The 72089-nt window shown below is 40.2% G+C and overlaps 2 protein-coding genes across 3 annotated transcripts; both read left to right on the forward strand.

The window, feature by feature from the left end:
- Positions 1–7890: 7890 nt before the first annotated feature.
- Positions 7891–41796, forward strand: LOC149131568 (suppressor of tumorigenicity 7 protein-like). 2 transcript variants are annotated; one of them, XR_016237807.1, is made up of 13 exons: positions 7891–8080; positions 24552–25015; positions 26441–26495; positions 27205–27304; positions 28038–28135; positions 28974–29088; positions 30776–30848; positions 31734–31836; positions 36128–36278; positions 37676–37768; positions 38811–38950; positions 40589–40989; positions 41095–41796. XR_016237807.1 is itself a non-coding variant. In XM_089339211.1 (11 exons), exons 3-11 carry the CDS (start codon positions 27286–27288, stop codon positions 40682–40684), a joined length of 888 nt encoding a protein of 295 aa, XP_089195337.1. In that variant the 5' UTR covers positions 24554–25015; positions 26441–26495; positions 27205–27285; the 3' UTR covers positions 40685–41796. The 2 variants fall into 2 exon arrangements, 1 of the variants encoding a protein (XP_089195337.1); XM_089339211.1 differs by lacking the exon at positions 7891–8080 and having other exon boundaries at positions 24554–25015; positions 40589–41796.
- Positions 8392–24417, forward strand: LOC106878993 (uncharacterized). The gene is made up of 3 exons (XM_014928375.3): positions 8392–8572; positions 22671–22799; positions 24027–24417. The coding sequence occupies exons 1-3, from the start codon at positions 8509–8511 to the stop codon at positions 24260–24262; spliced, it is 429 nt and encodes a 142-aa protein (XP_014783861.1). The 5' UTR covers positions 8392–8508; the 3' UTR covers positions 24263–24417.
- Positions 41797–72089: the final 30293 nt, after the last annotated feature.

Genomic DNA, 72089 nt, shown 5'->3' on the forward strand with positions numbered 1-72089 from the left:
TTTTTAAAAATTATGTTTATAGTACTAATTAATTGTATTTATCATTATAAAGTGCTAATTGATTAAATGTAATTTTTCCTTTACTAGTAGTTGGTTAAGCCCTTCTACCTGTTGTACGAAGTGAGATAGGTCAAGGTCTAACGTTCGATATAATTGGTCAGTTGAAATTTAAAAACAAAAGACTGGCTATTGAGACCGTTATATGGTCTCAATAGCCGGTCTTTTGTTTGGGAAAATGGTGTAGGTTGTAAGGAGCCCTAAAACGCTTAGGATAGTATATACTAGATTTAAAAGATAAATATTATGGAATAAATGTTAAGAGAGAAATCTATTCAGATATTTAGGAAATAAGACGGCTGGAGGGGGGGGGGGGTCCAAAAGTTGTTTTTTTTTTTTTAGATAGGAATGTGAAATTAATAAAAACAACGAAAAGAATATATTCCGTAGGAAAATTAGGGAAATATTTATGGCTAAGGGGAGGTAATAACTAGAGTCAGTGGCCTAAATTGGAGACTGTTGGTCGACCATTCAGTGCATCTAATCAGTGAGCTGACTAGCCCACCAGACAGCTAATTTCACAGCTAATTGGCTAAACAATCTATAAATCAGTCAGCCTAGTGCTCAATTAAATAAGTAAAAGTAAATATCAACTAATTGAATTAATAATTACAATTTAAAATTAATTATTAAAATACTTACAAAATACTACAATTTGCTCATGCATTCATACACACAAAAATTCACCATACATATACATGCTTATACACACATTCATATAAATATATGTATATACATATACACCTAGGTACACTCACATACACGTATGCACACTCACTTACAACATCCATACACTCAAGTATGCACATGCCTATATACCCAGTCTATTATAATAAATATTATATATCAACCCATGCATGGGTACATACAGGTGCCAGTTTCAACAATCGGTCTCTCATGCATGTATTAATACATTTGAGAGACCTGCAAGACACAGATGTGGAGGTCTTCAAAACAAAACTCTATGCTTTCCTCTCCACGATACCAGACGAACCAATGGCTCGAAATGAGACACAGTTTTGGATTATATCAGGTGCAGGAGAAGAGCCATGCAAGGAACGTGAAGAGAGCAGAGCATAAAGAAGGAAAGTCACGGTGGTGCTCCAGCATGACCACAGCCACTTGGCTGAAACGCATAAATAAATAAATAAATAAATATATATATATATATATATATATATATATATATATCATGATTTCTGAAGTTAATAGCAAAAGAATTAGTTTTTTAAGTGATAATGCCAAACTCAAAAACACTATTTATCAATGCCAAGTCAGTACTCCTACAAATATTTCCTTTTATATTGGATCTTCCTCTTCATCAATATCCACTAGAATTTCTAATCATTTTTCCACCTTTAGAGATAGAAACAAACGTAATACCACGAGCCTTAGTAAACTAATTTGGGAACTTAAAGATAATAACATAAAATTTAAACTAGACTGGCTTATTTTTTCTACTTCTAGGCCATATGAAGAGGGTGGAAGATTCTGTTCCTTATGTAATACTGAGCTATACTTTATATTATTTTCAAAGAATAAACTGGTAACCATTGGCAGCAACACGTATTTTCAGCATTTAAATAACAATCACTTTTTTTATAAAACGCTATCATATTAACCCGTAATACATGAGTTCCTCAAATAGTTCTAGTAAAACATGTCATTAACTCCCTCATATGTTAGAAGATATCATAGATTGATTACGATTGACATAATTTATCTAAACATTCTTTATTTGTTAACCTAAATTAGAACACATATAAAATCTTTGAACATAAAATAGCGCATTATTTTTGGTTTAATTCATAGTAAAATTTACCCACAACAATTACATAATATGCAATGCTTTATTAACCTTACTTCTTCTTTTCCATATTTCATTGTACCTCAATATCATTAATTTACGACTTCCAATTTATTCACCAATTTGTTTAGCAATAATAAGAGTTATTTATGTTCCTGGCTTTCTTAGTGAGAGTTTTCTAAATCTACGATCCTAATTCATCATTTCAATGTTCCTAGAAACATCCTTAATTTTTATCAATCATAGTTTAAGTATTTATTCTTGTAACAAGATATATCCCAATCATTTTAATATCTCATTATTTGATGAATAATTTACTGATCAACATAATATATTGTGATTTTCAAATCTCAATAAAACTTTTACACTAATAAATATGTTACGGAATTACTGTAGTAACTTTGTCTTCTTAAGCAATATTTACTCTTTCAACCCCTAATTCAGTCCAACTTTTCTTACATATAATAATAAAGTAATCATTTCATGTAGATTAATAGACAACCCATTAACTTTATTATTCTTTTATTCATTAATTAATTTTCAATCATTTAACATCTCATTCACTAATATATGAATTACCTTCAGATAAATATCCCTCTACTTTATTAATAATTACCACACATCAACAGTAATTCATACGTACTAGGGAGTGTATTAAATTGCATATGAGTCTCTATATAAATACATGTAACAAGAAATACATAAAAAATATATATGTGTGTGCGATTGTACGTGTATAAGTGTTAATATATACACGTGTATCTGTGGGTGTGGGTGTGTATATATATTCATGTTTTTGTATGAAACTAGATGTGTTTGTATACATTTTTGTATATATATGTATTTTTATTTTTATTTTTATTGTTATTATTTATAAAAAATATATATAAATATGCATGTATATATGCTTGGTTGACTGCATGTATATTCTTGTGCACAGATATAGTTATGCAACTTTTTATATATATTCATATATGAGTGTATTTGTGAATATGTATGTGTGTGTGTATATATATATATATATATATATATATATATATATATATATATATATATATATATATATGTATGTATTTTTATATATGTGTGGTTGAGCGTTTATGTATGCATGTTTGTATATGTATGTGCTTATGTATGTGTATGTGTGTATATATGTGTATGTATACATGTATATGTGTGTGTATATGTATGTATATGTATGTATATGTATATATATATATGTATATATATGTGTATGTGTGTGTATGTATGTATATATAAGTGGGTTTGTACGTAGTTGTGTATGAATTCCGTTATAACCTTATCCAACTATAGTTCTCATACTCGGTTATAATGTCTTACGTTTAAGCTGGTTCCCATACATTTCCCTGAGGAGAAGTTTACATTTTTAACATCGCCGATTCCTATGGATCGCATAAATTGTAAGTCTTCGAAACATATGTCAGAATAAAAGTATGCAGTTATAATATGCGTTTACTCCATTCTTTATATATATATATATATATATATAAAATTCATGCTACGTTATATTCTAATCACCTAGAATTCATTGCTCTTTTAAAAATTACGATTTATGCATTGTTGTCTCTCAAATATTTAAAATCTACAATTAAGAGCCATATCTACTCGCTGGCGGTAACCCGCCCTCCCACCCCCTCCACCGGAAGTTCATTCCTCTGTCATCCTGTCAACCTCGGCTGTCTCCCGGAACCCATCTAGTAGCCTTGGCCATCCTCTCCCCTACCTTTGGGTAGCGCATTAAGTTTGAGAAATGTTTGCAGGTTGTAGGTACTGTTTTGCTTATGAATTCTTCCAATTGCAAGTTTTCTTTTCAGGTACACGACACTGCTTTTCCCCTTCCCAGGCTACAGGCCCACACCCCCAACACCCATACTGTTAGGATTGGCACTCTCAACGTCGGCACGCTGAAAGGTAGATCTGGTGAAATTGTTGAGATGCTTGAACGGAGACGCGTAGATATGTGCTGCATCCAGGAAGTAAGATGGAGAGGAGGTTCTGCGAGGTTCCTCACAGGCAAAGAACACAGGTACAAGATTTTCTGGGCAGGGAACACTGACGGGGTCGGGGGCGTAGGAATACTTCTAGCGGAGAAATGGGTGGATAAGGTAATCGAGGTCGTTAGAGTAAGTGACAGAGTACTTAAGATCAGACTAGTGCTTCATCATAGATTAGCTACTGTCATCTCAGCCTATGCACCTCAACCGGGGCTACCAGATGGTCTGAAAGACCAATTCTATGACACCCTCTTGCAAACTACCTCGTCGACGAGTGACAGGGACCTTCTCTTTGTGGCTGGAGACTTCAACGGTCATGTCGGACGTCGTGCTGGAGGCTTCCATGGCATACATGGAGGCTATGGCTTCGGTTCCCGCAACGAGGAGGGAACCAGACTGCTGGAGTTCTGTGATGCAACCAATCTTATGGTCTGCAATACCAACTTCAGGAAACCTGCCAGTCACCTAGTCACCTACCGCTCCGGCAGACACTCTAGCCAAATCGACTACATCCTCGCCAGAAATAGGGAAAGAGGGCGGCTTATAAATGCCAAAACCTACCCTGGCGAAGAATGTACCCCACAACATAGATTAGTAGTTAGCGACTTTGGGATCAAGGCAAAATGGGTGCCCAGAATTAGACAGGCTTGGAGAAGAAGGGTGTGGAAGCTTAAAGACCCTGCAAACGGACAGAGACTTAGAGACAAGTTACTTGAAGCATTTAACGAAATAGAAGGGGATATAGCATCATACAACGTGGAAGACAATTGGAGATTTCTGCGGGACAACCTGTTGAAAGCCACCGACCAGATTTGTGGGTGGTGTAAGGTCCCCTCCCGACCCAGAGTAACGTGGTGGTGGAACAAGGAGGTAGACAGGGCTATTAGACAAAAGAAACAGGCTTGGAAGGACTGGAAGAACGGTGGTAGCAGGGAATTGTACCAATGTGCCAGAAGGGAGGCTAGGCGACAGGTTTATTTAGCCAGAGGGGAAGCAGATAAGGAAAGATTTGCCAATGTTCTGCGCCGTGAGGACCAAAGACTCGAGGTATTTCGTGTTGCAAGACAGTGTAGGAGAGAAATGTGTTGGCTATAGCCTAGTCACCCGTATTACGAACCAGGTGATACACGAAGGAGTCATACCCAATGACTGGTGTAGCAGCATCATAGTCAACTGCTACAAAGGTAAAGGAGACGCTTTAGATACAAATAATTACAGAGGCATCAAGCTGTTAGATCAGGTTATGAAAGTTACAGAGAGGGTCATAGCCCAACTAATTAGGGAGCGAATCAATTTAGATGAGATGCAGTTTGGGTTCGTGCCAGGTAAAAGCACTACTGATGCCTTATTTCTAGTGAGACAGTTGCAGGAGAAATACCTAGCTAAGGATAAACCTCTGTACCTGGCTTTCGTTGACATGGAGAAAGCCTTTGACAGGGTCCCCCGATCCCTTATCTGGTGGTCAATGAGGAAACTTGGGATAGAAGAATGGTTAGTGAGAGCTGTGCGAGCCATGTACAGAGATGCTGCCAGTAAGGTGAGGGTTGGAAATGAGTACAGCAATGAATTCCGGGTAGAGGTAGGGGTCCACCAAGGTTCCGTCCTCAGCCCCCTCTTATTTACCATAGTCCTCCAGGCAATCACAGAGGAGTTCAAGACAGGTTGCCCCTGGGAGCTCCTCTATGCTGATGACCTTGCCCTAATTGCGGAGTCACTATCAGAACTAGAGGAGAAGTTTCAGGTGTGGAAGCAAGGTCTAGAATTGAAGGGCCTTAGAGTCAACCTAGCTAAAACCAAAATCCTAATAAGTAGGAAGGTAGATAAAACACAAACCCCTTCAGGTAGATGGCCTTGCTCAGTATGTAGAAAAGGAGTAGGTAGTAACTCTATAAGATGTACCCGGTGCAAGCTATGGACACATAAGAGGTGCAGCAACATCAAAGGCAGGTTAACTAGCAAGTTAGTTTTTGTTTGTGGCAGATGTTCAGGTGCAATAAAGACTGCAAACAAACAGGAAACAACTTCTATCTCATTCCAGGGTGAAAAACTAGAGGTAGTCGATAGCTTCCGCTATCTGGGCGACCAAGTTAGTAGTGGGGGTGGGTGCGCTGAAAGTGTAGCTGCTAGAATAAGAATAGCCTGGGCAAAGTTTAGAGAGCTCTTACCCCTGCTGGCGACAAAGGGACTCTCACTCAGAGTAAAAGGCAGACTGTATGACGCATGCGTACGAACAACCATGCTACATGGCAGTGAAACATGGGCTGTAACTGCTGAGAACATAGGTAAGCTCGCAAGGAATGAAGCCAGTATGCTCCGTTGGATGTGTAATGTCAATGTGAATACCCGTCAGAGTGTAAGTATCTTGAGAGAAAAGCTGAACATTAGAAGCATCAGTTGTGGCGTGCAAGAGAGACGATTGCGCTGGTATGGACATGTGGTGAGAATGGAGGAGGATAGCTGCGTGAAAAAGTGCCACACCCTAACAGTTGAGGGAACCCGTGGAAGAGGTAGGCCCAGGAAGACCTGGGCTGAGGTGGTGAGGCAAGACCTTCGTACATTGGGCCTCACCGAGGCGATGACTACGGACCGAGACCTTTGGAAATGTGCTGTGCGTGAGAAGACCCGGCAAGCCAAGTAAGATCGTTGCCAGTGCCCCTGGACTGGTTCTTGTGCGGGTGGCACATGAGATGCACCATTTTGAGCGTGGCCGTTGCCAGTACCGCCTGACTGGCCTTCATAGGATTTTCGAGCGAGATCGTTGCCAGTGCCCCTGGACTGGCTTGTGCGGGTGGCACATAAAAGACACCATTTCGAGCGTGGCCGTTTTCGTGTGGGTGACACGTAAAAGCACCCACTACACTCTCTTAGTGGTTGGCGTTAGGAAGGGCATCCAGCTGTAGAAACTCTGCCAAATCAGACTGGAGCCTGGTGTTGCCATCCGGTTTCACCAGTCCTCAGTCAAATCGTCCAACCCATGCTAGCATGGAAAGCGGACGTTAAACGATGACGATGATATATATACTTTATTTAAAAGCAGCAGAAAATATAACAAAAAAAAAATATAACAAATATATATATATATATATATATATAATAATTTTCCCAGAAGATGTAGCAACCGTTACCAATATAGCATAAGAACTTACCTTAGGGGATCATTAACTAGATTCCTTAAGGGTCGTTCTCACATTTTATATTTATATTATAAGGTTTTTAACTTTTAAATTTTCATATTCAAAAGAGACAGACTTCAAACTCGATATATCGATTTATTCACCACTCTATGTTAACATTTCTGTGCCAAACTTATCCAGTGACTGGTCCATTGGATTTAGACATTTGGCAGTGGTGAATAAATCGATATATCGAGTTTGAAGTCTCTGTCTCTTTTGAATATGAAAATTTAAAAGTTTAAAAACCTTATATATATATATATATATACTTTATTTAAAAGCAGCAGAAAATATAACAAAAAAAAAAAAATAACAATATATATATATATATATATATATATATATATGCTCTTTTTCTCTCTTTTACTTGTTTCAGCCATTTGACTGTGGCCATGCTGGAGCACCGTCTTTAGTCGAGAAAATCGACCCCAGGACTTATTCTTTGGAAGCCTAGTACTTATTGTATCGGTCTATTTTGCTGAACCGCTAAGTTACGGGGACGTCAAGCGATGTTGGGGGGACAAACACAGACACACAAACATATACACATATATACATATATATATACGACGGGCTTCTTTCAGTTTCCGTCTACCAAATCCACTCACAAGGCTTTGGTCGGCCCGAGGCTATAGTAGAAGACACTTGCCCAAGGTGCCACGCAGTGGGACTGAACCCAGAACCATGTGGTTGGTAAGCAAGTTACTTACCACACAGCCACTCCCATATATATATATATATATATATATATATATATATATATATAGAGAGAGAGAGAGAGAGAGAGAGAGAGAGAGAGAGAGAGAGAGAGAGAGGGGTTTCTTTCAGTTTCCGTCTACCAAATAGACTCACAAGGCTATGGTCGGCCCGAGGCTGTAGTAGAAGACACTGCACAATGTGCCACGCAGTGGATCTGAACCTGGAACCTTGCTATTGGGAAGCAATCCTCTTACCACACAGTCACGCCTAAAATATACATACATACATACAAAATATATTGTATTAGCACGCAATTTGAATATACGACAGTAAGTGATGGATATACATATATATATATATATATATATATTTATACATACATACATACTTCTTAGTGGTCAGACCATAGGTGATCTTCTTCTAGCATAATAAATGTCCACTTAGTGGTCATCCCTCTTATATGTATGTAATATAATTTTTCTGAATGTTCAGATTTTTCAATAGGCTCGGCCACTGGTTTTAAATTGATATGAATTAAATTAATACTCAATTTTTCACCCTTATTATTTAAATTTACATGCATCCATATCGCGAGAGAATGGCGAGTGAGAAAGAGCGGGAATCAGAAAGAGAGAGAGAGAGAGAGAGGGAGGGAGTAAATGTAAATACGTGTAGAGCTATATTGATGAGATGGTGTGACTACCATTAGGACGACGATGCTGCTGATGTTGCTGATGATGAGGAGAGGAGCTCCGCCATGATAACGTCAGGCTGCCAACAGACATTAATATCTGGCCTCATTTTACTCTTCCTGGCTCCAGGTTCGTCTCTTAACAACTCTTCATTAACATATTGTCAGTCATTTACTTTAATATTTTTCTTACTGTTATTATTCTTTCGTTTCGTTTTGTCTGTTCCTTCTTTCCTTCTAAAATTCCATCATTCTATATTTCCTTTATTCATCCATTCCTTTATTCATCCATGGAATTATTTATTTATAATTATTTGTTGTTCAGTTTTATTTTTGTATGTCTCTTGTTTGTTTACTAGGAAATCGTTCTAAATCAAATCAGTGTCTCATTATGTATGTCTGTATGTGTGTGTGCGTGTATGTATGTATGTCTGTATGTGTGTGTATGTATGTATGTCTGTATATGTGTGTTTGTATGTGTGTGTGTGTGTATGTATGTATGCGTATATCAGTCTGTCTGTGATGTGTGTGTTATATGTGTGAGGTGCATAAAGTACGTTGGACGTGTATGTGTATGTGTGTGTTGTATATGTATATAGGTTTGTGTATTGTGTGTATATGCGTGTGTGTATTACGTGTGTTTGAGTTGCACATATGTGGGTATGTCGTGTATGCTTTGTATGTGTACATATACATGAAGGGGTGTATATGTGTGTACGTGTGTACCTTTTTCTATGTGTTTGTGTAAGTGTATGCGTATATGCTTATATGTTGTGTATGTATGTGTGTAGATTGTGTATGCATGTATGTGCGTATGTGTACATGATGAGAGCATATGTCTGTGTTTTGTGTGTATTCCTTCTGTATATGTAAATGTATATGTCTGTGTTTTGGTCGTATATATGTATACTTTATTGTGCTTCTTGTTTGCCTATTACTCTTGTATGTGTTTTTGTGTGTGTGTGTATACACGCACACACACACACATACGCATATATGCACGTGTGTGTATGTATGTATGTCTTAATATAAACACACCCGTAGGCACGCATTAAAATATATTTAATAAGTATGGTTTGTAAAAAAAAAAACAAATCCGAAAGAAGAGGCACATTCTAAGATATTAAAAATGGGGAAGGGGCCGGTTTATGGCATTACCTTAGATTTCCCGTCCATAAAGGGTTGAGCTTTATGGCCTATCGTTAGATCCCAAAATCTTGTCGGCCCACGGACGCACATCATATCTACAAACAGTTCTGACACATACATACGTACATATATACTACTACGGTACTACTAAAGCAAACAAAAACAGATAGTGTGTTATTTTTATTCCTTCTACCTATCTACGTTGTTTAGAAAAGAAAAAAGTAATTTTAAAAAAATTATTTACTTTGTTTAAAAGAAATTATTTACTAATTTGCATACGCGCACGCGCGCACAGGTATTCAATTGCGCGCTCGCGCGCACTTTTCGTAGGATCGACCACTCACGACTAGCTTGCGCGTTCGGGTCCGCGCTGCTTTAGTAGTACCTACTACTACTACTACTACTACTGTAGCCATGTTTACATTTGAACAATATTGATGCTGAGTTAGTGTAGACGACAGCATACAAATCTCCACCATGATTTTATTGATCCGAAAGTACACACACTCACACAATACACAATACACTCATGTGCGCGTCTAGTGGGTATGTGTGTAAATACATTTTATGAAATATAATATACCCACTAACATACTCACATATAATACACACACACACATATATCTATCATCATCATTATCATCATCGTTTAACGTCCGCTTTCCATGCTAGCATGGGTTGGACGATTTGACATTCGTAATGTATGAATATGTGAATGCACACACACACACATATATATATATGCAATTAAAGATATATTATATAATACACAATATATACACAGATGTCTACATATACGTTTGTATATATGTGTATATATATGTATACGTGTGTGTGTGTGTGTACAAACACACACACACACACACAAATATATTTATATCGTGATAACCATAGAGATGATTAGCATAACCCCCTACATATCGTTTTTTCATATATACCTGGGTTGGCTAAGTCTTTTCCACCGCAACATCTCGTCATTTCTCGTGTGTCCTTGGAACCTCCCTCAACCAACTACGCATTTTTTAGCCTCATGAAACTAATTTTCTGTACTTCTTCCGCTTCTTGCTCCCATCATCCAGACATTTCTTTAACCTGCTGAGCTGGTGCGAACATGGCAACACATGTCCGTACCAGCTGAGGCCTTTCTCTTGCATTCTCCATTTGAGTCTCTTTATCCCACTCTTTTTCCTCTACTTCATTGGTTATTCCTCTGTGCAATAAACATCCAGAGAAGCATGTTCTCTTTGTGTCTATTTTTACAAAACTTATGTGTTCATGATGTATACTTAATTAGATATAGTCCAGTATGTATGTTCTTGGATATAGTCCAACACTTCTTTTAATGAGTATTACTTACTCGAGTGTAGTCCAGTGCTTTGTCACTGTGGGGAGTGTGTTTACAAGTCTTGTGCGAGTGACGGAGGTGACACACGGTTAAAATACATCATTTCATTCAGAAAATAGAAATAAATTTTAATGAGTATTACTTACTCGGATATAGTCCAACATTTTGTCAGTTATTTTAGGCCCCATTTGTTGTCTTTATTCCCGATGTTTTTGGATAGATTTTGGAACAATGTTTTATCGCTCTCACATGTTAAACGTCCCTGTTGTTTTTGTTGTTATTATTATTATTATTATTATTTAATTTGCATGTTTGTTACAATCACTCACCAAGACACACCCAGCATACTAGGGCGAGTGAAAGATAAGCGATGTTACAGTACGACTGAAAGCTTTGGCAGGGGCAGTAGTGAAATATATTTATGTAATACAACACATACATTTAAATCGACGTGGTTTTTATAAGGATGTGGGCAGTACTTGTCAGCACATTCATTTGGATTTCTCTGAGACATGGTTTTCCTGGAATCTTCTCTAGATGTTTCTGACATCCCTTTCTTATTATACCTAGGGTACCCACAATAATAGGAATAATTCTCGTTTTTAAGATCCCACATCTTTTGTATTTCAATTTCCAGTTCCTTATATTTACTTAATTTATGAAATTCCTCTACAGATATATTTTTATTTGTGAGAACACTTACATCTATTAGTCTACATTCTTCCCTGTCTTTAATGAATGTGTCTGGCCGATTAGCCTGGATCGTTCTGTCGATGTTGACTGGAAAATTGCAGAGGATGGTGACATCTTTACCTTCAACAACTGGATCAGGGTGATGTTCATACCAGTAAGCAGGAGTGCTAATTTTGTAGTGTTTACATATTTTCCAATGTAAATACTGTCCTACCCTATCATGACGATTTTTGTATTCGTAAAATACATTATTGTTATTGTTGTTGTTGTTGTTATTATTATTGTTATCCTCTTTCAATTTTGTTTCCATTTCTTACCGAATGGTTTTCCGACCCCTAGGGCAAAGAAGCTCATTGTATATTATTATTATTATTATTATTATTATTATTATTATTGAGAGAGCAGTGCATGCCATCAAAGTGACACTGGGGTATAAATATACAAATCGTAGTGTACTCATTATGACTACCCGCCTGAGAACATGCATGATGACTATCTGTGTGTGACATAGTGATTTTATATCAAGATAAACAGCACATGACCGTGTAGGTGGTGCCCAGTTGGAATTTTCTTCAGGCCAAGTAGCCCATCCCGTTCAAAAGGTCCTTGAATAAGGTTTGTTTAAAGGTGATGTAAGAAACACCCATTTTTCCAGAGGTGACTTATTCAAACCCCCAAAGAATTCCTTTCAGCACATGGCTATGCGGCTCACCCACTACTTCTGCTCGTGATCAGAGAAGCACATATCGTCAGCCACTAAAGGATATGCTCAACTGATTAAGGTCAAACAACTGACAGGGTATTGAGAAGAATATTTTCTATAGCCCATCTTTTATAGCAAGACAAAACATATACATGATAACACTTCCAAACAGTTAAGATTAGAAGCCATGAGAGCCACTGCTTGGTACTTGTTGTTGCTGTTACAGTTGTTCATCATCATCATCATGACTATTATTATTCCCCACTACTCGTGATCAGGGATGCACATATCATCAGTATGCTCTACTAGTTAAGGGCAAACAACTGACAAGCAAATCTGTGGTATTGAGCAGAATATTTACTGTAGCTCATCCTTTACACTAAGACAAAACATGTACGTGTTAGTGTTCTCAGTTCAAATTTTTTCCAAAGTCGATATTGTCTTTCATCCTTCCAAATAAAGAACCAATTAAACGTGCGAGTCGATTTAATCGACTGGCTCACTACTCCAAAATTTCAGGCACTGTGCCTATAGAAAGAAAAGATTATTATTGTTATTATTATTTTATTGTCTTTGCACAGCTTCTAATGCTGGAGATGTACTATGGTGTCAGCTGTTCCCTACCATTATTATTTTTATTATTATTATTATTATTATTATTATTATTATTATTATTATTATTAAGGCAGTGAACTAGTAGAATTGTCAGTACATTGGACAAAACGCACAGTGGTTTTTCTTCTGGTTTTACGTTCTGAGTTCAGATTCTGCCGAGGATGACTTTGCCATTCATCCGTTTGGAGTCCATAAAATGAGTTTGGCACTGGGGTCAGTGTAATTGATTCTCACCTTACCCACAAAATTTGGGGCTTGTGCTTTTAATAGAAAGAATTCTGTTTATTATGCAATGGTGGCTTGATCAGGATCTGTTAGAGTAACAGACAAAATGTCGCAATGTATTCTGGTTGTGAATGTTCCGAATTCAAATCCAATCAAAATCAACTTTACTTTTCATTCTATCAGAGACCACTGAAAAAATACCAACTGAAGGCACTGGATTAGCCAAACTATAAGAAGGTTGGACGGATGCTTACGGTATTTGTTCCATTCTGAATTAAAATTCCAGTAGGTTAATATAATTAAGTAGTCATCTGGTTTAATACCATCATTTGGTACTTGGGGTGCCTTTAGCAGAGTCCACTCTGTTGTATGCATTTGAACTAAGCTTCTAGCCTGAGTATACCTTTTTCCCTTCCACCTGCCTTGGAGGCCCTGTAGAAGGTCGTGTTTACAATTAGAGACGGAACACATGTGAAGACGAAGTTAGATGCGAATTCAAACTCAGGGCTAACCTTCCTGCACCATGTGTTGCTCTGATTCCAAGACTGCAAAATTGTTGGAGCATCGGGAAAATGGGTTGCAGTTATTTTTCCTGGCCATTTAGGTTCTGCATTCAGATCCCACTGAGGTTACCTTTGTCTTTCATCCCTTCAAGGTCAAAAAAAAAGGTAATGATCCAAGATGGTGGGTTAACCGACATTCTGTCGGTTGCGATGATGTGTGTTCCACTTAATCTAATCAATGGAACAGCTGCTCATGAAACTGAAGTGCAAGTGGCTGAGCACTCCACAGACACTTGTACCCTTAATGCTTAGGGAGATTCTGCATGACACGGAATGTGACAAGGCTGGCCCTTTGAATTACAGGTACAGCTCGTTTTGTCATCTGAGTGAACTTGAGCTACGTGAAATAAGTGTTTTTCTCAAGGACACGACACATCACCAGGAATCGAACTCATGACCTTACGATCGTGAACCAAGTACCCTAATCACTAAGCTACTCCCTTTCATATGGTGCGTTAGCTCAATTGTAACATCAGACCAGATGCCTATGTTATTATTTCCAACTCTTTTTATTCTGAGTTCAAATTTTACCAAGGTAAACTTTGCCTTTCATCTTATCGCATGTCTAAAAAAGAAAAAGAAAACAAAAATGAAAATTAAAATAAAAAAAGAAAAGCGGTATCAGTCCATAGGAGTGGATCGCCAGACGTGTTGGAGCACCATGCTGTATTCTGTATCTGTCACGGCTCAGTGCATTTTGTGTTTAAATCATGCAACCATCGTTGAAAATAAAAATGGCGACTCTTCTGCTAGGAATTGTAACTGATAGATAATATCTGTAATTTGAAGAAAGAAAAAACAAAAGAAACCGAATTCAGTCAGGCACTTCTTTCTGTTCGGTTTAAAGATGGACCTCTGTTGGTGTCATCTCCACGAATGCTACCATCATTACCACTATCACCAACTTTGTCGGCATCAATATCAGCACCACCACCACAAGAGTACTAGCAGAATCCACTACCACCATCGACGCCACCACTACCATAAGTACTACCAATACCACCAATAGCATCACTACACCCACCACGGCTATAAAAAGCCTCCTTGCTTCCTATCTACTCCATCTAAGTTGGCTTAAGGTTAATCAATGGTTTCACTTCTCGTTTCCCCCTGCCCTTAACCCATCACTCTATCACTCCTATCCATTTGAAATAATTGATAAATTAATTAATAAATTGATAATCCTTTACCTTTTTCATTTGAAATAAAAGGTAGACGTTGGATAATGTAGGTCAGGTTACACTATGACAGCAAAAAAAGACAGATGTTGTCTTGATTGGAATAATTATGATAAAAGTCACAGCTCAGCTTGTTCAGAGTTACAACATCAGTAATGTAAACCCCCCCCCCCCGCCCCCCATCTGGAGCACTCCCTCATTGAGAATTAGAAAAAATTTTCCTAACCTTTGCTAGCGCAGCCGCTGCCACCACTACCGCTTCTATTGTTTAATATCTCTGCTGTACCCTCCTCCATCAACAAATAGTTTGTCAGCAATTCATATTCTGTTCTTGAGTTAATGACAAAGGATTAGCACTTGAACAAGATTAACTATGAAATGATCAGTAGAGATTAAAACAAAGGAATGTGTTTGTAAATACTTTCAAGAGATTAACTCGTAATCCAACATTGGCAAGTAGCAAAAACCTTGTCAGCCCTCCCCATCCCCAAGCACCACTGCCTTCATTCCCATTCTCCACTACCCGTCAGTCTTGTCTACTACCTTTAATAAGTACGAAACACTGAAAAGTTTATATATGTATAATTAATAAATCTCAGGGTAGCAAAAAGAAAAAACTAGTCAAATGGTCCTATTATGGACATCTCTTTTATGTGTTTAAATGTACACTGTATGTATTTATATATATCTATATATATAAAAATGAGAATGTGTCTGTCTGTCTGTGTGTGTGTTTCCCTAAAACTCGAGAACTACACAACCAATTTCATTCAAATTTTACACATGTCTTACTTAGGGTTCCGGTTGTGTTTTAGTCAAAAAAAAATTTTTAACTTCTTGCAGAGTTCGAGCCCACGGCAACATAATATCTCCTCCACTATTTAAGTATTACGTGTCAAAAGTGAAACAAAAACACTCATGTCAAATACTTTCACTTTAAAAATGAAACTATTCCACTAACTGAAACAATCACATTTCGATACTGTAATGACAGATACTTTCACTTTAATGGTGTGTGTATATATATGTATATATATATATATATATATATATATATATATATATATATATATATATATATATATACAGAGAGAGAGATGTATATGTATACATATACATGTATATGTACACGTATATGTATAGATATATATATATAGATATAGATCTATATGTATACATATGTGTAGATGTACATATATAGGTGTACATCTAATATGTACACATATATAAATGCATACAGATATCTATACATATATACACCCATACACACAAACCTATATATGCACACAAACACACACATTAGTCATTTGTTTTCTTATCCAAAACTACGTCAAAAGTATTGAATGGATCTTTAAGAAATTTGGAAATTATATTCTATGCATAATGGCCATAAGCCCCATGAAAATTCATATATTTTTGATGTTGATGAAATTTTAACCATACAGATTACACGCAAATAAAGTAATATTTCTAAAATTTTTTCTTCTTAGAAGTTACAAAGACCCCTTCATGGGGACTTCACACCCACAATTTAGTCATTTTTCCTAAGCAAAGACGAATACAGTTGTACCATTGGTAGCTATAGGGTCACCCGAACATAACAGATGAGCATTATTTGTAATTCAACGGTACAACAGTGTAAGACTATCCTTTCAGATATACTTACATTGTGATTTCTGCAATGTGGTGCATAAATTGTCAAGTAAATGAGACTCATCTTTGCCTCCACTGATTCACTTGCAAAGTGATGAGAAAAATTATTTCGTTGCAGACCTCCTTTGAGTCTTTTTATTACCACTGCGACACATATAGTCCCCACACATTTCGATACTGTAATGACAGATACTTTCAGAGAGAGAGAGAGAGAGATGTATATGTATACATATAGATGTATATGTACACGTATATGTAAAGATATATATATAGATATAGATCTATATGCATACATGTATATGTATACATTTGTGTAGATGTATATATATAGATGTACATGTAATATGTACACATATATACATATATATTCATGCATACAGATATCTATACATATATACACCCATCACACACATACACATGCACACAAACACACACATTAGTCATTTGTTTTCTTATCCAAAACTACGTCAAAAGTACTGAATGGATCTTTATGAAATTTGGAAATTATATTCTTTGCATAACGGCCATAACTCCCATGAAAATTCATATATTTTTGATGTTGATGAAATTTTAACCCGAACATAACAGATGAGCATTATTTGTAATTCAACGGTACAACAGTGTAAGACTACCCTTTCAGATATACTTATATTGTGATTTCTGCAATGTGGTGCATAAATTGTCAAGTAAATGAGACGCATCTTTGCCTCCACTGATTCACTTGCAAAGTGTTGAGTAAAATTATTTCGTTGCAGACCTCCTTTGAGTCTTTTTATTATCACTGCGACACACATAGTCCCCAGTTGGTAACATTGATTTCAAGGCCTTTCCAGATGAGAGACTGGCATTCCACTTAATGTCTATGTTCCATGCTGGCATGGATTGGAGAGTTATTAATGTAGAAATATGGTATCGTAGCTACTAACAGTTGAGGGTTGCGTAGTCTAGACGGCGTTTTTAAATTTCATTATTCTCTTTAACCCGGGCAAAGCCGGGTATTTCTGCTAGTATATATATATATATATATATATATATATATATATATATATATATATATATATATATATATATATATATATATATAGACTCTTTTACTCATTTCAGCCATGCGGCTGCAGTCATGCTGGAGCACCTCCGTGGTCTTTCTGATTTCTTCAGTCTAGGGTGTTTCATATCACCACTCCTGTATGTGCCTTTGTCCCAGCTGTTGGCCCATTTGGTGAATAAGGGAGTTTGATTCCGCTGCCTACATCTGCACTTCATGTCAGGATGTTGGTTCATCCGATATTGTGGAGAGGAGAATGTCGAGCTCCTTTTTGAAGACATCTACTTCCACCTTATACAGATTTTAACATTTTTGTGGTTGGGTATTGAAGAGCTACACTACTGCATTACCTGGTCCTGAATTTAGATGGGATGGATGGTACCTTTGGTGAAATACAATGTCAGCCAGTTCTTATATACAAGTTAAAAACATAGTTTGTTCATCTCAGCCAGGTATGAATAACCAAAATAATTCAGATGTGAATAAATTTGGTTTTTAAGTGAATTCATATTTAGCAATTATAATCAAAGATAAAATATTTATAGGATTCTATCAAGTAGCGAGATTTTAAACTTGTATATAAGAACTGTGGATACTTTGTGTTCACATGGTATGTATAAGTGTTTATAATTATGTACTTTTAGTTGTCATACTGCAGACGGTAAAGTGGTATTTCATCACCAAATCAGAGATTGGTCTATGGCTAAACCTTTTTAAAAAAATCTCTCTTGCTCATTTCCTTGCTTTCAGCCCTTGTCTCTGTGATAAAGTAGTTTTAGAGCCCTTTTGTCATCTTCTTCTTGCATGTAGCATTACTTGGTAGTTACCCTTATGATAATTTTATAATTATATTCATAGAATTATATATTTTGTATGTATGTTTGTATGTGTATATTTATATATATATATATATATATATATATATATATATATATATATAAATAAATTGTAAATCCAAAAAATAACAGCAAACATACAAAGGATTCTGCGGTACACGTGTTTCAAGCTTTATATCAGTGTATAATTTACAATACAAAGCTATCTTCAGCCGCAAAAGTATTTCTCTCCCAGGAAAATACATCACATCGGCGTTAAAGGAGGAAGAAAGGTGTGATATAAGAGGTGAAGATCCTTTCGGTATTTTGTATAGTACTATACCTCATATAATTTTCCATTTACACATAATTTCTTTGGTCCTCCGAAAACCGTCCATACCTTGCCACGATTCAGTGTGTAGTGTTAAGTTGGTGGTTAAGAACAATACAATAAAATGACAAAACGAAACAACAATATAAAATAAAATGGGAATATAAAATCCTGAGCAGAAAAGAAAAGAAAAAGAAAAAGAAATACACAGATATTCATGTAAAAAAAATTTTTTAAATATATATATATATATATATATATATATATATAGAAAACAAAAGATGAAGAGAGATGAGGGAACAACAAGCAAGTGTATTAGTTTGATGCTTGGGAAGAATGAGAACATCTTTGACGTTTCGGGCCTATGCTCTTTGACAAAAGATTGAGAGAGGAAAAAAATCATCATCATCATCATTTAACATCTGCCTTCCATGCTAGCATGGGTTGGATGATTTGACTGAGGACTGGCAAACCAGATGGCTGCACCAGGCTCCAATCTGATCTGGCAGAGTTTCTACAGCTGGATGCCATTCCTAACGCCAACCACTCCGAGAGTGTAGTGGGTGCTTTTACGTGCCACCAGCACGAGGGCCAGTCATGCAGTACTGGCAACGGCCACACTCAAAATGGTGTATTTTACGTGCCACCTGCACAGGAGCCAGTCCAGCGGCACTGGCAATGACCTTGCTTGAATGTTTTTTCACGTGCTACCGGCACAAGTGCCAGTAAGGCGACACTGGTAATGATCACACTCAAATGGTGCTATTTACGTGCCACTAGCATGGAAGCCAGACAGCTGCTCTGGCAATGATCACACTCGGATGGTGCTCTTAGCGCTCCACTGGTACAGGTGCCATCACGATTTCGATTTCACTTGCCCCAACAGGTCTTCGCAAGCTGAGTTTAGTGTCCAATGAAGGAAAGGTACGCATAAGTGGCCTGGCATCAACCCTGGCAGAGGCCTCGGATTATGGTCTCACTTGGCTTGCCGGGTCTTCTTACGCACAGCATATTTCCAAAGGTCTCGGTCACAAGTCATTGCCTCGGTGAGCTCTAATCTTCGAAGGTCGTGCTTCACCACCTCATCCCAGGTCTTCCTGAGTTTACCTCTTCCACAGGTTCACTCAACCGCTTGGGTGTGACACTTTTTCATACAGCTATTCTCATCCATTCTCGCCACATGACCATACCAGCGCAGTCGTCTCTCTTGCACGCCACAACTGATGCTTCTAATGTTCAGCTTTTCTCTCAAGATACTTACACTCTGACGGGTATTCACATTGACATTACACATCCAACGGAGCATACTGGCTTCATTCCTTGCGAGCTTACCTATGTCCTCAGCAGTTACAGCCCATGTTTCACTGCCATGTAGCATGGTTGTTCGTACGCATGCGTCATACAGTCTGCCTTTTACTCTGAGTGAGAGTCCCTTTGTCGCCAGCAGGGGTAAGAGCTCTCTAAACTTTGCCCAGGCTATTCTTATTCTAGCAGCTACACTTTCAGCGCACCCACCCCCACTACTAACTTGGTCGCCCAGATAGCGGAAGCTATCGACTACCTCTAGTTTTTCACCCTGGAATGAGATAGAAGTTGTTTCCTGTTTGTTTGCAGTCTTTATTGCACCTGAACATCTGCCACAAACAAAAACTAACTTGCTAGTTAACATGCCTTTGATGTTGCTGCACCTCTTATGTGTCCATAGCTTGCACCGGGTACATCTTATAGAGTTACTACCTACTCCTTTTCTACATACTGAGCAGGGCCATCTACCTGAAGGGGTTTGTGTTTTATCTACCTTCCTACTTATTAGGATTTTGGTTTTAGCTAGGTTGACTCTAAGGCCCTTCAATTCTAGACCTTGCTTCCACACCTGAAACTTCTCCTCTAGTTCTGATAGTGACTCAGCAATTAGCGCAAAGTCATCAGCATAAAGAAGCTCCCAGGGGCATCCTGTCTTGAATTCCTGTGTTATTGCTTGAAGGACTATGATAAATAGGTGGAGGCTGAGGACGGAACCTTGGTGGACCCCTACCTCTACCCTGAATTCTTCACTGTACTCATTGCCAACCCTTACCTTACTGACAGCGTCTCTGTACATGGCTAACACAGCTCTCACTAAACATTCTTCTATCCCTAGTTTCCTCATTGACCACCAGATAAGGGATCGGGGGACCCTGTCAAAGGCTTTCTCCATGTCAACGAAAGCCAGGTACAGAGGTTTATCTTTGGCTAGGTATTTCTCCTGCAGCTGTCTTACCAGAAATATAGCATTAGTGGTGCTTTTCCCTGGCACGAACCCAAACTGCATCTCATCTAAACTGACTCTCACCCTAATCAGTTGAGCTATGACCCTCTCCATGACTTTCATTACCTGATCCAGCGACTTGATGCCTCTGTAATTATTTGTATCTAAAGCGTCACCTTTACCTTTGTAGCAGTTGACTATGGTGCTGCTACACCTGTCATTGGGTATGACTCCGTGTATCACCTGGTTAACTATACAGGTGACTAGGCTATAGCCAACGCTGCCAGATATTTTGAGCATGTCTGCAGTGGTTCCTGATGGGCCGGGGGCTTTCCCTGTCTTCATACTCTTAATTACTTTATCTACCATGGTACTGTCAACTCGGATAGCTGGTCCCTCTGTTGGGTCGACATTCGGCAGACTCTTTCTCCCATTCATTCTATTTATTGAGCAACCTTTCATAGTAGCGTCTCCAAACCTCTCTCTTTGCAGCCTTGTTTCGTGCAAGTGTACCATCATCTATGCGGACACATTTCTCTCCTACAACATCACGATTCTCTCTCACACACTGTCTTGCAACACAAATGTTTGATAGTTTCTTTAACAGGACGTAATCTACCTTGTCAGGGCCCAAGCTGAACTCCAGATATGTGACATTTACATTTGAACCCTCACCTGGAGACTTTAGGGTGTCATTGATGCAGGAGTTGTCCCTGCCACTGTGGAAACTATACTGGTTGGGAATAAGTAGATTGTTATTTTCCAGGAAGTGAGTTACTTGAAATCTCACCATTCTCTTGAATAATGTGATGATATGAGAGGTAAGTGAAACAATCAATTGGGATAGGAAATTTTGCAAATATAACCAGCATCTAGTGATTTCATTCAGAAAATAACTTTTCTTCTTGTGTTCTTTGAATAACAATGATAATCTTCATGCAATTTTGATGATAATGTTTCTTTGATTCCAGTGAAGCAATATCTGTCAAGTGAGCGCGTTGCAGTGGGCAATGTTATAGCTGGTTAATTTTTTTGGTTTTTATTTCCCTAAGTACTTTTCTGTTATGCAGGTGCCCATGTTTAGTTTTGCTCATGGACCGTAATGGAGTGTGGTGTGAACATTTATTTGTAACAATGTCCACAAATAGCAGCCAGTATTGATGCTGCTTGGAGTGAGGGAGGAGGAAGAGAGAGAGTGAGTGAGTGAGTGAAAAACTAGTCAACAAGTAGAAGATCATAGGTGATTGCCTTCCAGTTAGCATTGTGTAGATCCATGAGGCCAAAAGAGTGTGCTGGAGCGAGATCGTACTGTGTCGCTTTTGGTTGCTGGAATCTCGAACTACAGATAATCATACCGTGGTCAGAAAGGATGTGGTTACTAAACATTAAGTCCAACGTGGTTCTGTTGAATCTTGTTGGCATAAGTACAAGCTGAAAGAGGAAAAGTTCATTGATGAATTCTGAAAATAATTCCACTGTTGCTGCTGTGCTCTCTTTGGCTGAAATGTATAAACTGGTCTTCAAGGTATAGTTACCAGTGAACACAGGGGAGATGAAAGACTTAATGTTTACGAGGCATTCTTTGAAACACAGTAGTGGCGCTTGGGGTGGCCAGTGGAATTCAGTTATTGCTAAATCATTAATTTTGTTTCTTTATTGTTCCAGATTGTGTTTCCAGCCTCAAATGCTATGAATGTGACAATGAGTTGACCAACAACTTTTGCATGAGCGATTTAAACCTGCACGAATGTGGACCAGCGTTGGACACATGCCAAACCATTGTAGCTTATTCAGGTACGTCCCATGTCCCCTCAGAACTGATGGCAATTACTTCTTATCTACTTTTGGGTACTGTTTTATTTTTTAAAATTATCGTATTTACCAATGTATAAGACTTGAATTTTTGAACAAGTTGTATTTCTGAAGTTTTCAGACTTTTCAGGAGAGACATAAATTTTAAGAAGTATAAAACCTCTAATCTCCTTTAACATAAGATCTTCTGTCAATGCACTTGTAGCGCTCACTCCAACCACTTCGTCGAGTCCCCATAGAAGTCTTCCAAATTGACAGAGTTCCGAACTCTTGTTATAGCCACCTTCCTCTCCAAAACCACTACCCTTGAGGTTCTCCTTCAGCTTATGAAACAGCCAGAAGTCTCATAGAGTTGTAGGAGGGTGACGGATGGTTTCCACTCCCCTCTCTGTCAAGTTGTTGGTTACTAGGATCCTCATCAATGAACACCCTAGGTACAAACTTTGCATAAATTTTGCGCATACAGATCTTTATGAATAATTTTATATCACAGTAACTCCAAACTGTATGCTTATTGTCTATATAGACACACTATAGTTTTCATCCAGATAACTGTTAATTTTCTCAACCAGTCCGATGTTCTGGTGTCCTTCTCCCTCTCACACCTCTCATCATCTCTCACTTCCTTTCTACTGTCTTTGAGTTGCTTGTGCCAGTGAAAAAGTCAGGAGTATTTCAGAAGCTTCTGTGGAGTTTTCACCTAGCTTCACACAAAACTTTATTGCATGACGAGCTTCCAAATACTGGTACTTATCCTATAGGTGTCTTTTTGCCGAATCACTAAATTACGAGGACGTAAATAAAACGTTGGTTGTCAAGCAGGCGGTAGTGGGCAGACAAAGACTCACACTTTCTCTCTCTTACATATACAATGGGCTTCTTTCAGTTTCCACTTACCAAATTTACTCAGTCTTTGGTCGACATAGGGCTTAAGTAGAAGCAGTATCCAAGCTGTCACGCCATGCAATGTAACTGAACCTGAAACCATATGATTGGGAAGTAAACTCTTTACCACACAGCCATGCCTGTATAAATTTAGTATTTGTTTTGTTTAGGCGATCACCTCTAGTTTGGAGAAATGAGTAACCCTGAAAGTCATTGGAGCCCAAGGGTCTTGAAAAGTTGATGTTGTATTTGTATTAAATTTTTCTTGTACTTTCATTGTATTTCTTTGTCTTTTTACTCTTTTTTATTTATTTATTTTTGCAGACGTCAGTGAGAAGCTGTCCATCATAAAAACATGTTCTGTGAATGCTTCTTGTCACATCCAGAAACAGGAGAATAAAGATATTCCCTGTGATAAAACCCAAAACAAATGGATTTGCACCAGTTGCTGTCACGAAGATGGCTGTAATATCAGCGGGCAGGAGTTCGTACAGTCATCGTTTGCTGTCTTACAGCTTCTTATTGTGTCTTTATTTGCTACTGATGTCATTGTTGGATGAAACAAAGTGAATGTAGCAGTAGAGTATTATGTTGTTTGTTGCCGGTTGAGATGGTATGAAACACACACACACACACACACGTTTATATGTATTCGTATGTAAATAAAACGAAAAATATAGTAAAAATATCAAATAAATGTACTTTAACCCTCAAACTTACTTATTTTTATTCTTTTATCTCCTGTCTTTTATTTGTTTTAAGTATTGGACTGCAGCCATGCTGGGGCACCACTTTGAAGGATTTTAGTTGAAAAATTGATCTCATTTTTTCTTTTTTTTCTTATTTTAGTACTTATTGTATTTGTCTCTTTGCCAAACTGCGAAGTTAAACAGACGTAAACAAACCAACACCAGGTTTCCAATCGGTAGTGTGGGACCGTTTTTGCATCTTTGGAAACGTTTTTGTGTCTTCAGGATCCTTCAGGCATCTTCGGGAAAGTTTTTACGTCTTTGGGAACCTTCAGGCGTCTTCGGGAAAGTTTTTACGTCTTCGGGAACGTTCTTGCATCTTCGGGAACGTTGCTGCGTCTTTGGGAACATTGTTGCACCTTTGGAAACGTTCTTGCATCTTCGGGATCGTTGATGCGTATTCGGGTATCTTTTTGCGTCTTCGGGAACGTTTTTGCGTCTTTGGGAACGTTTTTGCCTCTTCGGAAACGTTTTTGCCTCTTCGGAAACGGTTCGAATTCTGCTCGAATGGTGCAGAGGGAGGCCGAACGGTCACAAGTACGTTCGAATTACCATATGATAAAGGTAAACCTTCCTTTTCGCTTTTTAATAATAAATTGTTTTATATTCTATTTTCAAAGAATCCCCTTGTTAACACATTAATAGAACGTGTTTATTGTTGCAAACATTTGGCAGAAACCTACCTTTAGTTCCTATAAAATTCCACCTTTGTCTTCTTACATTGCACTTCCACTAAATATATCTAATTCCACACCATTAACCTTTATTCCAATTCACCTATCGCTCTATATCTCTCCATTATTAGTTTTCTGCTAATTTCTTTCTTTCTCCTCCTCCTCTTTCTATAAACTACCTTTGACATTATATCTACTAATGAATTTTTTAAAAAAAGACATAGCAGTGTTCCCTTCGGCATATACACAGTTATCACATTCTGTTAAAATGTCTTCTTGATGTGATTGGTTTCTTTCCCTGCTGAGAAGATTGCATTGTTTTACACCATTTCATTCTTTCTGGAATAATACCAATGTTGTCTTCAAAGCATATGTCGGAAGTAAAAAGAATTTGACTAACACCTGCGTTTAACTCCATTTATTTATTTATCTTTCTTATACAAAACATTTCACCTTAACCTGGAGTTTCTACCTTTATAAACAGGTTGTTACATTCTTGTTACTTGCGTGCATCTTTGCTACCCTGGTAGCTGTTTATTTATTTTTTCTGTGTTATTTGTAAACACTGAAAAAACACACATACATGTATGTATATATATCTATATTTATATATGTATGTATATATACCCCGACACACATACACATACATACACACACATGTACACACACATGCAGTAAACGCACATATACCTCCCCACACAACCCCTCGTTCACACGCACACATAAAATACACACGCACATGTACACACGCACATACACTCACGCACAAACATATATACACCCGCAGTTTTGCTATCATTCCTATGACAGCAGGTATTGTTTTAGTCTTCAGGTTCCACATTTTGCTAATTTCTATTTGAAAATCTTTATCCTCATCATCCTCATCCTCCTCATCATCCTCATCATCATCCTCCTCATCATCCTCATCATCATCCTCCTCATCATCCTCATCATCCTCCTCATCATCCTCATCACCCTCATCATCCTCATCACCCTCATCCTCCTCATCTTCCTCATCCTCATCCTCCTCATCTTCCTCATCCTCATCCTCCTCATCTTCCTCATCCTCATCCTCCTCATCTTCCTCATCCTCCTCATCATCCTCCTCCTCCTCCTCATCCTCATCATCCTCATCACCCTCATCCTCCTCCTCATCCTCCTCATCCTCCAGTCTTCAACCAGCTTATTGTTTTTACTCTATTTCTGATGATCTTCTCCCTCTGGTTCTTCATCAGTTTCTGCCCTATCTCTTACTCTTTCTCCCTCTCTTTCCAAAGCCAAGATCGAACTAATGTCTCTTTTATTCACTCTCCAGGTGTGCTACGTCCCTCATCTTGTTGGCTGAAGAGGAGTCACAGTCTGTTGCCGAGGTAACTGCCCTATCCACCTTTCTCTAAACTAAATCCCACCATCACCACCCCACAAATTTCAGGCTTTTGTGCCCATAGTACAAAGGATTAGTAGTTCATTCATTGTCGTTATGAGCCTCCTCTGTTGTGGGGGATCCCCCATCACAAGCTGGATCAGCAACGGAACACTTTACTGTGTTATGTTACTTAGATCCAATAACTGGTAAATACAATCCAAATTGAAAAGAAATCCCTCATTCTATCTATCTGCCTGTCTATCTGCCAGTCTATCTATCTATCTGTGTATTTGTCTATCTATCTGTCTATCTACCTATCTGCCTGTCTGTCTATTTATCTATCTGTCTGTCTATCTGTTTATCTATCTGTACATTTGTCTATCTATCTTCTTCCATTGTCCTGGAACGTCACCCATAAAAACAAAAGGAAAAAATAATGTTCTCCTCTTCTAAACAAAAAAAAACCATATTTGAATTATAGAAATGAACAACCTGTTTGCACATTCACAATATTATTTGACAATTTCAAAGACAAATGAAAGCGCGAATAATAATAATAATAATAATGAATAAATAAAAATTTCTTTTTTCCAAAATTCTGGCAATCTCCTTTTCATCTCAATATACAATATCTGTACACCATTTCTAACACTCTGTACATATATATATGTCTGTATATGTTTATCTATGCACACATGTCTATATAATTTCAGGCTGAGAAACTATTCAAGCAAGCATACAAATATGCAGAGATCAGCTATAAAAAGTCACAACAGACATGTCAGCAGTCACTGATGCATGACACAGCACACAGTAAGTAGAGAGATGTGGAGTGTTGTGTGGCCTCGGGTCGAGTATGGCATTGGGTGGGTTAGGGTTAGGGTCCAAGTGGTGTGTGGAGGTAGGTGTAGTGTGGCACTCAGTGGAATATAGAAGAGGTAATGTGCAGTGGTGAGGTCACTGTTATGCATCACTGGTAACATGTAACCCAGTACAAGTTGTTGCATGGTTGGGTGGTCACTGATGGTGGTGGTGGTGGTGTGCAGATTGTTGTTTCTTCATCATTGTTACTGTTTCTTCTTCCATGCTGGCATGGGTTGGACGAGACTTTGTTGTTGAGTCAGTACTTCAGGTCCTCCTCACCCCTTCCTTTATTCCAACAGTCTGCACTCATTAAAACTGCTGATTGTATCTAATTAGTGAACCTGCGATGTTTGATTCATGTAAAATGATGTTGTCGTTGTTGGCGGTGACGTGTGTGTGTGTGTGTCTTATGCTCTTTGTGTAGGTGAGTGTAGGGGCTGACGAGTGGACTCCCTCAGCATTGTGGATCCCAACATCCAGATGGCTGAGCTGCTCAGTGTGGAATGACTTGCAGGAGCTTTATGTGATGTCATCAACAATGGATGGGGGGGGGGGGGGGAACCAAACATGAGATGCTCATCTGAGTGAAATGGAAGTACGAAGCTCAAAGCAACGTTCTTCTCTTTCATATTCACACGTCCAGCATTGATGAAACCACCTTCTCTTATCTCTGTCTTTTCAGGAAGAGACACCAATGTTCTAGTTTACATCAAAAGACGGCTGGCCATGTGTGCACGGAAACTCGGCCGGACAAAGGAAGCTGTGAAAATGATGAGAGATGTAAGTGCCAATGATTTTTCAAGCATTCTTAAATTTTCTGCAATCTTCTGGGACTTTCTGGGATTTTCTGAAACTTTCTAGAACAATATGAGATTTCTCTGGACCCTCTTACATACAACACAGTGTTGGGGGCTGAGTGGGTGGGGCTGTATTTTTATTATCATCATTTACTGTTTGTTTTTCATGCTGGCATAGACTGGACAGTTTGACAGGAGCTGGCAATGACGGGACCTGGCAATGATGGGACCTGGCAATGACGGGAGCTGTACCAGGCTCCATTATTTGTTTTGACATGGTTTCTGTGCTTTGATGCCCTTCCTAACACCAATCACTTTACAAGGTGTACTGGGTGCTTTTCATGTGGCACCAACACCCGAGGACAGATTTGTGCCAGTTGAGAGATTAAAGATATAGAGATTATAGCTCTAATCTTGTGTATGAAAGCAGTAGATTGGCAGAATTGTTAAACCATCAGATATTGTTGTTGTTTTTTTGGGTTATGGCCTATAGAGTCAAGATTTTAGTTTTAAGAATTCAACTCTTGCAAAGAAATCAGTGAAATTTCACAGCTTATATTTCATAGGTTGAGTTGACAACATAAACTTGTAATATTTGAAATATAGAGCTGAACAGTAATAACCAGCTTTTCCATGTTTTCAGTTTTTGTGATGCAGTCCCCCCTCCCCCCTTTTTTTTTGTTTTGGCAACACAGCTCCATTGCCTGTTTCAGCTTTTTTTATTTTTCCTGTAACATGCTTCAACCCACCTTTGTGTGTTTTTTTTTCCTCTTTCAATACAGTCCAATCAACTGCCTCCATCTTTATGAATCTCATTTCAGTTAATGAAAGAATTCCCAATGATGAACCTGTTCACAATTCATGAAAACCTCATAGAAGATCTCCTAGAACTACAGGCTTACTCAGATGTACAAGCAGTATTAGCAAAATATGATGGTCAGTAAAATATTAACCCTACTATATGTTTATCTTAATTATCTTAACACCATCATCATCATAATTGTCATTTTTACATTTGTTGTATTCAGACTTAAGAGCAGGGATATAATTAACAATCTGGGGAGAAATAAATGTTGATAGGACTGGTCCCTGTTGTATACACAGCTTGTGTGTCCTACACTATGAAGGGGAAACGTTTCGTGGTAGATCTTCACACAATTATGAACTCTCTACATTTGATCTTGTATTGTGTGGCTTGAAAGAAACCTTGTTAGTCTGTGAAGGTTTTTCTGTTTTTTTTGTTTTTTTTGTTGAAAGTAATGTGGTGAAGAAGGTGAAGAGAAGAGAGAGAACTCTGACAAAAGAAGGGCTAGAATGGGGTGAAGAGAATAAGAGTACAGAAACGAGAGAAATAATGTTGGGTTTATTGAGTCAGGTCTAGTAATAGAAGTAGATTGTATGTGTGTGTGCGTATGTATGTATATATAAAGATAGATAAAGCCAGTCTATGGGATTACCCTGAGTTTCTTATCCATAGAGTGCTTAGCTTTACAGGGTATCATCAGACCCCAAAACCTGTTGGCACATAGCCTCTGTAGTCAGTGGCCCCGTGACTATAGAGGCCATGCACCGACTGGTTTTAATCTCGTAGACTGGCCTTGTCTCTCTTTACAATATACTGCTCTATAACTTAGAACATGCTTCTTTTTACAATTTATGTTTTACCGATAAACCAGACACACACACACACACATATACATATGCACATTTATATAAATATACATACACACACACACACACACACACACATGTATATACATACATGCACACACACACACACACACAGAGAAATACATACATACATGTGTGTGAGTGTGTACATATCTCTGTGTTTGTCTGTGTCCCACCCACAGACCCACTCCATCCTTGCTTCACAACACCAGAGACTGGCAGACTAAGCACCAAACTTAAAAAGAAGTTGTGGGGATCGATTTTGCTTGAAGAAACCCTTTAAGGCACCGTGCCCCTGTGTAGCTGCTTTCGCAATGCCTGAAAGAAGTAAAAGACACACACACACATGCACGCGTGTGTAGCTTTGTGATAAAGCAGTTTGCTTTGGAACCAAATGATGAAGTAGTTTGTTTCTGCGAGCTGAGGTTCTTTCTTCTAAAAGTCCCAGGTTGAGAACAAAAACCCACAGGCACATTGAATCTGTGTGTGTGCGTGCGTGGGTGTCTGTTTCATTTCTACCCTTGGCAAAAGGCCTGAAATTTTGGGTAGAGGGCCAGTCAATTTATATCAACCCCAGTACATAACTGGTACTTAATTTATTGACCCTGAAAGGATGAAAGGCAAAGTCAACCTTGCTGAGATTTGAACTCAGAATGTAAAGACAGACGGAATACCACAGCATTTCGCCTGGCATGCTAACATTTCTGCCAGCTCGCCACTTTGTGTGAGTGTCTGTTGATATTTGTGCAGTGATTGAAAACGAAGCCACCATTCATTCAAGCTATGTCTCTTGTGTTCATTCTCTCTCTCACACACACACACACACACACACACACACACACACGTATTTGACTTTATACACACCTTATGTCAATACATGTATTGACACACACACACACACACACACATGTAGATATTTGATTTTATTCATACCCTATGTATATATTAACAGATATAAATCTTCCAAAGTCAGCTACAATATGTTACACAGCAGCATTACTAAAAGCCCGAGCTGTAGCAGACAAGTAAGTAACCTTTTTAACTTGTTGTTGTTGTGTCAGAGCTAAACTAGATTGAAAGACATTCCAGCTATGACCATCCTGTGTGATTTTTAAACTGTCTAGAACTATGTTATCAACTGTATCTTTCCTCCATTGAAGTTTCAGAAAGGATTTAGCTGTGATTACTACGCCAGTCGAGTGACCCCTTACAGGCTTTCAGTGGTTAAGTACAGCCTTCCCTCAATCACTTGAGTGACTCGGCCAAGTTTTCTTCATTGGTCGAGTGCAACAAAATTGATGTTTTGGCTGACTGAGTTGAGTATGAAACTTTCCTTAGTGACTTGAGTGACTGAGATGAGTGCAGGCATCTCTCATTGGCTGCACCAAACCAATGGAGGCAAGAGTAAAATTTATTGATGGAAAGCCTTCCAACGATGCCAGCCACCTTTTGAATTTCACTCAAATACTAGAAGTACAAACTTTGAGGATTTAGTGAAAGCAAACATTTTCAAATACTTTCTAGTTTGATCAAATCTTCTTCTCTCACTGGCCACATTTCACACCTGCCTTTCTGATTACATTTCACATTTGCCTCTCACTGGCCACATTTCCCAACTGCCTCTCTCACTGGCCACATTTCCCAACTGCCTCTCTCACTGGCCACATTTCACAGCTGTATCTCTCATTGTTATTGTTACTTGCTCATTGTTTCATCATTATCATCACCATCATCATTATTATGAAAACGTCATCATTTTTACTTCAGTTTTTCTCAGTGATCTAATGGGGAAGGAGTGTTCACCCAACAGGTCATCCCAGCTCAAATCAATTCCCACCCAAAGCTGCCCAGTTTCTGTCTGGTCAATAAGGTTTTGTGGCTGTTTATTTTGTTATTGATTTTCTTTACAGATTTTCCCCAGATGTTGCTTCTAAAAGAGGTCTCAGCTCAGCAGAAATGTCAGCTGTTGAAGCCATTCACAGAGCTGTGGAATTTAATCCTCATGCACCTAAGGTAAGATGACACTCTATGTGTGTATGTGTGAATGTATATGTGTGTATGTACATACATACACACACACACACAAGGGGAAGTCAAAATTATCTTGTACTTTTGCTACGACATATCTTTATTATTGTCACACTGCCTTATGCGCATGCTTGCTTCTAGTTGGTACTATTAAGCTCACGTAAATGAAGTTTGAGCCTGATTGTACCACATAAGCATGGCCACTCCACAAGCCATGTGCACCAAAGAAGAACAAAGAGCAGTGATCCAGTTTCTCTGGTCGGAAGGTGTGTCAGGTGCTGGAATTCAAAGTGAGGTTTTAGCACAACATCGGGACAGTGAACTACCATGTAGAAGTGTATGTGTGGGGGTGGATTGAGAAGTTTAGTTGTGATTGGAAAGGCGTGACGCACAAAGAGGGAGCAAAATGCCCATCAATCTTCACTACTGATGAGATGATTCAGCAAGCTCGAGAGATGCTAATGATGAACTGGCTCACCATTAATCATCTCTTGGATCACCGCTCTTTGTTCTTCTTTGGTGCACATCGCTAGGGGAGCAGCCATGCTTACACTGTAAAACCAGAAAGAAAAATGGCACGATCTGGCTCCAACTTGGATCATGTCACCACAATAGTACCAACTACAAGCATGCATGCGCAGAAAACCATGTGACAATAATAAAGATATTTTATGACGAAAGTGCAGAAAATTTTTGACTTCCCCTCTTGTATAGGAGTGGCTGTGTGGTAAGTAGCTTGCTCACTAATGACATGGTTCCAGGTTCAGTCCCACTGCATGGCATCTTGGGCAAGTGTCTTCTACTATAGCCTCAGGCTAACCAAAACTTTATGAGTGGATTTGGTAGACGGAAACTGAAAGAAACCTGCCGTATATATATATATATATATATATATATATATATTTACTTGGAGAATGGAGCAACAAATACAAGAAAAAGCATTTTCATCCAACGAAAATGCTTTTTCTTGTATTTGTTGCTCCATTCTCCAAGTAAATACATAAACTACAGTTTAAGCAACATATTACCTGCCTCTGGACGCCCTCTTCCCAAGACGGTACCCATACAGGTGATCCCCAGGAGTGCCTCCGGATTTAAACATCCCCTGGTTGCTTGGATGCTTCAGACTACCCCTGAAGGATCGAAGCAAACCTACCACTTAACTATATATATATATATATATATATATATATATATATATATATATACATGTTGGCTTATACAGTCTGTTAAAGTCTGTCATACCGGCCATGACGAAGGGAAATAGCCCTGAAACTCGAGTCGCCTTTATATATTTATATTTATATATTTATATATTTGATCCTTTATATTGAACACTCAATATTTCATCTACATTCAATACTTTCTTTCATGGTGCCATCCATTTTTATTTTATTTTATTTTATATTATATATTGTATATTATATTATATATTGTATATTCCATATTCTATACCCCACATTGGTTCTGCAGGAATATAAATAAAACATAAAAAACAGACAGTGTTGGAACTCTTTTAAACTAAATAATATATATATATATACACACACACACAACTGTAGCGTGGAAGGTGTTTATAAGCCATTTAAGAAACACAAGAACCATTATATTCACTTCAACATTTAAATATAATTTCCAAAAATATTTTTGTTGCTTTGAGACTGCAACCTGTTCGCTGACAAAATTCCATGCTGCATCTGAGAAAGTAACAGTTCATGATATATATGTACGTATGTGTGTGTGTGTATGCATATGTGTACTTGCATATGCATGTGTCCATGCCTATATGCATGTATGTATGTATGTAAGTGTGTACGTGCGTATTTAGGTAAGTGTGTAGACGTGTTTGTGTGTGTGTACATGTGAATGTATGTTTATGTACTGATATGTGTCAGTTCAAGTTGTATACATGACTTAATTTGTTAACGGTTTTATATATATATATAACTTTTATAAGTAATATTCTAAAAGAATATGTAACTGAACTTATATTGAGTGCTCTATTATTTTGAGCAAATAAATGTGTATATATGTGTGTTTATATTATTAATAAATTCATAAACTTATCAATAATATTCTCAGAAAATCAATATTTAATATTTCGAAAGATATATGTCCAATATGACATGGTAATATAATAAATTTAAAATTTAAAATATAAATATACGAAATATAAATATAAATATGTGTAAGGGACAACCGTGCGAACTCAAAAAGGAGAAATGGTGACGAATGGAAAAACAGAGGACTCCTTTTATTTAAACGTGTCACACGGTCGAACATACAATTATATATCAAAGATGATATATATAATATGTTATGCGACGATAACATAGATGACCAGCAATGAAAGACCACAACAGTATTAGATGAATAACAGAGATATTTATTATGCTGTTAAAGATGTATGTCTGTGTGAGAGTGTGAATGCGACATATAAGAACATAATCAAAGACAGGCCGTCATGCAAAGAAAAGTGTGTATGTGAGTGATACATGTGTGTATGAGTGTTTACAGCAAATAGAAAGAGTCAATAACACGTGAGCAATTATACCAGATCTTTAGTACACTATAGGAAAAGTTCTGTATGTGAAAGTGAGTTGGCTGAGTGTGGCAGAGCTGATCACTAGTTGTGATGTCGTGGCATCGATGCCGGGCCGTGATTCTTGTTATACAGATGTTCGTCGCTGGCTGAGAACTCTTGTCTGTTTATTTACCGTGGTGAAGCTGAGTCACCTAACAGAATCGAAGAGAGAGATGTGCCGCGGAGGTTTGGTTTGGTGTACATAGTAAGTCGTGTTGACGCTGGTGGTGTAGAGGCTGTTTGGTAGTAATCGTGTTGGTCATGACGATGATGCTGGATAGTAGTTGTAGACTCTTGTTGCTGATGTGGCGACGGTGGAGGTCATCGTGGCTGGACGAAGCTGCTGAAGTGGTCGCTGGAACTGCTGCTGCTTTTGTGTGGTACACGGAACAGTCTCTAAGAGAAACTGGACCGAGACAAATTTGTGGGGTATGAGTTGATCTATTTATAGCGTTAAGAGGGCTCCAAATGCCTTCAGAATTTTACTCTATCACGTGACCTTATTAGGGGCCGTGATTGGTCAGTTTGTGTTCTGGCGGGAAAGGTTCGAAGAAGTTGCCGATTCGAATAATAATCAGTCACGTGATGACAAGGAATGGGTTCTCTACTACGCTCGCATTTATTTATATTTAAATGAGAAGATTGTATGTAATGGCGATAGTAGTTTTGTATCTAATGGCGGTAGGTAGTTTCACTACATATGTATAAAAATATGAATGTAAATAAAGATACATGTGAATATAAATGCGTAATTAAGCGTGAATATTGTAAAGTCTAAAATATTAAAAAAACCTAAAATTTAAAGAATTAAACATCTGACGATCGTTTCGCGGATATTACTATAATCACAATGTGATCAAAAGATCAGCATGCTATCAGTAATTCCGCATTTATATTCACATGTATCTTTATCTACATTCATATTTATATTTATGTTTCGTATATTTATATTTTAAATTTTAAATTTATTATATTACCATGTCATATTGGACATATATCTTTCGAAATATTAAATATTGATTTCCTGAGAATATTATTGATAAGTTTATGAATTTATTAATAATATAAACACACACACACACACACACACACACACACACACACACACACACACACACACACACACACATATATATATATATATATATGTATATATACACATACATAGATACACACACACACACACATACACAGATACACACACACACACATACATAGACACACACATATATGTGTGTGTGTGTGCATTTGTCCCTCTCACCACCGTCTAACGGTGAATGGATACAACGTCTTAGATACATATATACACATATAACCATACTTATACATATATACAAGCACACACAATCATATAGACACTCACACACACTCACAAATATACGTATAAAGTATAGACACACGTACGCTTGAAGGACAAAGGTTGGAATTCACATTACGCCCATTGATGATATTGTGATGCAAATGGCTGTAGTCATTTGTTGCTAAGGTGTAGAGGTCATGTTTGGAGTGTCAGTGGGAACATAAATTCACATGTGGTCCCCAATCACATGCATACACACTTTGGGATATTGTGAACCATGTGTGTGTGTGGGCAGGTTTGTATGTGTATGTGCACGTGTGAATTCTTATATTCTATGTCCCCTATATGTCCAGATAGTCTCACCTGCTTTCTTATCTTCTCTTATATTTCAGTACCTGCTGGAGATGAAAAGCCTCATACTACCTCCTGAACACATCCTGAAGAGAGGTGACAGCGAGGCCATAGCCTATGCCTTCTTTCACCTACCACATTGGAAACGGGTTGATGGTGCCCTCAACCTCTTACACTGCACATGGGAGGGCAGTAAGTATTGTTGTTGTTGTTGTTTTTAGGGTGGTGGGGTTCAGGGGGTCGCGTGATGACCTGCTGGGCTACATGTCACGCTACATTAATAGCACCACTTACCCACACAACTCTCAAAGAGAATGGACCATATTACACCACCACCACCACCACCACCAGATCACACACTGCACCCCACACCCTCACTACTACACCTACCCTACATTGTCCTTCTCAAAATAATCAACCACATCATCAAAATCTTAAAGCTACAAGAGTCATTAAAAACTTTCATCATTTAACATCCATTGTCCATGTTGGTATGGGTTGGACAGTTTGACCGGGGCTACACCAGGTTCCAATCTGATTTGGCAGGGTTCTCTACAGCTGGATGCCCTACCTAACACCAACCACTCCAAAAGTGTAACGGGAGCTTGTATGTGCCACTGGCATGGGTGCCATTTGCATGACACCAGTATCTGCCATGACAGCGATTTTACTTGGCTTGATGGGTCTTCTTCTCAGGCACGACATAATGCCAAAGGTGTTGATCATTACCTCCATTAGGCCAACACTCAAAAGGAGCTTCTCATGTGCCACCAACAGCATCAGCCACTTTGCCTCCGCAAGGCCCAATGCTTGAAAGGTGCTTTTTATGTGCCACCGGCACAGGAGGTGCCGGTTACATGACACCAACATCACGCTTTACATTGAAATTGTAGTTTCGGTTGATGCTGGTGTCGCGTAACTGGCACATGAAGGGCACCTTCTGAACACCGGGCTTCACAGAGGCAATGACGAACGACCAAGACCTTGGCATTATGTTGTGCTTGAGAAGAAAAAGATCTGTGAAACCGATTAAAATTGCATTTGTGGCAGAGACTGGTACCACACAAATGGCATCTGTGCCGGTGGCATGTAAAAGCACCCATCACACTCTGGAAGTGGTTGGCATTAGTAAAGGCATCTAGCCATAGAAACCATGCCAAATCAGACTGGAGCCTAGTCCAGCCTTCCAGCCCAGGTTAAATCACCTAACCCATGCCAGCATGGACAAAGGACATTAAATGACGATGATAATGATGATTTCACTGAGTAATCTGAATAGAAAAGGGTTATACATACATATATATATGTGTACATATCTCCTTTTAGCATTTAAGCCAGCCATATCTGGGTCCCTAATATTGAACCTGTTTTTTTGTCCAAACTAGCCAGATCAGCCTTCTCACACTTACCATGCAATGTCATTTTAAAACTAAACAATCACATCATTGAAAACTGAAAGCTATGAGATAATCCAGGATTAATTCAAAACGGGAAATAAATAAGGATTAGATTTGACAGAGTAATCTCTGAATGCTGAAAGGGTCAATCCATTCTGTAATAACAGCTGTTTCTCTTTTCTTTCTCCACAGCTTTCCGTATGATCCCTTATCCTCTGGAGAAGGGTCACCTTTTTTATCCCTACCCCACCTGTACAGAAAGCATCGATAGAGAACTTTTACCATGTAAGTACCTCTGCTAAATTCTTCTTCCTAGCATCATCAAATTATCGACAAAATAACTGGTTGAGCATCAGACAAAATATCCTGTAGTGTTTCATTATGGCTCTTTACATCCATCCGTCTTCTCCACCACTACTCCTGAGGGGATTGTTGAGGTAAGAGGCCTCAGGCCCCTCCTCCATAGGGTCCTATGAGAAGTATCCAAGTCTCCTGCCAGTTGTAGGGATGGAGTCCTTAGACCCCTCCTCCATAGGGTCCTATCAGAAGCAAACATCTTTATACTTTCTGGCTGGATTCCCAAGAATGACCACCTGAGACTATGGATATTGTACAACCATTTCTTTCTTGTTCCACCCCAGGACTCCTGCTGGCTCACTCTGCTTTGGGCAAGTGTCTTCTACTATAGCCTTGGGCCGACCAAAGCCTTGTGATTGGATTTGGTAGACAGAAACTGAAAGAAGTCCGTCGTATATATGTGTATATATATATATATATATATATATATGTTTGTATGTCTGTGTTTGTTCCCCTCTCCCAACATCACTTGACAACTGATGCTGGTGTGTTTACATCTCTGTAACTTAGTGGTTCGGCAAAAGGGACCAATAGAATAAGTACTAGGCTTACGAAAAATAAGTCCTGGGGGTTGATTTCCTCAACTAAAGGTGGTGCTCCAGCTTGGCCGTTGTCAAATAACTGAAACAAGTTTAAAAATAAACGAATAAGATGTGGGGGCGGGGGGGTAAAAAGGAAAGAAAATTCACAGTGACAATGTTCTTCTGACCAGTGAAGACAATGTTTTGCCCTTTCTGCAGGGATCATCCTCAAACACTTTCAGTTCCTTTTTTTGATCATTGCAAGTGCTCCATACAATCACTGGTATCTAACCATCTTGAGATGCCACATCTTTTCAATTTCAATGAGCGAATTTTATATTTTCTGGGCTTATCAAATTCTTTTGCCAAGATATTATGGTCACAAGGTATGTATGTCAATTAGTAAACAGACTTTATTGTTATTATTATTATTATTATTATTATTTCAGCCTTCCATGAGGTGTCTGTGTATCCCAAAAAGGAACTTCCATTCTTCATCCTCTTCACAGCCGGTCCCTGTTCCTTCACAGCACTCCTTGCACTCCTCACACGCCAATACCCAGAACCCATGGGAACTGTTGCTAAAACGGTAAGTTCAAATTCCACCAAAATCGCCTTTGCCTTTCATCCTTTCAGGGTTGATGGAATAAGTACCAGTTATGCACTGGGGTCGATGTAATTGACTTACCTGCCTCCCCTGGAATTGCTGGTCTTGTGCTAAAGTTTGAAACGATCATTATTACTATAATTCTGTTTGTCATTCTGTTACTTAGCTTGTCTGTAATGCTTTTCATGTGAGACAGAAAGAGGGAGAGAGAAGCAGCCATGATATGATGCGGTTAAAAAAAGTTAGTTGATGAGGAGAGTTAGGAGTAAAATTTTAGCAGAGAGGTGATGTTTTGAGGTCAAAGAGAGGCAGAGAGAGGTGGAGGTGCTGGTGGTGGTGGAGGTGCTGGTGAATTGAAATATGTATTGGCTCTGACCCCTCACCTTGGCTCATATATTATCGATGATGTGGTTTTCAGAGTATACCATATTGCATTAAATTGTTACCCCTGTGAAACTGTGACCCCCTATATTTTACATCTAAAATTTTTTTTTTTTTTACTATTTTTGTTTTCTGGACAGGAAATTGTGACCATGTAAATTTTGAAATGTAATTTTTTTTTTTTTTCTGAATGGAAAAAAGCAGAAAATAATTCTATGAGTGCTGTGTATTAAGTCTTGGACAAGTGTCATCTACTATAGTCTTGGGCCGACTAAAACCTTGTGAGTGGATTTGGTAGATGGAAACTGAAAGAAGCCCATCGTATATATGTATATGTATATATATATATATATATATATATATATATATATATGTTTGTGTGTGTGTTTTTCCCCAGAACATCACTTGACAACTGATGCTGGTGTGTTTACGTCCCCGTAACTTAGTGGTTCAGCAAAAGAGACCAATAGAATAAGTACTAGGCTTACAAAGAATAAGTCCTGGGGTCGATTTGCTCGACTAAAGGCGGTGCTCCAGCATGGCTGCAGCCAAATGACTGAAACAAGTAAAAGAGTAATTATTCATTGTATTCCGTCCAATTTCCTTTGCTTTCCAATGATTAGCAGATGAGAGACTATCTTCTGATACAGACACAACTCGGGTTATGCTTTCAGGTTTCTTGGAATAAAGCTTTCAGAAATAACCCAATAAGTCTACCATTAATTCTGTGAAATATTCCCAATAATTAATGCGATGGAGGCAGTGAGATGGCAGCACCGTTAGTACGCCAGGCAAAATACTGAGCAGCATTTTGTTCATCTTTACATTCTGTGTTCAACTTTGCCTTTCATCCTTTTGAGGTTGATGAAATAAGTACCAGTTGCATACTGAGGTCAATGTGATCGACCGTCCCCCGTCTCCACAAAATCCAGGCCTTGTGCTTACACTAGAAATTATTATTATTATTAAGGTGTTAAGCTGGCAGAATTGTTAGCACGCTAGACGAAATGCTTTGTGGTGTTTTGCCTGTCGCTATGTTCTGAGTTCAAATTCCACCGAGGCTGACATAGCCTTTCATCCCTTTGGAGTTGATAAATTAAGTACCAGTTGCAAATTGTGGTCGATGTACTCGATTATTTCCCCCCCCCCCAAAAAAAAAATTGTAGGCCTTGTGCCTGAAACAGAAATGATTATTTTTACTATGATTATATTTGTGTTTTCTCTCTTTATTCTGCTCAGGTCCTGGGTTGGATGTATCTTCCAATCAGCTGCCTCATAGAAAACCTCGAAGCCATACTACCATCAAACCTCTTACATCAGCTCTCCAGGATCTAATCTCTGCTCGACCACACTGAAACCTCACCTCACATCACCAAACATCAAACATCATCTTGGTCCCTTCAAACCACCACTTCCTATCCCAAGACTACCATCACCCGCTCTCACTCTCTCTCTGTCTCAGTCTCCCTCCCTCTATCAACCTCCCCCCACAACTTTGTCACATACATAAACACACACACAACTACTAAACTGTGATGACACCGCCCCTCCCCTCCCCTCTACCGCCACTTGCACCAACATACAACACCCAATATCCATCAAGATGAGCTATACAGTCACCTAAATTGTAAAGAACAACAGCCAAATCTCCCTCAAATCACACCCTACTCTCTTGTCTATGTATATATGTATGTATCAGCCAATGAGGGAGGCCTCTACATGGTAGCTAGACCTGCTAGAAATAGCAGCCAAATCTCCCTCAAATCACACCCTACTCTCTTGTCTATGTATATATGTATGTATGAGCCAATGAGGGAGGCCTCTACATGGTAGCTAGACCTGCTAGAAATAGCAGCCAAATCTCCCTCAAATCACACTCTACTGTCTTATCTCTGTATGTATGAGCCAATGAGGGACACCTCTACATGGTAGTTACACTTGTTAGAAACAGCAGTCAAATCTCCTTCATATCACACCCTGTCTCAACAACAGGAAGAACACTTATGCCAATGCCATCCTTGATATATGACCAAAAAGCTGGATGGCCATGGCTAGAATTCCTCTGACCATGGTTCTGCTCATTCGGGACTAACCTAGGGCTAAACTACACCAATTTGTCTTTCTCTTTATTTAACTCTCTCCCACTTTCTCCTCAACAACACAATTTAAAACCTACTACAAGCGTACCGCCTTCCCCCCCCCCCCCCCCCCCCCCCCACACACACAACCATCTTATAATGTGATTCCCTCGTTCACATGTGGGCTCCATCATTCAAACAGGCCCTTTCGGTCCCCCCTCCCACCCGTTCCTCAACCTTTCCATCCATCCAACCTACCAGCTCCTTTACCCACCCTCTCCACACCCCTGCAATATGGACTCTTGGCTATTTTGCCGTTTGAACTCTTCATCCGACCTTTGCTACTTAAATATAAACGTTTTAACTCAACCTGTTGTCTGTGTTTGTTTTATTTATTCCCTTTTACTGGTACAATTAAGGGGGCTGAAATGAAAACAGGGGAAATCTTATCATGTAGTACTATCGTTTACTATTATAAGCAATACTGCTATATTGTATAAAGTTAAAGTTAAGGATTATTAAGAAGAAGAATTATAACAAAAGGATGAAATGTTTTATAAACTTTTACCACAATAGAGGGAGGAAAAGAAAATTATCTAGAAATAGTTATTAGATTTATACATGTTACAAAACTTAAATACTAACTAATTAGATCATCATCATCATCATCGTTTAACGTCCGCTTTCCATGCTAGCATGGGTTGGACGATTTGACTGAGGACTGGTAAAACCGGATGGCAACACCAGGCTCCAATCTAATTTGGCAGAGTTTCTACAGCTGGATGCCCTTCCTAACGCCAACCACTCAGAGAGTGTAGTGGGTGCTTTTACGTGTCACCCGCACGAAGGCCAGTCAGGCGGTACTGGCAACGGCCACGCTCAAAATGGTGTCTTTTATGTGCCACCCACACAAGAGCCAGACCAGGGGCACTGGCAACGATCTCACTTGGCTTGCCGGGTCTTCTCATGCACAGCACATTTCCAAAGGTCTCGGTCAGTAGTCATCGCCTCGGTGAGGCCCAATGTTCGAAGGTCTTGCCTCACCATCTCAGCCCAGGTCTTCCTCTTCCACGGATTCCCTCAACTGTTAGGGTGTGGAACCTTTTCACGCAGCTATCCTCATCCATCCTCACCACATGTCCATACCAGCGCAATCGTCTCTCTTGCACACCACAACTGATGCTTCTTATGTTCAGCTTTTCTCTCAGGATACTTACACTCTGACGGGTATGCACACTGACATTACACATCCAGCGGAGCATACTGGCTTCATTCCTTGCGAGCTTACACATGTCCTCAGCAGTCACAGCCCATGTTTCACTGCCATGTAGCATGGCTGTTCGTACACATGCATCATACAGTCTGCCTTTTACTCTGAGTGAGAGTCCCTTTGTCGTCAGCAGAGGTAAGAGCTCTCTAAACTTTGCCCAGGCTACTCTTATTCTAGCAGCTACACTTTCAGTGCACCCACCCCCACTACTAACTTGGTCACCCAGATAGTGGAAGCTATCGACTACCTCTAGTTTTTCTCCCTGGAATGAGATAGAAGTTGTTTCCTGTTTGTTTACAGTCTTTATTGCACCTGAACATCTGCCACATACAAAAGCTAACTTCCTAGTTAACCTGCCTTTGATATTGCTGCACCTCTTATGTGTGCATAGCTTGCACCGGGTACATCTTATAGAGTTACTACCTACTCCTTTTCTACATACTGAGCAGGGCCATCTACTTGAAGGGGTTTGTGTTTTATCTACCTTCCTACTTATTAGGATTCTCCAATCGTTTCTCCTTCCTACTTAAGGGATTGGGGGACCCTGTCAAAGGCTTTCTCCATGTCAACGAAAGCCAGGTACAGAGGTTTATCCTTGGCTAGGTATTTCTCCTGCAGCTGTCTTACTAGAAATATGGCATCAGTAGTGCTTTTACCTGGCACGAACCCAAAACTGCATCTCATCTAAATTGATTCGCTCCCTAATTAGTTGGGCTATGACCCTCTCCGTGACCTTCATTACCTGATCTAACAGCTTGATGCCTCTGTAATTATTTGTATCTAAAGCGTCCCCTTTACCTTTGTAGCAGTTGACTATGATGCTGCTACACCAGTCATAGGGTATGACTCCTTCGTGTAACACCTGGTTCGTAATACGGGTGACTAGGCTGTAGCCAACACTGCCAGATATATATGGTAGTATTTAATAAAGGAGTACTGAGGTAAAAGAACATGCTAAGGATCTATTTTAAAACGGGGGCACCAGTATTTTCTTAACGAAAGACTAACGAAACACTTTGAAACTTGGGACACTGGTAGAATGTGTCATATAAAACATCTTTTACTCTTAGTCTTCTTAACAAAAAAGAAGGAATTCGCAAGTTATTCCATGTTAAAGTTGTCGTATTTCTGTAATTTCAACCAATCACTGACGTCTATTCAGCTGAATAGAGTTACTGCTGGGCGGTAATAAAAATGTTATTCCCTGTGACATATTTCATCCGGTTTAATCGTAATTTATATGCATATATTGTTTATATAATAAATTACGCTAGAGTTCGGATTCTAGAGTTAGGGTTTGGGTTACGGTTATGGTTAACAGTCTAGTTAGGGTTAGGGTTAGGGGATTAATACGATATACACCGTTACAGCGCTAACTGTTTTCAACTGAATAGACGTCAGTGATTAGTAGAAATTATCGAAATAAGACAATTTTTTACATGAAATAAATTCGAATACAAAATTTTTTTTGTGTTCTATAACACAAAATAGATAAGTATACGAAGTTTGAAAGTCTTTCCGTACCAAAAACACTACATAAAACATAAATGAAAACTGGTGCCCCCGTTTTAAAATAGATCCCATGCTAACTATATATTAATTTAATTATAATCTAAGCAGTTTATTTTAAGTATTGAATATACCAGTATTGTTATGTAAAAGTTAAGTATGAATTTATAGAGGTACAAAAATTAGATTTATTTTATAAAAGCTATTATAAAATAAAAAAGAAATAAAATAATCAGGCAGGGCAGAACACCGTAGAAAAAGGAATAAAATAGCTTAATCACGAACACTATGGTAAAGTATATGTAACTTATTAAGCACAATAGAGAAGCACCCATACACACGGACACACGAGCACACACATACACAGATACACACACACATCCATTGTCTCCTCCCACCACAACTTCAAAAGAAATTCACCGATAAACGTCGCCATTTTGTCTTCTTCCGTCTGTCATTCATTTTGGCAGACGACAAAGTCCTGCTGAATACAAAAATCCCGCCAAAAACACAGTTTTTCACTTTCTCTCTGGTTATTCATGCGTAGAAAATAACAACTTTCGCATTTTAATCTTCAACAGGTACATCTCAAATTTATATAAGCACAGAAAAGCAATTACTTCTTCCCTATTTCTTCCAATTTCTTCCAGGTTCATTTTCTGTCAAAGCAATTCTTAACGTATTAACACAGAATTCTCGCATCAAAACAGCCGGGTGTGTTTTGAGGGAGATTTGGCTGCTATTTCTACCAGGTCTATCTATCATGTATATGTCTGAATTTTTATTTTTCATTCACAGATTTGTATTTCAAACATTTAACATAATCTTTTCTATAAATCAACTTATCAACACACACACATACACACGCGCAAGCACACACACATACACGCACACACACACACATGAACACGCATACACGCACACATGAACACACATACACGCACACACACACACACACACGTCCATGTTGTCTCTCTACGGTGCACATTGGGATTAGACACTGAGGGAAAATGGCTGTAACTTTTTTAGTTTTTAATTTTGGCAATTTTCGCTTTCGATAATGTGTTCTCCATATCACGGTCATGCGATTCCCCCTTTTACTCTTTTACTTGTTTCAGTCATTTGACTGTGGCCATGCTGAAGCACCGCCTTTAGTCGAGCAAATCGACCCCAGGACTTATTCTTTGGAAGCCTAGTACTTATTCTATCAGTCTCTTTTGCCGAACCGCTATGTTACGGGGACCTAAGCACACCACCAGCGGTTGTCAAGTGATGTTGGGGGGACAAACACAGACACACATATACATATATATATATACATATATACGACAGGCTTCTTTCAGTTTCCGTCTACCAAATCCACTCACAAGGCTTTGGTCGGCCCAAGGCTATAGCAGAAGACACTTACCCAAGGTGCCACGCAGTGGGACTGAACCTGGAACCATGTGGTTGGTAAGCAAACTACTTACCACAGAGCCACTCCTGCGCGTATCACTGTGGATATATTTCGGCTTTGTGCTTGATAAATGTCTGAAAGTTCTCCCACTTCATATCATAATGTACGTACGTACGAATGTACAAAAGAACGAACGAACGTTATGTACGAAGGAAGGAACGAACGAACGAGGAAACGAACGTACCTCAGTACGTACATATGAAAGAACGAACAAACGAACGAACGAATAAACGAACGCATGTACGTACGTACGAACGAAAGCATCTACATACGTCCACACGTACAAACGGGTGAATGAACTTACGTACGTATGTACGAACGAACAATAGTACGTACGTACGTTCTTACGAACGAACATACGAACAAACGAACGAACCTCTGTAATTATTTGTATCTAAAGCATCACCTTTACCTTTGTAGCAGTTGACTATGGTGCTGCTACACCAGTCATTGGGTATGACTCCTTCGTGTATCTGCTAAGAAATCAGATAGGGTTTGGCAGTCTGTTATTTTGGAACCAGTTTTCTTGGTGATTTATCCAGGGTTGAAATAGTTGCCTGGCAATGTCTGGGGGACAACGGATTAGATGTCGGTTGATTATCCTGTTATGTTGTTATTTTATAGGTGTGTGGCTCCTGGTTAGGAGATTCAGCTCATAATCGTAAGGGTGTGGGTTTGGTTCCCACACTTTACTTCAGCTCACTCAGCTGGCAGAAATGAGTCATACCTGTAATTCAGTGGACCAGCTTATCATGTTCTGTGTTCTGTGTTGGATTTCCCTGAGAACTACATCTATCGTATGCATGTCAGTCGCATCTTGTCTTCTACTATAGTCTCAGGTTAAGCAAATCCTTGTGAGTGGATTTGGTAGAAAGAAACTGGAAGAAGCCCATCACATATATGTGTGTCTTTGTGTTTGTCCCCCCACCATTCCTTGACAGCCAATGCTGGTGTGTTTGTGTCCCTGTAACCTAGTGGTTCAACAAAAGAGAGCGATAGAATAAGTTCTGAGGTTGATTTCTTCGACTAACACCCTTTAAGGCGATGCTCCAGCATGACTACAGTCAAATGGCTGAAGCATATAGAAAACAGTAAAAAATGTCTGTGGTGCACTTAGCCACTTGCTTGTTAATTTCACGAGCAGGCTGTTCCAGTGATCGGAACAATCCTAATTGACCAACAGCATTTTTAGATGGTGTTGGATCACTTGACACTTTGGTTTGCCCTCATTCTGCGCTGTGGTTCTGTCTTCAAGTGGTTGTGAAGTGTTTTGTTTGCCAGATGGGAATGTGGTTGAACACCATCCTCTTTTCTGATGTTGTGAGGATGCTGAAGGATTAAGGGGGGAGTGTGGTGGCTGTTGTTGTTGGTGTTGTTTAACCTCAGGTTAGTCCAGATTGAGCAAAATCCATGATCAAAAGTATCACAGCCATGACCATCCTGTCATTAACAAATCCAGAACCACATGACGCAGCATATCCTGAGTCTAGCCACCATGTAGTGGTCTCCCTCATTGGCTCATACATACATACATACATACATACATATATATATAGATAAGAGAGTAGGGTGTGATTTGAGGGAGATTTGGCTGCTATTTCTAGCAGGTCCAGCTACCATGTAGAGGCCTCCCTCATTGGCTCATACTTACATATATACATAGATAAGAGAGTAGGGTGTGATTTGAGGGAGATTTGGCTGCTATTTCTAGCAGGTCCAGCTACCATGTAGAGGTCTCCCTCATTGGCTCATACATACATATATACATAGGTAAGAGTGTAGGGTGTGATTTGAGGGAGATTTGGCTGCTATTTCTAGCAGGTCCAGCTACCATGTAGAGGCCTCCCTCATTGGCTCAGACTTACATATATACATAGATAAGAGAGTAGGGTGTGATTTGAGGGAGATTTGGCTGCTATTTCTAGCAGGTCCAGCTACCATGTAGAGGTCTCCCTCATTAGCTCATACATACATATATACATAGATAAGAGAGTAGGGTGTGATTTTGAGGGAGATTTGGTTGCTATTTCTAGCAGGTCTAGCTACCATGTAGAGGCCTCCTTCATTGGCTCATACATCATCATCATCATCACCATCGTTTAACGTCCGCTTTCCATGCTAGCATGGGTTGGACGATTTGACTGAGGACTGGTAAAACCGGATGGCAACACCAGGCTCCAATCTAATTTGGCAGAGTTTCTACAGCTGGATGCCCTTCCTAACGCCAACCACTCAGAGAGTGTAGTGGGTGCTTTTACATGTCACCTGCACGAAGGCCAGTCAGGCGGTTCTGGCAATGGCCACGCTCAAAATGGTGTCGTTTATGTGCCACCCGTACAAGAGCCAGTCCAGGGGCACTGGCAACGATCTCGCTCGAAAATCCTATGAAGGCCAGTCAGGCGGTACTGGCAACGGCCACGCTCAAAATGGTGTCTTTTATGTGCCACCCGCACAAGAGCCAGTCCAGGGGCACTGGCAACGATCTCGCTCGAAAATCCTATGAAGGCCAGTCAGGCGGTACTGGCAACGGCCACGCTCAAAATGGTGTCTTTTATGTGCCACCCGCACAAGAGCCAGTCCAGGGGCACTGGCAGCGATCTCACTTGGCTTGCCGGGTCTTCTCACGCACAGCACATTTCCAAAGGTCTCGGTCAGTAGTCATCGCCTCGGTGAGGCCCAATGTTCGAAGGTCTTGCCTCACCACCTCAGCCCGGGTCTTCCTGGGCCTACCTCTTCCACGGGTTCCCTCAACTGTTAGGGTGTGGCACTTTTTCACGCAGCTATCCTCATCCATTCTCACCACATGTCCATACCAGCGCAATCGTCTCTCTTGCACACCACAACTAATGCTTCTTATGTTCAGCTTTTCTCTCAAGATACTTACACCCTGACGGGTATGCACACTGACATTACACATCCAGCGGAGCATACTGGCTTCATTCCTTGCGAGCTTACGCATGTCCTCAGCAGTTACAGCCCATGTTTCACTGCCATGTAGCATGGCTGTTCAATGAATTTTCAAAATTCTAGTCGTTCTATTGACGGGATTTTGTCAAAAGAAAGTGAGCTAAAAGTAAAAAAGAAACAATTCCTCTTTCCATCAGGAAAGGAACCTTTGGAGAAAACTCCAAGCTGCCATTATATGGAATTTTTTTTTTTTTTAGTGTTTAATTTTATTTTTCATTTTCGAATTAACTGTCACGATATCTGCAAGAATAAATTGCATTGATATAAGAACTGCCGTTCAGTGGCACCAGTTCTGTAGAGATGTTTGTTTGGCAAAAAACTGGTGCCGGACAAAACTCCAATTGCTGGTCCGGACCATAGAGTGGAGTTCCATGAAAGTTTGTTCTTCAAAAAGAAGAACAATGGACGACGAATGTGTCGCAAAACTTGGGTTGTTGGATGTTATGACACCACAACCAGAAAAAGGATTTCTTCAACGTCTACCCGATAGGAGTGCAGAGATGTTGGAGAATGTTATCAGACAAAACGTTCTTGCAGAAAATTTATGACTGACAATTTGGCAAGCTATTGGAATCTGCATATACTCGGTTCCATTCACCAGACGGTAAATCGTTCCCCAAATTTCTTAGATCAGTCATCGTAGAATGTAAAAATCAGCGGAGGTAAAGATTATGGGAGATTATTTTTGTTGGTTTTATTTTGAAATGAAAACATTTTATCAAGGTACGATTCAAGAAGATTGGATCCAGGGCGCGCATCCGCGCATGCGAGACGTGACTAGTGGATCCTACGACTCTGCAGCGCGCGTCACGCACAAAACATGTATGAGGGTGTTTGCGTTTTGTTTACAATGTGTTTTATTTACTTTGTTCAAAAAAACCAAAACAAACCGTCCTGCATGTTTTGTGCATACATGCATTGGCAATAGATTGTTATTGTAGGATCGACTAGTCACGACTCGCGTGCGCGTGCGCAATAGCAGGTGTGTGCGCCTATTAATGGCGGTGAATTCGAATGTGTGAAAAAAAGGTAAATTTCAACATTTCTCTCGTTCAACACCCGACAAAGCATAAACCACAAAATTCACCTTTATTCTGTAATTCTATCTCCAGAAAATCGAAAAATACAAGTTATTCGCTGAAAAATTCTGCGCCAGAAATCGCAAAAGAAGAAAAAACCATTTCACAGCTGATGTCTTCTGCTGAATTCCAGACATTTTCGAACAAGGTAAGGCAAAGAGATTTCCTTTTAATTGGCTTTCGCTTGTTTCAAAAAAGACAAAACAAAACACTAACATGCTTTTGCTTTTGTTCAGACTTCGTTACTACTAATTTTTATAATTTCAGCAGTCGTTTATTATTGTTTTCAAACGTATTTCTGCCAAATGTCATTTATAAAACATGTTTAAAGAAAAAGGGTGCGGATGCAGTCACGCCCCTCACCTTCGAAAATGTGTTTTTTAGTGAAAGGTTTCTAAGGAAACGTGTCTGTTTATTATTACATGTGTGTTTATATAGATGTCTGTAGGTATATAAAGTGTGTATTTGTCTTTCTATAGCTCGAGAGAGAGAGAGAGAGAGAGAGAGAGAGAGAGAAAGTTGTAATGGAATTGAAGGCTTGTAATGGCTGTGGAGTATCTCTGGGTCAGTTCGTCGTACTTTATATTGTCTGATATCGTCTTTAAATCACATTTCACCTTCCAACACTTATAACCCCTCTTGAATCTCAATATTTCGTCGTTTTTTTGGCTTTCGGACACCTCAGTGTTTGTCCATCCATCGACATGCACAAATCTTGCAGTCCTCCATTTTGTTCTCTTCTGGATCCTTTCTTGGTCTACGCCTTTCAAACACGCGCGAAACAATTTCCAGTGGGAGGAGGGGGAGCCTGTTGAGCCTTGTGTTTTTTTGTATTTGTTTTTTTTCTCTTGCTTTGTATCGGAGGGGAATGGGTGGAGGGGGGTGTCTGAGAAGGTGGGTGGGGTGGGGTGGGACGGGGTGTATGGCTTGGGGTTCTAATTCAATCTGTCCTTTCTTCCTCTTCCTTCAGCTACCATCCACTGTTCTTTATTTCTCTTTTCTTCCTGTTGCACCTTCTCCGGCCCCTTTCTAACTTCTTCCTGACTTCTCTGCTTCTGCAGAGGCCTTTTTTAGCAACATTTAAAGCAACGAGGGGTTCTGCCCTCCACCCCCACCCCCACTCTCAACACTACATCTCCAATGGTCACCGTTTCCACCATATTTTCAGTGGTTCTGCCAATACCCAATATGATCAGGTCCAATGTTTGCTCTTTCCATACAGAATTTTCTGTTTTCGTGGCCTGCAGGACGGCTATTTCTTCTTTACTTCCGAGAAGAACAGCCGCCATAACCCAAGCCACATCTGTTTCTGGTGGGATTCTCTCCACCCTAATCCTGGAAGTCCTTCTTCCAAGATATGTAGGTTACTGTGGTTACAGCATATTCTTTTGCCTTTCCTGCCTTCTTGAACCACAATTGTTCCAAATCTGCTTCCTCTGCCTCAACGTTTTCAATTTTCCTTTCTTCCACTGAGTACACCTTATATATTTACTGTTTTCTTACCCATATTTTCCAATACTTTCTGGAGTAGGGACAACTTAGCATCACCACCGATCCTACGTGCCATCTCATATTTCTCCATGTTTGTCAGGTCCACCTCCTTTTTTGTGACTTCTGTCACTTCAGCAAATCTTTCTTCTTCCTTAAACACTTGTCCATTCTATCAACTGCTCGTATGAGCCACTCCTCCGAAGAGGACAATTCGGACCCCCTAAGGTCTGAATAGAACATGTTCCTTACTGTTGGCATTGCTGATCCTGCTTAAGGCGGAGAGAAAGCACAAGACAGTCGACCCCTCCTCACACAATCATCAAATACACCAACACTATGTAAAAGCGTGAGAGGAAATGGGAAAGAAGAAAGAGAGCGAATGTCTTAATTCTCCTGCTTAAATAGTCTTGCCGATGAGAGTCTTGCTGTTGTATTAGATTGATAGATAGAGAGATATTGATATATGTAAATATATATGTGTGTATATATTTAAGTGCAAGATCTCAGGATCAAGGTGTAGGAAGTGAGTAAGCTTCAAGCAGTCCATAGTAGAAAGTATAAAAAGCAACTTTGAAGAACATTAGTGGTTTATTGTCAAAGAAGATTGTAAACGTTTTCGAAAATTAGGGAACAGAGGAGATAAAATCACCAGCAGAACCTCAGAAATAGTAATTAGCCTAACGAGGGGTACTCCACTAGCTACTGATAAGGGTGAATACACCTTAGTTAAATGAAGGTTACATTGTTGTCAAAATATCTCAAGAGAATAAGGTTCTGCTAGCTGGGAGACATATGTTACTGGGATTTTCACCTGTTCCAATCCCTAAATTTGCATGTGTCTGTAGTTATATGTGTGTTTGTGCATGTGTGTGTGTGTGTGTGTGTGTACATGTATGTAGAAGAGAAGAGATGAGAAAGGAATAAACGATCATCTTCTGAACTTTCTAGGATGATTGCTCCTTCCTTTGTCATTCCTTTTCTTATTACTGCTCCCTACTTGACTAATGTGTCATTCTGGTGTATATTCAGTTTCACACCAGGTTATTTGGATCTCAATGCCTTAGCAATATATTCTTTTACTTGTTTCAATCATTTTGATTGTGGCCACGCTGGAGCACCACCATTTAGTCAAAGAAATCGACCCCGGGACTTATTCTTTGCAAGCCTAGTACTTCTGTTGGTCTCTTTTAATGTATTTTAATTATCATGTGCTTTTCAAGAGGCTTTTATAATTGAAGATTTCAACTTCACAATTCAGTCTTAATTCACTGTGAGATACACGTTTCAAGGTTGTATTAATGTCCAACAGAAGTGTACCCCAACACCGTAACTTTGTTTCCTCATAGCTGCATGCAACAAACATGAATATTTGAAGATAAAATTCTTTACAAATGGAGTAAATTACAATTGTATCTGGATTTGTTGTGAAAAAAAGTTTTGAAGGAGGGTGAAAAGAGGAGTTTCAGATAAATCACCCATGGGTTGTGAATAAAAATAGGGAAACAGAATACTTTGAGAGAAAAACCCCACCCTTTTTTTTTTTTTTTTTAAGCTAATTTCAATAAGGCAAACCCCCATCTGTGTCATAAACAGATTCACTGTAGACACAATAAACATATGGTCCTGTGATATTGGACTGGGGTGGAACAGTTCTCCACTATCTACTTGAAGCTCTTCTATAGGCACTGTACTAAAAATAGCAACCCTTTATATTCTTAAGGTAGTGATATACAAAAAAGAAAACTTAATAAGTTTATCATACAGACAGAGACATGGCTGTGTGGGAAAGAAACTAATTTTGTAATCTCATGGCTTCAAGTTCAGTCCCACTGCATAGCACCTTGGGAAAGCGTGTGTATATATATACATATATATATTGATTGAAGTGTACAGTATTATAGTACTATGTATCCATTGTGGCCATCCTTACCAGTCGGTTTTGCACTTGGGGCTTAATAGGTTGTTAGATAACAGTCCAATTATGTAACCCTGCACTCTTCAGAGCAGCTCTACTGTCTGTTTTGTATGGTTTCTATGACTGAATGCCCTTCCTAACTAATGCCAGCCACTTTACAGAGTGAACTGGGTTCCTTTTTATGTGGTGCCCATGCACATATGTTAGTACATTACAATATTAGAGAAGTATTTCAGTTGATTTCACCAATCAGGCTCCCACACAACAGCAGAAAATCCCAATCCTGGTGCTTGTTAGAAGAAGGGCTCGTGCAAACAAAGAAGATTGTGCTGAAATGGATTTGTTGTATATATATAATATATATACATGGGTTGCATGGAGGCAAAGTGACTGAGTCCCTTTCAAGTGTTGGGCCTCATGGAGGCAATGACTGAGAAGACCCATCAAGCTGAGCAAAACCGCAGTTGTGGCAGATACTGGTGCAGTACAAATTGGCATGTAAGGGCATCCAGCTATAGAAAACCATGCCAAATCAGAGAGGAGCCTGGTGCAGCCTTCCAGTGTGCCAACCCAGTCAAACCATCCAACCCATACCAGCATGGACAATGGATGCTAAATGATGATGACGATGACACACACACAATAAATACATATGTGTGTATACATATATATACATATATATATATATATATATACATACATATAATTATATATATATATTTCGTTTTTTTGGATTTGTTTCGCAAGACTTTTTTATGTCATTTCGTGTGTTGAAGCATCTTCTGTTGTGTCTGGGGAGAGTCATTTTCTTATTGTGCCTTCAAATTTAACACTCACCGGTAACATTTCCACTTATTTCTTATTTTAATTTTCCTAAAACTTTCGTTGCGTCTTGCAAACTTATCAATAGTCTTGACTCTGTCCGTTATTTATGCATGTGTGTGTCTCAGTGTGTGTGTATGTATGCATTCATGTGTGTGTATGTATGTCTGTGTGTGTGTGCATATGTATATATGTATGTATGGGTGTGTATGCATACATGTATGCATGTATGTATTCTGCATATTCCTGTGTTTGTGTGTGTTTTTATGTATGTGTGTGCATGTGTGTATATGTATGTATGTACCTCTGTCTCCTTGTGGGTGTGTGTACGTATGTTTGTAAGTATATATGTGTGTATATGTGTACATATCTATGTATATGTATATATAATTGTGTATGTATTTGTATAAATCCATATGTATGTGTTATTAGGTTCTGTATGTATGTACATATATCTGTATGTATGTGTGTGTATATATGTATGTATGCGTGTATGTGTGTTTGTGTGTATATATATGTATGTATATGTATGTATGTATGTTTGTGTGTATATATATATGTATATATATGTATGTATGTGTATGTGTATGTATGTATATATGAAAACACTTGAGTTCTTTTTCTTTTATATATATGTATTTGTATGTATGTATGTATGTATGTATGTGCATGCGTGTGTTTACGTATGTGTTTGTATACATGTATGTATATGTATATGCGTATCTGTTTATTCGGTTATAGGCGTAGATGTATATGTATGTGTCTATTTCTATTTATACATGTGTATATATATATATGTATATATGTGTGTATGGGGACATGCACACATATGGGTATATTTGTATAGGCATGTGTACGTATGTGCATATGTGTAAATGTGGACGTATGTGTGTATACGTGTGTGTGTGTATATATATATATCATCATCATCATCATCATCGTTTAACGTCCGCTTTCCATGCTAGCATGGGTTGGACGATTTGACTGAGGACTGGTGAAACCGGATGGCAACACCAGGCTCCAGTCTGATTTGGCAGAGTTTCTACAGCTGGATGCCCTTCCTAACGCCAACCACTCAGAGAGTGTAGTGGGTGCTTTTACGTGTCACCCGCACGAAAACGGCCACGCTCGAAATGGTGTCTTTTATGTGCCACCCGCACAAGCCAGTCCAGGGGCACTGGCAACGATCTCGCTCGAAAATCCTACAGGAGCCAGTCAGGCGGTACTGGCAACGGCCACGCTCAAAATGGTGCATCTCATGTGCCACCCGCACAAGAACCAGTCCAGGGGCACTGGCAACGATCTTACTTGGCTTGCCGGGTCTTCTCACGCACAGCCCATTTCCAAAGGTCTCGGTCCGTAGTCATCGCCTCGGTGAGGCCCAATGTACGAAGGTCTTGCCTCACCACCTCAGCCCAGGTCTTCCTGGGCCTACCTCTTCCACGGGTTCCCTCAACTGTTAGGGTGTGGCACTTTTTCACGCAGCTATCCTCCTCCATTCTCACCACATGTCCATACCAGCGCAATCGTCTCTCTTGCACGCCACAACTGATGCTTCTAATGTTCAGCTTTTCTCTCAAGATACTTACACTCTGACGGGTATTCACATTGACATTACACATCCAACGGAGCATACTGGCTTCATTCCTTGCGAGCTTACGTATGTCCTCAGCAGTTACAGCCCATGTTTCACTGCCATGTAGCATGGTTGTTCGTACGCATGCGTCATACAGTCTGCCTTTTACTCTGAGTGAGAGTCCCTTTGTCGCCAGCAGGGGTAAGAGCTCTCTAAACTTTGCCCAGGCTATTCTTATTCTAGCAGCTACACTTTCAGCGCACCCACCCCCACTACTAACTTGGTCGCCCAGATAGCGGAAGCTATCGACTACCTCTAGTTTTTCACCCTGGAATGAGATAGAAGTTGTTTCCTGTTTGTTTGCAGTCTTTATTGCACCTGAACATCTGCCACAAACAAAAACTAACTTGCTAGTTAACCTGCCTTTGATGTTGCTGCACCTCTTATGTGTCCATAGCTTGCACCGGGTACATCTTATAGAGTTACTACCTACTCCTTTTCTACATACTGAGCAGGGCCATCTACCTGAAGGGGTTTGTGTTTTATCTACCTTCCTACTTATTAGGATTTTGGTTTTAGCTAGGTTGACTCTAAGGCCCTTCAATTCTAGACCTTGCTTCCACACCTGAAACTTCTCCTCTAGTTCTGATAGTGACTCCGCAATTAGGGCAAGGTCATCAGCATAGAGGAGCTCCCAGGGGCAACCTGTCTTGAACTCCTCTGTGATTGCCTGGAGGACTATGGTAAATAATAGGGGGCTGAGGACGGAACCTTGGTGGACCCCTACCTCTACCCGGAATTCATTGCTGTACTCATTTCCAACCCTCACCTTACTGGCAGCATCTCTGTACATGGCTCGCACAGCTCTCACTAACCATTCTTCTATCCCAAGTTTCCTCATTGACCACCAGATAAGGGATCGGGGGACCCTGTCAAAGGCTTTCTCCATGTCAACGAAAGCCAGGTACAGAGGTTTATCCTTGGCTAGGTATTTCTCTTGCAACTGTCTCACTAGAAATAAGGCATCAGTAGTGCTTTTACCTGGCACGAACCCAAACTGCATCTCATCTAAATTGATTCGCTCCCTAATTAGTTGGGCTATGACCCTCTCTGTAACTTTCATAACCTGATCTAACAGCTTGATGCCTCTGTAATTATTTGTATCTAAAGCGTCCCCTTTACCTTTGTAGCAGTTGACTATGATGCTGCTACACCAGTCATAGGGTATGACTCCTTCGTGTATCACCTGGTTCGTAATACGGGTGACTAGGCTATAGCCAACACTGCCAGATATTTTGAGCATCTCTGCAGTGATTCCTGATGGGCCGGGGGCTTTCCCGGTCTTCATACTCTTAATTGCTTTATCTACCCTGGTACTATCAACTCGGATAGCTGGTCCCTCTATTGGGTCGACATAAGGCAGGCTCTCTTTCTCCCATTCATTCTCTTTATTAAGCAATCTATCGTAGTGGCATCTCCAGACCTCTTTCTTTGCATCCTCATTTAATGCAAGCGTACCATCATCCATGCGAACACATTTCTCTCCTACAACATCACTATTCTCTCTCCTACACTGTCTTGCAACCCGAAATACCTCGAGTCTTTGGTCCTCACGGCGCAGAACATTGGCAAATCTTTCCTTATCTGCTTCCCCTCTGGCTAAATAAACCTGTCGCCTAGCCTCCCTTCTGGCACATTGGTACAATTCCCTGCTACCACCGTTCTTCCAGTCCTTCCAAGCTTGTTTCTTTTGTCTAATAGCCCTGTCTACCTCCTTGTTCCACCACCACGTTACTCTGGGTTGGGAGGGGACCTTACACCACCCACAAATCTGGTCGGTGGCTTTCAACAGGTTGTCCCGCAGAAATCTCCAATTGTCTTCCACGTTGTATGATGCTATATCCCCTTCTATTTCGTTAAATGCTTCAAGTAACTTGTCTCTAAGTCTCTGTCCGTTTGCAGGGTCTTTAAGCTTCCACACCCTTCTTCTCCAAGCCTGTCTAATTCTGGGCACCCATTTTGCCTTGATCCCAAAGTCGCTAACTACTAATCTATGTTGTGGGGTACATTCTTCGCCAGGGTAGGTCTTGGCATTTATAAGCCGCCCTCTTTCCCTATTTCTGGCGAGGATGTAGTCGATTTGGCTAGAGTGTCTGCCGGAGCGGTAGGTGACTAGGTGACTGGCAGGTTTCCTGAAGTTGGTATTGCAGACCATAAGATTGGTTGCATCACAGAACTCCAGCAGTCTGGTTCCCTCCTCGTTGCGGGAACCGAAGCCATAGCCTCCATGTATGCCATGGAAGCCCCCAGCACGACGTCCGACATGACCGTTGAAGTCTCCAGCCACAAAGAGAAGGTCCCTGTCACTCGTCGACGAGGTAGTTTGCAAGAGGGTGTCATAGAATTGGTCTTTCAGACCATCTGGTAGCCCAGGTTGAGGTGCATAGGCTGAGATGACAGTAGCTAATCTATGATGAAGCACTAGTCTGATCTTAAGTACTCTGTCACTTACTCTAACGACCTCGATTACCTTATCCACCCATTTCTCCGCTAGAAGTATTCCTACGCCCCCGATATATATATATATATATATACACATATATATATGTGTATATATATGTATGTATATGTGTATATGTCTTTATGTATGCAAGTATGTTTTCACACAGTTACATGTATGTGTTGTCCAACCCACTATCCGGTAGCGTCCAATTCTCTAACGGTTTTTTTCAAATGAATCAAGTCATAACCTTATCCATCTATTGTTTTCATAATCGGTCATAAAGTCTTACGTTTAAGATGATTCCCATGCATTCCCTGAAGAGAAGGTTACAATTTTAATATCACAGATCCCTATGGATCACACAGGTTGTAATCCTTTGAAACATATGTAGGAATAAAGTATGCAATTATAACATGCGTTTTCTCCATTCCTTAAATTTTTAAATATATATATATATATATATATATATATATATGTATGTATGTATGAGCCAATGATGGAGACCTCTGCATGGTGGCTACACCTGTTAGAAGTAGCAGCCAAATCTTCCTCGAATCACACCTTACTCTCTTATATTTTAGATGAGGAAAGTATTTGAATATCCCAGGAGATTCTTGTGGTGGTGGTGTGGTGGTGGTGGTGTATAGGGCAATCATTGTTAAGGGGAAGGGCTGCAGAACTGTCCCTGAATACTTAAGGGATTACGTAGTAGAGATACAGCCAATCCAGGGAGGGTCCTGCAACGTTGTGTGAATGTAGTTCCTTGTTTTTGTGTGTTGACTGTGATCTTGAGCATGATAAGAGGGTCTGCCATGTTGTTTAACCGTAGGGCAATACTGATCCAGTAGACCTATGATGGTGGGTGTTACAACTATGATTATCTTGATTTTGTTTGGTTTTAATTCAGCCCTAGTGTATCTTGGAATATATAATTTAATGGGTCTTTCCAACTTTAAGACAGCTAAGCAGTGATTTCAGGGAGAGTTAGCTGCTATTTCTTGTAAAGTAAGGTACCACATAAAAGTTACTCACCAATTTTTGATGATGATGATGGTGATGATAGTGGTAGTAGTGGTGGTAGTGGTGATGATGATGATGATGACAATGATGGTGGTAGTAGTAGTGGTGGTGGTCATGACGATGATAGCAGTAATGCTGGTGACAGTGATGATGATGATGATGATGGTGAATGCGATGGTTGTGGTGGTGTTAAGTAGAACACAATGAATCTCCCCCAAGAGGCTCTGTGTGAAGGAAGTAAAACAGCAGACTATTTTCTTAGGACACCCAAGAGAGAGGAGGGGGGTGCAATGGGGGTGGGGGTGGGGGATATAACATTTCACTGTTGTGTTGACGTGGGTGGTGCATATATATATATACACACACACGTATGCATGATATAATCTCGTATATATATATACATAGATATATTCACTCCCTCACACCCTCTCCCCTCATACACGGCTTTTTTTTCCTCGAAGTGTCTTGAAGTACACAGAGGAAGCTATAAATAAGGCCTTGTAAATACTGAGTTGAGAAAACTATTTTGGACCCCAAAAAAAAAACAAATCAGTTTCTAAAATGCTTTGGTCCAATGGTAGAACATCTGTCATGTTCAAAGATGTGGGTTTGAGTCTCACTGGCAGCCTCTTTGATTTTTACTCTCCAAATAGTTTCCATGTTTCTATTTATTAGCTTCACGTTTGTGCTTCGAAATCCACCATTTCCCCAAAAAAGGGATTCTTTTACATTCGTCGAAAAATTTATTACAAGAAGGCAAAGCTGTGTGGTCAGGAAGACCCCTTTGTAGCCAGTTGGTTTTGGGTTCAGTCCCACTGTGTGGTACCTTGGCTAAGTCTTTTATACTATACTGTCAGACCAATCAATGCCTTAGACATGAATTTTGTAGATGGAAACTGGAAGGAAGCCTATTCTACTGGGTTGGCCATGTGATTCAGATACCAAGTAGCCAGTTCCCAAAGATGGTCCTCTTCAGCAAGATTCAGACTGGAAGTTGGCCCCATCGACTTTCGAAAGTTTGTTTTGCTGCAGGTCTCAAGTGGTCTCTCATTTTACGTAGTATCCTTCCCAATTGGTGAGGGTCCCTGGCTGTTAATTGGAAGCCATGCAAGTCCATGTGCTTTTACCTGTCTCTTCTCAAAGCTCGTTACTCCAGCGTTCACCACATCAGCTCGTTAAGTCTCAACAGTCCTCACCGTTTGTTTTTACTGTTTTGTTCTTGTTGTTCTGTTTTGTTACCACTTTAACCTTCTGCGGGAAGGACTGTTTTAACGAAGTCTCATCTGGTCCCTGCCTTTGAAATGCGGAGTATATAAAACAGGGGGCAACTGATGAAGGGAATGTTCTTTATGTTGCCTGTTTCGTTTCTCTGTTTGTTTCTTTCGATGTTCATTGTTTGTGTCTTTTTTATGTTCTCGTTTCTCTTTTTGTTCACATTTCTTTGATGCCCTGTACCAATATATGCATGTATATATATACATATATAAGTAGGCATGTACATGTATGTGTGTATATATGCATATACTTATATGTTGCTTTCCAGAATTCTTTGCTACCAGCATAAATAAGTTATTGATAAAATGGCAAAATTGTGTTGATGATTTAGATGCATTCTTTGATTAACTGCATTGCTTTTCGTTGAGATAAAGTAAAATAAACTTTCAGTTCAAAATCGGATCATTTCATTCTTAACGACCTGATATAATGTAGCCCTGTACGTTTACTTTAAATCCACAGGTTGGTCGTGAGTGGAACACCTTTGTTCATTGAACAGCCGTATCAGGGTTGGCCTAGGGCTAAACAATCACAACACCCACAGATTTCCATAACAATACAATCATTGGCATTTGGGGTGGCCACCAGTTGCAAACAGATGGTGCACTTTGAGTGCAAACATGTACACACACTTTTACTGTCCTTGTTGTTTTTTTTGTTGTTGTTGTTGGTGGTGGTGGTGGGGTGTTGTCCCTGTTTGGTGTCAATGTTGTTTTCTTTGTCTTTCATGGATTATTTAATGAAATATATTTATACGTACATAGACGCATACACAAACACACTCACACCCTTATATACATACATTGCATTCATACAAGCATACACAGATACATATATAGAGTTACTCATACATTCACATGTACACACACACACACACATTCATACACATACCTATATATATCTTGCATTCATGCATACACACACAGTACATGCATACATGTATAGTGACATGCAATGACATTAACTCCCACATACATGTTAGTCAATACACACACAGCCTGGAAGACTTCCTAAAAAAAAAAAAAACCCCATATATCACAACACCACCACCACCACCACCACCACCACAGCCACCACTGTCACCACTACCAACACCACTACAAGTGCTGCAACATATACCATCACAAAATTGCCACCAGAACTACCACCACCACCACTGCCACCGCCCTACTCGCTACTCACTTCATAACCACTACTACTATCACCTAAGCTGCAACTCCTACTTTCACCACCACCACTTTCCACCACAAACCAATGAGGGAGATCCGCGACTACTAACTACATTATTAGAAATAGCAGCTAAATCTCCCTCAAATCACACCCTACTCCTCTCTTATGTATGGACCAATGTGGGAGGCATCTACATGGTAGCTAGAGCTGGGAGAAATAGCAGCCAAATCTCCCTGAAATGGCTCCCATTTTAGAAATAGTTACATTGTATAAACAAAATTTTAGGGGAAAGGCAAGATGGTCACAGTTGGAGTGTCTGCTGTGACTAGATTGACCTGGGACTAAACTACCACCACCACCATGTTGTTATTATTCATGTCAACATTTCCATGGCAACAGAAAACTGTTCACACACAACACGGTGGGGGAGGTCAGTGTGTGTGTGTGTTTATCTGGTGCCTGGTGGTGATGGAGACATCCTGTTCTATAAGTGTCACTGTTGGTTTTTCGTTGTTTAACCCTAGGCCAGCCTCGGTGGAGAAGGTCTATGACCACAGATGCCTCAACCATGACCATCTCATATTTAGAAGTGCATGACTTCAGGTGTCCTCCTTTCTTTATTGAAGAAGTTCAGAAGTGAGGTGAGGATCATTTAGCTGTTATTTTCAGCAGATAGAGCAACCATACAACAGCTCTCATTTTCCTGTGCCTGGTTTCAGCTGCAGTCAGAGTCTTGACTTATGATCAAAGGGTTTCCATCCTTGACCATCCAACATGATCTCGTGTTTTTTGAAGACAGCAATGTGGTGTGATTTTGAGGGAGATTTGTCTGCTATTTCTAAATGAAGACCAGTTCCCACATGTGGGCTGATTTGTGTCAGGAGCAGTGGGGAGAGGCAGGGTGATGGGGTGGGGGGCAGATATTGTGTGCTTATGTTGTCATTTTGCTCCAGCTAAACCCTGAGTAAGCAGAAGTATGATCACAAGCAATCCAGTTGTGACTATCCCCTCTGTCTCCGATGTTTAGGGAGCCAAAGCTCCCATTAGCAAGTAAGCATGATTTGTAGGAGATTGTGGAGTGAAGGAGGAATTGCGAGAAAGAGAAGAGACGTGGATTGGTTTGTCGAGGTAGGGTGAGGGCAAAATGTTCTTGTTATGTGTTGGTGGAACATCCAGGTTGGGGGGGAGGGGCTAGCAGATGGCAATACTAGAGTGAGAGAAGGCATGTGGGTAGAATACACAGGTCGGGGGCAAGCAGAGAGTAAGGATACAGTGGCCCTGGGCCAAGAGGACGACAAGATTGGGGAGTGAGAGGTAATCATAATGCGTGAGAAAGAGATGTAGTTTGGTTCATTGTGTAAGAAGTTTTCTTGTTAAGTGTAGGTGGGACACACAGCACTTGTAGAACTCAGTTTCACTGATGTGGGTGGGACAGATTGAAGGATGTGCTGAAACGATTGTCATGTTGAATAAAAGATTCTAAATCCATCTTCTGTTTCTTTTATCAACAATAAACACAACAAACATTGTGGGTTTCCTGACATAAATCCAGTGAAAATTGTAGAGTTTCTGTGGAGGATGACATCAGGTAGCCTGAAACGGTGAATGTGCTTTGACTGACATAAGAATAGGCATATACTCAAAGTCCAAATAGTTACATGTGTGTGTGTATATATGCATCTGTGTGCGTGTGTATATATATATATTTATATATATATATATATATATAGCAGTGTATATGTCTGTGTGTATATATATATATATATATATATGAACCCGTGGAAGAGGTAGGCCCAGGAAGACCTGGGCTGAGGTGGTGAGGCAAGACCTTCGTACATTGGGCCTCACCGAGGCGATGACTACGGACCGAGACCTTTGGAAATGGGCTGTGCGTGAGAAGACCCGGCAAGCCAAGTAAGATCGTTGCCAGTGCCCCTGGACTGGTTTTTGTGCGGGTGGCACATGAGATGCACCATTTTGAGCGTGGCCGTTGCCAGTACCGCCTGACTGGCTCCTGTAGGATTTTCGAGCGAGATCGTTGCCAGTGCCCCTGGACTGGCTTGTGCGGGTGGCACATAAAAGACACCATTTCGAGCGTGGCCGTTTTCGTGCGGGTGACACGTAAAAGCACCCACTACACTCTCTGAGTGGTTGGCGTTAGGAAGGGCATCCAGCTGTAGAAACTCTGCCAAATCGGACTGGAGCCTGGTGTTGCCATCCGGTTTCACCAGTCCTCAGTCAAATCGTCCAACCCATGCTAGCATGGAAAGCGGACGTTAAACGATGATGATGATGATGATGATATATATATATATATATATATATATGTATATATATAACTTTTATGAGTAATATTCTAAAAGAATATATAATTGAACTTATGTTGAGTGCTCAATTATCTTGAGCAAATAAATGTGTATATATGTGATTTTATATTATTAATTCATCAATAATATATTTAGGAAATCAATATTTAGTATTTCAAAAGATATATATCCAACATAACATGGTAGCATAATAAATTTAAAAGTTTAAGACATAAAAATAAAAATATGGAATATAAATATCGATACATATAAAAATCTAAAAATAGATAAATATATGTTTAAATATATATGCGTATAAAAATTTGTGTAAATAAGCATGAATATTATGTTTATTTTTATGTTTTAAACTTTTAAATTTATTATGCTACCATGTTATGTTGGATATATATCTTTTGAAATACTAAATATTGATTTTCTAAATATATTATTGATGAATTAATAATATATATATATATATATATATATATATATATATATATATATATGTATACCCATGCACTTTTACACCCTGATGTGGGCTGATGCAAACAAACAGCCAAAGAAACTGAGTCAGTGACTGCGTGCGCGTGTATGTATGTGTGTATCTGTGTTCTACATGATACGGGGAGGGGGGACAGTTATGTGGTGGTGGTGGTGTGGGGGGATCATGTTTCAAGTGAGACTGGGAAGGAAGTTGAGGCAGGGTAACCCACATAGACGCCCCCCCCCCCCTTGCCACCCTATTCCGATGGTGGGACAGACCCAGACACACACACACACCACCGACAAGGAGTTCATATGGGGTGGGGGGGGGGTAAGTATTGGGTGGCTGGTGAGGTGGGAGTGGGGGCTAAGGAATGCCCAGCAAACACAATAACATATACTCACTCCCTCACACACACACACACCTACCCAAGCAGCCAGAAAGGCAGAAACACACACAAAACCAAGTCTTAAAAGCTGAGGAAGCTCTGACCTGATGTGAGTTCTTTTTACTTGCTAAAAATAGCAGTCAAATTTCCCCTGTCACATGATGAAAAGAAGAACACATAGCATCATGGGCTTGTTGATAGAAGAAGAAATGGGAGGGGGGGTCAAAGATGGAACCCTTATGACTAAAGCTCTGCTCAGGCTGGTTTAGCCTGGGGCTAAACGAATACAACATTTCCATGGAGCGCACAGGCATATATACACATACGTATATAAACAAGCACTCCTTTGTTTACAACGACAAGTGTTCCGGTTGATCTGATTGACGGAACAACCTCCTTCAATTGGATCAGTGCCCTACACACACCTGCTCCATTAACATAGTTCTCAGGAGAATTCAGTGTCACACAGAATGGGACAGGATTGGTCCTTTGAAATACAAGTACGACTCTTTTTTGCCGGCTGAGTGGACTGGGGCAATGCAAAATAGAGTGTCTTGCTCAAGGATACAACGCACCATTAAGGATCGAATTGTTGACCGTATGATTGTAAGCTCAACACCCTAACCAGTAAGCCATGTGCCTTCACCATATATATCATCATCATCGTTTAACGTCCGCTTTCCATGCTAGCATGGGTTGGACGATTTGATTGAGGACTGGTGCAACTGGATGGCTACACCAGGCTCCAATCTAATTTGGCAGAGTTTCTACAGCTGGATGCCCTTCCTAACGCCAACCACTCAGAGAGTGTAGTGGGTTCTTTTACGTGTCACCCGCACGAAAACGGCCATGCTCGAAATGGTGTCTTTTATGTGCCACCCGTACAAGAGCCAGTCCAGGGGCACTGGCAACGATCTCGCACGAAAACCCTACAAGGCCAGTCAGGTGGTACTGGCAACGGTCACGCTCAAAATGGTGCATCTCATGTGCCACCCGCACAAGAGCCAGTCCAGGGGCACTGGCAACGATCTCACTTGGCTTGCTGGGTCTTCTCACGCACAGCACATTTCCAAAGGTCTCGGTCAGTAGTCATCGCCTCGGTGAGGCCCAATGTTCGAAGGTCTTGCCTCACCACCTCAGCCCAGGTCTTCCTGGGCCTACCTCTTCCACGGGTTCCCTCAACTGTTAGGGAGTGACACTTTTTCACGCAGCTATCCTCAATCATTCTCACCACATGTCCAAACCAGCGCAATCGTCTCTCTTGCACACCACTACTGACGCTTCTTATGTTCAGCTTTTCTCTCAAGATACTTACACTCTGATGGGTATGCACATTTACATTACACATCCAGCGGAGCATACTGGCTTCATTCCTTGCGAGCTTACGCATGTCCTCAGCAGTCACAGCCCATGTTTCACTGCCATGTAGCATGGCTGTTCGTACACATGCGTTATACAGTCTGCCTTTTACCCTGAGTGAGAGTCCCTTTGTCGCCAGCAGAGGTAAGAGCTCTCTAAACTTGGCCCAGGCTATTCTTATTCTAGCAGTTACACTTTCAGCGCACCCACCCTCACTACTAACTTGGTCACCCAGATAGCGGAAGCTATCAACTACCTCTAGTTTTTCTCCCTGGAATGAGATAGAAGTTGTTTCCTGTTTGTTCACAGTGTTTATTGCACCTGAACATCTGCCACATACAAAGACTAACTTTGTAGTTAATCTGCCTTTGATATTGCTGCACCTCTTATGTGTCCATAGCTTGCACCGGGTACATCTTATAGAGTTACTGCCTACTCCTTTACTGCATACTGAGCAGGGCCATCTACCTGAAGGGGTTTGTGTTTTATCTACCTTCCTACTTATTAGGATTTTGGTTTTTGCTAGGTTGACTCTAAGGCCCTTCGATTCTAGTCCTTGCTTCCACACCTTAAACTTCTCCTCTAGTTCTGATAGTGACTGCGCAATTAGTGCAAGGTCATCAGCATAGAGGAGCTCCCAGGGGCAACCTGTCTTGAATTCCTCTGTGATCACCTGGAGGACTATGATAAATAGGAGGGGGCTGAGGACGGAACCTTGGTGGACCCCTACCTCTACCCGGAATTCATTACTGTACTCATTTCCAACCTTCACCTTATTGACAGCATCTCTGTACATGGCTCGCACAGCTCTCACTAACCATTCTTCTATCCCAAGTTTCCTCATTGACCACCAGATAAGGGATCGGGGGACCCTGTCAAAGGCTTTCTCCATGTCAACAAAGGCCAGGTACAGAGGTTTATCCTTGGCTAGATATTTCTCCTGCAGCTGTCTCACTAGAAATATGGCATCAGTGGTGCTTTTACCTGGCACGAACCCAAACTGCATCTCATCTAAATTGATTCGCTCCCTAATTAGTTGGGCTATGACCCTCTCCGTAACTTTCATAACCTGATCTAACAGCTTGATGCCTCTGTAATTATTAGTGTCTAAAGCATCACCTTTACCTTTGTAGCAGTTGACTATGGTGCTGCTACACCAGTCATTGGGTATGACTCCTTCGTGTATCACCTGGTTCGTAATACGGGTGACTAGGCTGTAGCCAACACTGCCAGATATTTTGAGCATCTCTGCAGTGATTCCTGATGGGCCGGGGGCTTTCCCTGTCTTCATACTCTTAATTGCTTTATCTACCCTGGTACTGTCAACTCGGATAGCTGGTCCCTCTGTTGGGTCGACATACGGCAGGCTCTATTTCTCCCATTCATTCTCTTTATTAAGCAATCTATCGTAGTGGCATCTCCAGACCTCTTTCTTTGCAGCCTCATTTAGTGCAAGCGTACCGTCATCCATGCGAACACATTTCTCTCCTACAACATCACTATTCTCTCTCCTACACTGTCTTGCAACACGAAATACCTCGAGTCTTTGGTCCTCACGGCGCAGAACATTGGCAAATCTTTTCTTATCTGCTTCCCCTCTGGCTAAATAACCCTGTCGCCTAGCTTCCCTTCTGGCAGATTGGTACAATTCCCTGCTACCACCGTTCTTCCAGTCCTTCCAAGCCTGTTTCTTTTGTCTAATAGCCCCGTCTACATCCTTGTTCCACCACCACATATATATATATATATATATATATATATATACATGTATATATACACACACATGTACATACATATATGTGTGTGTATATATATATATATTATTATTATTATGTAACTTAGATAGAACCATCCCTATAAGAGTTTTTTATTCTCATATTGACTGAATATATGTATGTATGTATGTATGTATGTATGTATGTATGTATGTGTGCGTCTGTGTGTGCCTTTGTGTCTGTCTCTCCTACTAGATAACAACAGCTGTTGGTTTGTTCCACCCTACCCTCATAACTTAGCACAAAAACCCCCCCAAAAACCCTGCACTAAAGACAAAACTTGAAACGTGGAATGAAATAAAAAATCTATATTAATGACAACCAGTGAAGAGAAACATAACGAGAGTGTTACGAGACTGAAAGATTATGGGTGGAAGTTAATGAAGAAGCTGGAGTGAGTTTCAATTTGGAGTCCATGTTGAAAGAAAAGGATTTGGAAGAAGACAACGAAGAGGAATAGAAAACTAATTGTATTCAATGAAATGTATCTGAGAAAGATGTTGAGAGCACACTGGCAGATCAGGTCAGAAACAAAGAGATTCTGAGAAGAGCGAGGTTGTGACCATTGCAAGGGATTCCATCTGGCTGGCTCCATTCTGTACCTAACCAATCAGCAGGACTTGAAAACAACCATGGCTTGAGTACTACCTGATAACGAGTGTGAAAAAAGGGAGGCCAAAGATCCCATGCTACCCGGTGGTGGCCATTTCAAGATGACCCGAAGACTTGCTGGGGCTGCCTACTGGACCCTAGCAGCGGGAAATTTAGACAGTGTCACGTGACAACTTGCTGGGGCAGCCTGCTGGAGCCTAGCAGCAGGTATAAAAAGGGGAATTTGACAAGACAATCAGTCGGACGCTGACACTCGTTGATGCTGCATTGAAGAGGCCAGGGAATAGAAGAAAGAAGACATGCACCCAACACCGGAGCTGAAGACACCTCCGAAAGGGGGGGAGGCGCCACGTCAAAATGGTAGGGGAGTAGGGGCCGAAACCGGACGTGGATCCTCCTGATGATGTCTTGAGCTAACTGGATCCTATAAAGGAGCTGTTGTGGTAGCAGACCACGAAACATGGTTGAAATTCCTCAGCATTATGTAGAATGGATGTGTGACGATAGAAGCTGAATGGAACCCACTGGAGGAGGCTGGTTGCCCACTGCCCTGAGCAAAAGTCAGTTTGCTTTGAATTGTAGACATTGAATGAAGTTTTAATTATCCGTTTCCTAAGCAACAAGCAGAGCATCAACGATGTTCCTAATCATGTGATATAAAAGCATTTTGTCGTTTGTTTTAAAAGCTGGGACAAAGACCGTTTAAAAAAGTCTGTGTTTCCGACCACTTGGATAAAAACCTGAAACTATCGCGTAAAAGTAGTTGACAAGTGATAAATATAGATTAATGTATAATAGAGTCTATGAGACTGTGTGTGGGTGAATAATTAGCTGTTTGTTGTTGGTTTGAATAAAATTAAACATCATTTAACACACGCACACAGATGTACATCAGGTGGAACATGAGACTAACTTTAATGAATGCTTTTAATCTCATAGGATACATATATATATATATATATATATCTCATCATCATCATCATCATCGTTTAACGTCCGCTTTCCATGCTAGCATGGGTTGGACAATTTGACTGAGGACTGGTGAAACCGGATGGCTACACCAGGCTCCAATCTGATTTGGCAGAGTTTCTACAGCTGGATGCCCTTCCTAACGCCAACCACTCTGAGAGTGTAGTGGGGGATTTTTATGTGCCACCAGCACAAAGGACAGTCAGGCGGTACTGGCAACGGCCACAGCTCAGAATGGTGTATTTTACGTGCCACCTGCAAAAGAGCCAGTTCGAGGGCACTGGCAACGATCTCACTTGAATGTCTTCACACGTGCCATGTGGCACAAGTGCCAGGAAGGCGACGCTGGGCACAGGTGCCATTAACGGTGCTTGAAACGTCAAAGACTTTCTCTATTCCCGAGCGTTAAACTAATACATCCTTTTGTTGTTTACACCACCTGTCCTCGTCTGTTGTTGTTTTTTTCGTAAATTCTCCCATTTATATGTATGAATGTATTTATGTGTGTATATATATATGTGTGTGTGTGTGTGTGTACGTATGCATATGTAACTAACAGGCATTCCCGTCAGTTATGACGATGAGTGCTCAATGATCTGATCAATGGAACGACATGCTTGTGAAATTAGCATACAAGTGGCTGAGCACTCCACAGATATTGCATAATCCTTAACATAGTTCTCATGGAGGTTCAGTGTGACTGAGAATGGGACAAGAGTGGCCCTTTTTGAATCCCATGTACAACTCCTTTCTGCCAGCTGAATGACAGGACACAACACCACCACCGGGAACTCACAGCCTTGCAATTGAGGGCAGGACACACTGCAACCACTAAGCCACAGGCCTCTACGATGCAAACACATACATACATACATATATACATGTATATATGTATATACAGTGGCATGTAAAAAGCACCATTTGAGCATGGTTGTTGCTAGTGCTGCCTGACTGGCCCACGTAAAAGCACCCACTTCACTCTTGTAGTGGTTGGCATTTGGAAGGGCATCCAGCTGTAGAAACCTTACCAGATCAGAATGAAACCTGGTACAGCCTGCTGGCTTGCCAGTCCTCAGTCAAACCATCCAACCCATGCCAGCATGGAAAGTGAACATTAAACAATGATGATGATGATGATGATGCATATGTACATATGTATATCTTAGATAAAACTTTGATATGTTTCAACCAAAGATTGGTCCAGGCCATGTCCAATTTAATAGCACCATCTGATAGGATTATCTAAATCCTTTTAAAGCCAAGTTTTGCGGTATCGTGGTCCACTCAAGTGGGGAGTTCTTGTTGAGTGAGTTGTACCCAGGTATGGGTGGCTCATCTGGTATTCCTTGAAAAAGCTGATAGGATCCTTTTCCTCTTTGATCAGTTTTGGGACAATGTTAAATAAGGCAGGGCCCGTTGAGGCCCAAATATTCTGTTTTAGGTTCAAACTGGCCAGATCTGGCCACTCACACCTCCCTAACAATGCCATTCCAAAAAGGAACAATTACATCGCATATAAATAAAAGTTGGTCCTAACTATGATATTAATGTCATCTACATATCTGCTGTAAAGTAGAAGAGTTGTGGACCGTTCTGCTAACATATGTTTGAGTTTTCTGTCCCAACAGGTCATGAAGAGGCCGGCCACATCTCCAGCTACACCAATGCCGATGGCTGCACCTTGAACCTGCATGTATAGTTTTTTGTTGAACTTTACTATGTGGTTCTTCAAGGTGGTTTTTATACTGGCCCCTATTGCGTGAGCCATCATTTCCTTCACCTGATTGTTGTTCTCAGGTTTTGGGTGGGTGCAGTCCAGCCACTCCAGCGTTGAGTGGTGCTTCTTTTTCACTGCTGAAGTGATGATGGGTGGTCTTCCCCTCTGTGGCCTGGTGGGGCAGAATCTACTGAGGTCATGGTCATCCAAATAGTTACTGTCGTAGCTTAGTCTGAGGAGGAGGCCCAGTTCCCTCGTGTTGACCTTGCGGAACTCCACTTCACTCTCACAGATCACCTGAATGCATATCCCCACAGCAAAATCTATGTCTATAGATGGGTAGAGTGAAATCACATCCATACTACCCACTACACAACCTGTGAGGTCGTCGGAGTAGTTGCAAGTACTGATTCTACTGAGGAGATCTTCCATGCTTATACAGACATCTGGAGACATCTCTATGAGAGGTCGTAATACTTGTGAGAGAAAGTAGGACAGTGTACAGTTGCTGGAGATATTTGCTCCACAAACTGGTCTGGTTGGAGGTCCCATGACAGGGTTTATGTAGGGTTTGTGGTCTTTGCGTAACCCGTATAGTGTAGGAATGTCGTTGTTGGTAGCTTGGAAATTGTGTGCTGTCCTTTTTGTACGTTGGAGTATGTTGCACCACATTCCCATGTGTGCGTTGAGGATTTTTTTCCACTTTTTCATGTTCTTGTGTAACTTCTCTCATGTTACTGATGTGTTGTTGCATAGTTTGGACATAGTTCTGACGGCTGTCTATTGACAGTCTGCCAGACTTGTCCGTAGGGAGGCACACTAATTCCCTGTTCCTAATTCGCTGTCTCAGTTTATGTAGGCCTCTGTCAACAGAGGAGCTGATTTGGTGGGTCCCCTCCTCACTATGTTTTTTAGTGGATTTGTTGTATTAGTCTAAGATATGTCGGAGTCTATTTCTTGCTAAGGAGATCTTTGCTTCTGTTTCACTGTCGATTTGGG

Source organism: Octopus bimaculoides, chromosome 21 (assembly GCF_046866305.1).
Source record: "Octopus bimaculoides isolate indiv1 chromosome 21, ASM4686630v1, whole genome shotgun sequence".
In the NCBI taxonomy this organism is placed as follows: domain Eukaryota; kingdom Metazoa; phylum Mollusca; class Cephalopoda; order Octopoda; family Octopodidae; genus Octopus; species Octopus bimaculoides.

Bases quoted from the DNA above. Each gene is read 5' to 3' on its own strand.
- LOC106878993 (XM_014928375.3), top strand. From the start codon at position 8,509: ATGATAACGTCAGGCTGCCAACAGACATTAATATCTGGCCTCATTTTA. The intron at 8,573-22,670 runs GTTCGTCTCTTA...TTATTGTTCCAG, and splicing joins TTTACTCTTCCTGGCTCCAG to ATTGTGTTTCCAGCCTCAAA. The intron at 22,800-24,026 runs GTACGTCCCATG...TTATTTTTGCAG, and splicing joins AACCATTGTAGCTTATTCAG to ACGTCAGTGAGAAGCTGTCC.
- LOC149131568 (XM_089339211.1), top strand. The intron at 31,837-36,127 runs GTAAGATGACAC...CTTATATTTCAG, and splicing joins TTAATCCTCATGCACCTAAG to TACCTGCTGGAGATGAAAAG. The intron at 37,769-38,810 runs GTAAGTACCTCT...TTATTATTTCAG, and splicing joins CGATAGAGAACTTTTACCAT to CCTTCCATGAGGTGTCTGTG.